This window comes from Nicotiana tabacum, chromosome 17 (genome assembly GCF_000715075.1).
Source record: "Nicotiana tabacum cultivar K326 chromosome 17, ASM71507v2, whole genome shotgun sequence".
NCBI lineage: Eukaryota > Viridiplantae > Streptophyta > Magnoliopsida > Solanales > Solanaceae > Nicotiana > Nicotiana tabacum.
Window position 1 is genome coordinate 6,891,028 of NC_134096.1, and position 72,089 is coordinate 6,963,116.

Sequence of the window (72,089 nt, forward strand, 5' to 3'; positions counted from 1 at the left end):
CGATGTCAAACTCGCTAAACAATGTTTTCCACTTTGCTAACTTACCCATAGGCATGGGCTTCTGAAAGATATATTTCAGTAGATCCATCATCGATATGAGATATGTAGTGTATGCTCAGAAATAATGCCTCAACTTCTGAGCTATCCATGTCAAAGCACAGCAGGTGTGTTCCAGCAAAGAGTACCAGGCTTCATAGGGTGTGAATTTCTTGCTCAGATAGTATATTGCCTGCTCTTTTCTTCCAGTTTCATCATGTTATCCCAAAATGCAACCAAAAGCTCCATCCAGTACAGAAAAATAAAGCAGTAGTGGTCTTCCTGGCTCTGGTGGGACCAGAACAGGCGGTTTGGATAAATACTCCTTGATTTTGTCGAAGGCTTTCTGGCATTCTTCAGTCCAACTCGTTGCAACATCTTTCCTCAGCATTTTGAAGATCGGCTCATATATCATAGTTGATTGTGCTATGAAGCGACTGATGTAATTAAGATGCCCTAAAAGGTTCATCACATCTTTCTTATTCTTCGGAGGTGGCAAGTCTTGGATTTCTTTGACTTTTGATGGGTCCGAAAGCACACTTTGCAGGATTCAGTCTCAGGTTATATGTTCGAAGCCGATCAAAGAATTTCCTCAGATCTGCTATGTGATCCGTACTCCTTTTGGATTTGATGATAACGTCATCCACGTACACTTCTATCTCTTTGTGTATCATGTCATGGAAAATGGTTATCATGGCTCTCATCGAGGTGGCTCTGGAGTTCTTTAGACCAAATGACATCATTTTATAACAATATATTCCCATGGCATGATGAAGGCTGTCTTTTCAGCATCCTCCTCATCCATCCAGATCTGATGGTACCCCGCGAAGCAATCCACAAAGGATTGGAGTTCATGTTTGGCACAGTTGTCGATCAATGTGTGTATATTAGGCAACGGCAAATGATCTTTGGGACTTGCTCTATTTAGATCTCGGTAGTCAACACATACTTTGACTTTCCCATCTTTCTTCGGAACTGGCACAATGTTGGCCAACCAAGTCGGGTACTCGACCACTCTAAGAACCTTGTCTTTGATCTGCTTGGTGATCTCCTCTATTATCTTCAAACTCATATCCGGATTGAATTTTCTGAGCTTCTGCTTTACCGGTGGACATGTAGAATTAGTGGGTAACTTGTGATCTACTATGGAAGTGCTCAAACCCGTCATATTGTCGTAGGACCATGCAAAGATATCTTCATATTCTTTCAGGAATCTGATGTACTCTTCTTTTTCTAACGGTGATAGATGAATGCTTATGCGTGTTTCCTTGACCAGTTCGGAATCCCCTAAGTTAACTATTTCAGTTTCGTCCAAATTGGACTTTGGCTTGTTTTTAAAATGTTCCACTTCCCTAACAATTTCCTCAGGTATCGTATCATCTTCCATGTATTCTGAATCACTATCCTTATGTTGCGTTGTCTCATTACATGTCACAGTCACAGGTTCATCGGGATAGGTAATAATAATGTTGTAAAAAGAGAAAATGTATAGAATAATAGTAAATACGAAAAGTAGCAACGCATTAATTGAAATCTTTAAAACGTTAACAAATGCGGCTCGATGACTCGAGCGATTATTTCAAAGCAAAATAGTGAAAATGTCTCAAATGCTTAAAAATAATTATCTGCCAAGCTACCAGGAACTCGACGGGCCCGGGATGGTGCAACAATCCAATTTTTGAGAATGACTCTTTTCCCCACGGTCTGAATGGAAAGGTCTTCCTCCTCCTCTCCCTCAACTATCGCATTGCAATCCATATCTTCTTCATCCAGAAACAGTTTCCTCATGCCAGCTAAGACTTCATCTTCCTCACATCCCCACATTATGTCAACTTGATAAAATGTCTGGTACATAGGTGGTACTGGTTGTTCCAGCGGATAATAAGGACCATGCCATGGCGGCGACCAATCCTGGTATTTTTGCCAAGTACATTCATATCCAAGCCCAAAAGTTGTGCCATGACGCTGCAGTTGTATGGGTTTGGTAATCCCTTGGAGGTTTTTGCCGAGACCTTTGCCAGGTTCATATCTTGTCCATATTAATATGCTTTCTATCTTGTTACTCTACCATCGATCCTTTTCAATTGCGTTGAATCGCTTAATACGATGGTACATTTCTCCACCCAACTTCTTCCTATTCTCGATGACTGGAACAGTCTGATTGGTGTAGATGGGGTTGCTTCCATCCCCATAGATAATCACTTCTTGATGATTCCATTCAAACTTTACAGCCTGATGCAGAGTAGAAGCCACTGCCCCAACGGCGTGTATCCAGGGTCGTCCCAACAATACATTATAGGTAGCAGATACATCCAGCACTTGGAACTCAACATCAAACCAGGTCGGACCCATTTGTAGGTTGAGGTTGATTTCTCCAATTGTGGCTCTTTACGATCCATCAAACCTCTTTATATTCATACTTCCCATCCGTATCTCATGCAGGCCTTTACCCAACCTCTTTAGAGTAGTCAGTGGGCATATATTGAGACTTGAACCCTCATTTATCAGGACCCTGGCGATGAACTTATCCTTAAATTGCACTGTGATGTGTAGTGCTATGTTATGACTTAGTCCTTCTGGTGGAAATTCATCCTCATGAATGGTGATTTTGTGGCTTTCCAGTACCTGCCCGACCATGTTGGCCATCTCCCCACTAGTGATGTTGGTGGGTACATAAGTTTCACTCAACACTTTCATCAAGGCATTCCTGTGTGTCTCGGAGTTTTGCAGCAGTGACAAGATAGATATCTGAGCGGGAGTTTTGTTCAGATGATCGACAATAGAGTATTCCATTGCTTGTACTTTTCTCCAAAGGTCATCAGGGCCAGTTTTAACAACATGCGGCTTAGATGCAGATTCCTTGCTTGTTCCTCCTAAGTGCTCAGGTGTATAAACTCTGCCAGTTCTAGTCATGCCTTGTGTCGCACTTGTTTCCTCCATTTTTTTGTTTTTCCTTTCCTCCTTGCTTCCGCAACATAATACCATAGGATAGCATCAGACTTGTAAGATGGTGTGGGAGATACCATCACAGTGAAGGGTGTGGTTACCTCAACTTCAAACGGTGCTTGGGTTTGTACCACAATGGGTGTGAGGGTGACCGAAGACGTTTAGGATCATCCCCCTCTCGAATGAGTCCGATCGACCCCTCTGATTCCTCGTCAGTCTCTATCACATTCGCTCCCTCACCTCTGTGATCCGGGAGAGGATTGATATGAACATTTGGTGCAACTTCCTTTGCATGTATGACCTTATTGTCGATCAGTGTCTGAATCTTATCTTTCAGTGTGCGGCACTCATCAATTGTATGACCCTTCATGCCTGAATGATAGGCACATGTTTTGTTGGGGTTAACCCACTGAGCAGAATTCTCCATGGCAATGGCAGGAATGGGAGTGACATAACCAGCAACCTTCAGTCTCTCATATAATTAGTCTATGGGCTCAGCGATTGGGTGTATTGTCTAGGTGGTCTGCGGTCGAAGTTTGGTCGTAGTTTTTAGTAGTTTTGGCGGGCGGGTGGTGGTGAGTGGTAATATATGGGTTGAGTGTTATAGGTGTGGTAGGTGGTAGCCGGTTGTTGGTATCTTGGGGGTGAAGACTGGTATGTGGGTGGAGGCGTTAAGTATGTAGGTGGAGGTGTTTGGTATGTAAGAGGAGACTTAGGACCCTGGGCCACCATTACGGCTCCCACTTCTTTCTTCTTCGAAATACCTCCCGATTGCAATGCTTTATCCATGGCCTACAGTGCCTCGAAATTTGTCACTATCCCATTCTTAATCCCTTCTTCTATTCTTTCTCCCAGCTTGATGATGTCGGAGAATTTGTGATTTTCAATAACCATAAGCCTTTCATAGTACTGCGGGTCTTGAGCTCTGATGAAGAACTTATTCATTTGTTCTTCTTCAAGTGTTGGTCTTACTTTTGCGGCTTCAGATCTCCACCGAGTAGCATATTCGCGAAAGGTTTTTGTTGGTTTCTTCTTGAGGTTTTGAATGTAGAAAGCGTCTGGTGCGTTTTCTGTGTTGAACCTGAATCTATCCATGAAATCTGATGTCATGCTTACCCAATTAACCTACTTTTTCGGGTTCTGACTGATATACCAAGACAACGCATCTCTGGTGAGGCTTCGCATGAACAGTTCATACGGATTCGTTCATTTTTGCCCACTCCTACAAGTTTGTCACAATACATCCTCAGATATACATTTGGACCAACAATTCATCGAACATTTTGAACTTGGGAGGTTTGTAACCCTTCGGCAGTTCCACATCTGGTTGAATGCACAAGTTCTCATAGTTTAAACCTTCAATGCCTTTGCCACCTTCGATATTATGAACTCTGTCAGTGAGCTTCTTGAGTTCTTCCGCCATGTTCTTAATGAGCAGGTATTTCTCGGTTGATTCAGGTATGTATAGGATTTTTTTCGGGGTGTGGGGTAAGGTCTCCACATATATCGGGTTGCTTTGGTGGACCATGGGGATATGGGAATAAGGGTGATCATTTGTTGAGTTTTGGAAGGCAGGAGTGGGTTGTGGTATATTCTAGGGAATATGATAAGTGGTAGTCTGCGGGTATTGGGTTGGGTGGTGATGATGTTGTTTCGGAGTTGGCATTGGAGGAGGATTAGGGTTTTGGGGAGGTATAGGGTGTTGGTGTTGTGTAGGGGGGTTTGGTGGTGGGTTTTGGTTTTGTGGGTTTTGTGGTGCTTGGTTCTGGGTATTTGGATTTTGTTGGTCAATATCAGGGACATTTAGAGTGAGAGAGAGGTTTGCCAAGTTCCGGACCTGCCCAAGTTCTCTTTGTAGCTCCAAAATCTTTTGTTCCAGACGTAAGACCAGTTCATTCTGTGTCGGGGTGCTCCGACCATCTGAAGTTTTGACGTTCTCCACTATAGTAGCGTTGTCCTTCCTAGTACCACTCAAATCGTCCGTTTTCCTTTTCCCTTTGCTTTTGCATTTAGGATCACTTGGTGGAGGAGGACGTGGAGGGCCTCTGGATCTAGTGTGATATGCTAACGATGCGAGTATGCCCGAACCAACCTTGGGAAGGGGAAATAATCAAAAAGAAAGAAAAAGCAAAAGGTACCCAAGTTAGTAAGGGGTATTGAAACAATGATTGCAATATTAAACATGTTTTGCAAAATCATGTAATAATTCGCATCCTAATTTGGGGACCTCGTTGTGCCCGAGGTAGGCCTAAGCGATACATAGACTTAGAGAAAATTGATGCCAATAATTGCGTCATTTCAATAATGTGAAAATGAGCCAAACCTTCACTAAATCGACAATAATAATAAAGCTACTAATGGCATTTAGCCTTATTACAATTGAAATCTAAAACTAAGTTAGTAAACGATAAAGGACATTATTTGCTAGTCTACTTGGTCCCTGAAGGACCTTCTCCGTGCTTGGATCTTTTGACTCCATCAATCAAGTTCTCCAAGTAGTGCATATCCAATAATAAATAAGCCTTTGCTAGATGCCCTCCTTCACTGCCATCCATGTCTTAACAATCCACAAGCCTCTTTATCATCTTTCCCTCAAGCTCCATCAATCCTTGCTCTAGATATTCCAATATCTCGGTGGATTTAGTGGAAGTTTACTTCCATTCATTAATTGCCTCCATGTACACTTTATGTTGTTCTAGATGTCTAGCTTCAGCCTCAAAAACCCTTTTGCGAAGCCTTCTATACTTGATATGTGCCTCAGCAGCATCATCAATGATCCTATTTTCCAAATTGACCCCTGGCTTGACGTCTCTCGCTATATCATCTACCAACCATGATGGATAGAAATACACATGACTGGCATGGTACCTGTCTGGCTCGATAGTATCTCTTTCCACAATGACCTTTTGGTTCCACATATGTTGCGTCTCGAACTTGAAAGGAATGATGTCTCCTTTGAAATCTGCCTTGTACTGGACCATGCTGGAAACCCGAGGTATGACCTGAATTCTTCCTGCTTGTCTCATTACCCTTATAGGAGCATAAGGATAAATTCCTCGCAACCCGATCAATACCAGATGAGTAGCATCCCTCGACCTGATGATGAACTCACTGCTAGGAAACCACTCAAACATCCAATGTACCTTCTCGTCTGTCAGATTGCTGAAGAAACGTACCCAACTTACAATACTTCCGGGTTGTGCGAACCTATCTGGGATGAATGTCATTTTCTTTGGATGGTGATAAGCTATGTAATCATTCAATGGTCGTCGCATAAGCTCTTGGCGATATTTCCCCCTCCGAAAATGTTCCAATAGCCAGACTTGCAGTAATAGATTACAACCTTTAAAATGTCTGAACCCCTACTTGCACCGATCTAGAGTGCGGTACAGTTTAGCTAGGATCATAGGGGTGATGGTGTAGGTTTTCTCCTCTATACCTTCCATTAAAGTTCTTGCAACCATAGCTAGACGAGTGTGAATCCTTCCCCCTTTCATTGGAAATATCAACAATCCTAAGAAGCAGATGATGAACACATAAACCCGGCAATGCGTCCAACCTAATGAAGTAATGGCGAGTTCATCATGATGAAGGGAATATGACATACTGTACCCATAACTCTCATAAAGGAATTCAAATGGTATGTATGATTTCTTCAAACAAAGCAACTCATCATTTTTCTTGAAACCTAGCATTTTCAGAAAATCGCAAGGGGTGCGATTTTTCGGTACTAATAACCCTGGACTATCCCACGACAACTTAGTAAAACCTCCTATTTCTTCTAATAGAGGAGTAATTTCTATGTCACCAAATCGAAAGACTGCTCTTTTCTCATCCCAGAACATGGTAGCATCCTCAATCAAAGCTCTATTTGGTTGGATATTAAGCAAAGACGACAAGTCACAAGTACTCTTCTCACATGATTCTTGTCGCAAGGTGCAAGGTCTTTCCAACTATCAAGTAGTAGAGGTGGGATGTTTTAGACCATGCCGAACCTGGGGACTTCGTGCTTCATTTTCTGCAAACAAATAAAGTTAGCCATTTCCCCCTCCAGATACGACCACTTACATAATAATAATCAACATATTGGCACATTTTCTCCAAGTAATGCATATAACATGGTAGTGTCCATTGGGACTGTAGAAATTCTGTCGGACTTTGGACAAGGCTTATCTTAGCGGGCTATTACGTTAACAACGTTCTGACCCGTACTAGGTTTAACATAATGCATGTACATTTGATATTGGAGTAAGGTTTCCAGAATGGCCTAGACTGGTACTCCCAAGTGGATAACTTGAGAGGGAAAGGCACGGGACCGTCGATTACACTGTTGATCGACTAGTCTACCGCAAATAAGCCTTTTTGATTTAAAAAAGATAATTTTGGAAGAGCGCGTACACTCATCAAACGCCGCTATGTTGATAATTGGCACGAGTGGAGTATGAGTTTATGCAGAGATAATAACACGTTGTCAAGTATTTGCACGATATATATGTAAAAGCAGTAAATACAATAGTAAGGTAAAACATGAAAAATATAGAAAAGAAAGACAAAAGGAAGAAGTTAGTTTGTGGAGTATATGCGAGAATGTAAAAAAACAAGTAAGGGAGTAGGGATGGGAGAGGCATGATATGGCAGTCTTAGGCAAAAATGAAGAGCAATGAAGAGTAGTCATAGCAAATAGAGGTAAACGGGGAATGGATATGCATGTCATAACAGATTTAAACGAATAAAAGGCGAATAGGGAAAGGGATGTATGTAATAGCAAATTTAAACAAATAAAGGTGAAGAAGGGATGTGCATGTAATAAAGAAAGTAATCCACGTAAGTCAAGTTCATTATAGTAAGAGCCTAAGTGTATCCCCATCAGAGTCGTCATGCTGTCGCGTCCCATTTTCTCGTGAAAGCGGGCTTTGACATTGTGACAACTCTTTTAAATGGGTATTAAAGGAGAAGAGTCGCCACCTAAGGGTTTAAGGTGTGTTAGGGCACCTATTGTGCAAATAACTATGTTTGACTAGTCAACGTCACAAAAATCAAGTAAGGGCTCAAATTAACTCAAAGAGAAGGTGTTAGGCACTCTTCGAGGTCCACACCTGTGGGTCCCGGCCAAACTTAGGACTATGTGAATTATGTAATTAGACTAGGTGATCAAATAAAAAAAGGTCGGAGAAGTTCATTATAACACAATTGATTCAAATTTTAAGAACTACAAGATATAAATACAATGTTCAAATGACTAAATCAAGTATATAAAGAGAGAAAAAGGGAGGGGGTACTAAGTTTTTTAGCCTAAAGGATCACCAGGTGCAACATAAATAATACTTCGCAACTTCTTTTAGATAGGAGTTGCACATATTATTCAGCGGGCATAGACTATTATCTCCTGCTACCCGATTACTATGTTAAATTTGTTTACCTAAAGCGTTCTAATTAGTTCTAAGTCGTGTCCTATGCGTGCACTACCTGTCACATGCCTATGGCCCAAGAGGCTTTGGACCTACTATTTGGGTGGTTCTAGACTTCACTTAGGTTGCTCGAAAATGATAAATTTAAACGACATTCAAAACATGTAGGACTGCACATAAAGACAAATAAATGGCTCAAGTTGGCCTCCACATGTAAGCAATAAATGCACGTGAGCAGGTTCATATTACATGCAGTATTAAGACATGTTGGAATCCTTAAGTCCTATAGACATGATTTCTATGTAATTCTGGATTCCAATATTAGGTAGGCAGTGCGATAATTTCTGGACTAGTGTATGGGAAATTAGAGCATTGCAGGTCCCATAGACCTGATTTCTAATCATTTTATAAGATAGTGAAAAAACAATCCTAGAACTCTGAATTACTAACGCTGATTTTTAGCGATGTGTCTTAGGCGGATGACAGTATCCTATAGGCATGATTTCTATCAATTATTGAAATTGGTTTTATAACACTTTACTCCTATAGACATGTTTTCTAGGCGAGCAATATGATAACAATAACAATAGCTAATTAGTCAATTAAGGTCCTGTAGATATGATGTCTAAATGAGCAATAGTGATCCTATAGGCATGGTATCTGGAAAATGTTATGCAGTTGCGCAAATTTAATGAACTTACTGACATTTGTTACCTACAGGCATGTTGTCTAGTAACACATAGCAGTAGACATGGAGAACAAATAAGGTACTTAAGCTCATGCTTTGATAGTAAACAGGTTGAGTGAGTGCGTGATTACTATAGGCATGGTTTCTACTAGTGTGCAATGCATGAGAGTCAAAATAACAAATAGAGCACATAAGTCTTATATGCATGTTTTCTGCCCATTGTGAGAAAAATAAAATACCCTACCCTTTTTTTATTAATCTCCCCGTCTGTTCAATTACAAAAAAAATTACAAACCCAGAATCAAATATGAATAATTACATAAGAAAACCACTATAGGCCCAATGATAGGCCTAGTATAGTCAACCTAATATTTTCCAGGCCTTCGACAGCTCCAGTAGACTCGAGTTCCCAACTCATAAGATCAGTTTAGTAAATTTGAATCCAACGGCCAAGCCCAACATCACATAGAATCAAATACCAAGCCCAAATGAAGGACATGGTCACACAAGCAATAGACTATGTGTCGAACTAACTAAACAGAGCAGGAAGTCCACATACTTATTTCTTAGGACTGTAAAGCTGATTATCATCAAGACGCATAGGCAAATTCGTGTGGCATGTTGGTAGGACACACATAAAGCAGGTTCATGTTGTAGTTTTAGTAATAGGGGACATGATTGATCATCATAGGAAAACAGACTATTTCTAAAGAAATTTCAAACACAGTCATTGTCAAAAATTGCTTAAGACAATTTCAAGCAGGAAATCTAATGATGAACATTGAAGGATCAATAGAGGACGACCTTAATAGAGTAGTTTAAGCCTATGGCAGGACAAAAATAAGTTCATAACAAGGAAAGAGTAGAGCATGTGCAACATTAACATAGTTGAAAAGGCATGTCATTGGAATTAACAAGATAAGCATACTAAGTCTTCCAGAAAATAATTCCACAGTAAAGCATGATCCAAACTTATTCTAAAGGGACTTTAGACCTGAGGTTCTTAGTCATGATAGTCTAATAGAGCCATAATCTGGGGAACGGCAATTTTCACATGAGATCCTAATACACCTAGAAAACAGGCTAGTAGGCATGATCTACAACAGTGAACAAGCAGCCTAACATGCCGAGTATAACCCAAAAATTCCAAAATCCAAAGAACTCATGGTAGAAAAGCATATCAACTTAAGGTTAATAGATCATGCACACACTAGGGCTTATGCTAGTTGACTATCCATAATAGAAGAAGCTAAGTATATTGAAATTCAACTAGAAGCTTTAGGCAATGCTAAAGGGTGCAGGATTGAGAAAAAACACAACATAGCTACATGTTTGACTGAACATTGAGACAGTAATTGGCACATAAGGTTCATGTGAGCATAAAGCAGGGAAAACAGTAGAGCATACATAAAGTACTCACCGGAAAGGAGTTCACTCAAATAAGTTATGGGCAGGAGATGATCCCCTAAGAGTTTCAGTACAAGAAATCAAGGCAAGACATGTGAAAGGATTCAAATAATAGGGATCAAAATAGCAGAGCATGCTTAAGGGAATCATTCAAGTTACACATATAAAATAGGCATGCACCAAAACTCAGAATCCAAGTAAGTTCAGATATAAGAAAATATGGGTATAGGATAATGAGAGCAAATATGAACATGAACAGAGGCAAACAACATCATATTGATTCACAAAGGCTTGAATGACATGAATACAAATAAAAGAGAATAAAATCACAAGAGTCTCATTACTCACCAATTTGCAGAATTAACGAGCTAATAAAGTAGAGATTAAGAGCCAACAACTTGCTTATCGGTAACACGGAGAGAACAGCAGAAACTCCAAATTTCTCAGTGCGCCAGAGTTCCCAAGGGCTTCAAATGAACCCCGGGCAGTGCTCATACTCAGAGAGGTCGAATAGTAGAATTCTGGTGGCCTTGGCTTTCAGCCGGCCAAGAGCCAAAGTATAGAAGAAGAGAATGAGAGAATAATAGAGTGACAGCCTTTAGTTTTTAGTGAATCTCGTCATTGAAAGTCTGTTTCAAAGGGGAATGGGGAGGGGTTTATATAGTAGTAGAAATAAAGCAAACAAACATGGAAAACATTCAATCAAACACAAATAAGGAAGAAAAATATCTCATTCAATCAATAATAGAACCGATAAAGGAGAAATCAAAATTTCAAGACCTAATTGAGTCCAATGGTCATGAATCTGGTCGGAAATGTAAGAATCGTTCATTATAAAGTATATATAGATGAAACATCGGCCATATCCTAACAAAATTAAAGCCAAATCAGGTCCGTCTTGAAAGGTAGCATTTACCAAAATTAGGTAAATATCAAGTAACACCATGAACGCCTGAGTAGTAGCAGAATAAGGCAAGAGAATCATGAAAGGACCCCATATTGGGGCCGGATTCGGAGGGGATTTGAGGGTATTGCGGCTAGGGTTTCTCATAGAGGAGAGAGTGTGAGGGAAAGGGGGTGGGGATATTTAGGTAAATGTGGATTAGGGTTAGGGAGATGGGATATAAGGAAGGTGGGAAATTATTATGGGTCGTTGATCATTTGAGATCAATGGCCAAGATTGAAATGGGAGTGGGGCGGGTTCAAAACGGGTCGCGACCGGATTTTGTTTTAAGGGTTATTTGGTTTGGGCTACTGAATAGTGTAATGGAGATGGGACAGCTGCTTTGGGCCTGGTTTTGGTCCGAAATTAGCCTAATATTGGGCTAGGAGTTAAAGACACAAAATTGTTTTAAATAAAAAATAATTAATAAATAATAAAATATTACTTATGCAATAAAATGACTGAAAATAATAACTTAACATTTATAAAACATAAAAAATTCTATTGTAGCCTGAATAATGTAATAATTGTAATTATGCATAACATATAGGTTATTATTGCAAAATTACATAAATAACTAAAATATAGATGTAATTATATGAAACAATGTAAAATATTTTAAAACATGTATGTGAGTTTAAAATAACAAATTTGGATGATTACGCTATTCCAAATAATTTAAGAGAATAATTAGTAAATATTCAAGTAATTTAAATGCAAGAAAAAATCAATTTTTTAAAGCTTTAAAATTTTAAAAATAATTATAGAAAATACTTGTATAAATATTGTAAATTAAATAATGATGCAAAATGATATTTTGAAAGTATATATACTTATTTGAAAAATATGAGGGCAAAATTGGGTATCAACATATTAGATTTGATTTGGCTGGATTTTCAAATTGAAATTCGAAGAAGAAGCAGAATAACATACCACATACAAAATATATACAAATTATATATAAAATACATACAAAAGACATATTGTATAAAATTTATATGAAAATTATATTTAAGTTGTATGATGTTGTAATTGTATTTAACTGGGAAAGAAGGATGTATGGAAGATGTAGATAAGTTATAAATAAGTTGTATATTGTATAATTAGTTGTATCAAATTTATTTTTAGTATGTATGCTGATCACGCCCAACTCTAGTCCTAAAAAGGATAAGCGATCGCTATAAATATAATCCGGTCTAAAAGTCCGGAGTCGGATCCCACAGAGAACTAAAGCTTAGCTACAACTGTTCACTGTCACTAAGAAGAAACGCTCGAATAATTCCTAAGTTATAAATATTAAGATTCTTGTATCTAATTAACTAACAAATTAAATTAGTAGATTAACAATTATGGATACTAAGAGTTGGAGACAAGATTAAGGAGGTCTAGAGTTATGATTTCCCCAATTGTCGGAATCCTTCCCCCTACGTCTTGTATAATTTCGCCTAAGAATTCTCTACCGATCGTGAGTACTTTGGGTGTTGTAGCTCTCTCTCGAGCAATTACTATAATTTACTAGACGTATTCTCTCGAACTACGCTAGTCGGCACTAATTCAACGCTCACTACGATCGCACCAAGGTTTTGTTATCTCTTATCCCGCCTTTAAACCCTCCGTATTGATCTCTCACATACATTAGGAGTGATGTTATTCAACAACTACCTAAATATGTACCCTCGCTCAAGCAATACACGCTAAATAGGCGCAGTCGATTGATGGTCATTCAATCAACATCAATAAACACGTAGTTGAACAAGTAGAGAAATTCAAAGGTTAAATTATATTGAACGTAATTAAAAGTCATCCTCCAAGAGGTTCCATCAAACCCTAGATGAGAAAGTTTAGCTACTCATAACCATACTAACAATCATGATAATAATTGAAAGCATTAAAATACAGAGTAAGGAAGAACGGAAGAAAAAACTCTTGTGATTCGTTGCTTCCAAGTATTCTCGTAGCATGTTGTCTCTCCAATAATGTCTTTCTCCTAAGAAATAGGTTTAGAACCCCTTTTTATACATGTTGGGGCGTGTAGGGTCGAAACTACCAAGTCCTAGCCGAATTAGGACGAAATCCGCCCTTAGCCGTCTCGCTTGGCGCCTGGCGCCAACCAGGACACCGAAAGTTTCCACTATTATGCCTTTGGTGTTTTGGTTGGTGCCTGGAACCAACCTGGGCACCAAACTCATACTCCCTCCAAATTCTTCTGTTTTTACTTCACTTTGCATGCAAGATTGCCAAATCACTTCAAATTGACTCCTACCCATATAAACACCATTATTAAGCTCGAGTCATACATATTTACACCAAAGTTAACAAGATTGAGGTATAATACAAGGTAAATTACATGTGAAAACATGGATTTTTAGCCCAAACCCCACACTTAAGCTCTTGCACGTCCTCGAGCAACCTAAAACCTTGCTAACCAAACAATGCACGCAGGACATCATACAATGGAGGAATATTTGGCAATTCAACACACTACACCTATGACCATGGTTGATACCAACAATTGAGCCCTTGCATACGCTTTCATACCTTTCCCAACTTTCACATGCCGGAATATTAGTGACCAATTAAAAACACTCAAACAACCTGCCCATAACTACCCAACCTCAAAACCGACTCGTCGCCAATAAGCACTTTCAACACGTGCACTCACCCAAAAAGAGATGTTTAATATTGTCACCTATCCATCATAGACTCATGTGCCTCACCAAATAATAAGATGGTATTTCGTCCATACATTCAAATATGCATTCGAATATAATTTAAGGACATCACATATATGAACAAAGAACCACTCACTCTCACAAAGAAATTCATGTGCACTCCATGGTTGTACCATAGGCTTTCCCATAATGTATATATCCACTAATCTAATCTCGCAAAGTCTAAGATCAGTTAGGTCTTTACGGGTTATAATGTAAGATAAGGGACATGTAGGATATATTTTGGGTATAGTGACTAACCCTCCTAAGCACTTTAATACACTACACTTAACTTTAAAATACACACTTTTTATGACCAATTCAAGCAATGGCATGAAACCATATATACTTGGCCCTTCTTCTTTAAGCACAACTATGCATTCACTAGCCCGGATCACGATGAATAGGAGGTGTATTTTCTATATATACATATATACTTTCTTTCTTTTTTCTTCAACACTCTCCATAAATTTAGGTTGCCCCGCTAATGATCTTCCAAAACATACATGCACATTTGGCCTTTATATGGTTCCACTCAAAAGCTTCCCCAACTCTCACCTTACTCTTCTAGCGACTTGAGTGCTTCCAAAGGTAAAGGTTTGAAAAGATATAATTAAGAAAAAAATAGGAATCGACTTGTAATGTGGTGCCAAAGAAAAGTCTTATAGGCTCAAATGGGCTATCTACGGATAATTTTATATATGGTGGCATAATAGCTCAATGGACAATCAAAGAACCGCCTACATCATCTCTTAGACTCACAAAGCTTACTTATTTCGCTTCAACTAGCACACATGGCAAGTTCTAGACAAACATGTGATAGCACAGAATGTAATCAACATCTCACATCACACAATGCACATGACCCCAATCGGTACAACCCATTCCAACTCTCTAGTTTAGGCAAGTCACAAAGTCAAGAAGTTTTAAGCAATAAAGCACTACATGAACAATGAGTCAGGTAACTGAGAGAAAGCGTCACAGACATGCGATTCAATCTTTCACGGCATCAATTTTTCATTAAAACATGTTAGGAAGATAATTTGTATACTATGGCCTAACAATGCTAGCATCAACAGGTCAAAAGGCATATAGAACACTCAAGTTTTCTTCCCGCAATTTTCTAAAAATAAAACTTACCCAGTTCAAGTTACATCCCCTAGAAAAGAACCGATGCCAAAAGAAAAATCAAGGAGGATTATTATCTACCTAAGACTAACTAAAAATAAAACAAAAATAATTTCCATCGGACCTTAATCCCTTAAGAAAGCTGTCCAAGAGATCCATCGATAGGAAAACTCTAAAAAAAATATTTTCTTTTTTTTAGTCAAACTAAGACAACTAAAATATCATAGAAAATCATTCAAAAAATCTCTTCACCCCACACTTAAAATTATGTATTGTCCCCAATGCAAATCATAAATAACAAAAAGGTGAAAGAAACTCCATGTAGGCCAAAGGCCGAAGCATTAGCAGCTCATGGGATACTCAGACTTCTCCCAGGCCTGGTCCTTTGTGCGGGCACCCCACACTTAGTTCTAACCATCTCACTTACTTTTGCTTTCTTCCAATGGCCTTGATTCTCATGATCCTAGAGAAATCAAAAACAACAATACAAGAATAATACAATAATAAAAAAAAATGAAAAAAAGAAGTAAAGCTAAGTTGCCTCCCAAGAAGCGCTTAATTTAACGTCGCGACACTACGCGAATTATTTTCTGCCTCCACTTCGAACTTATGAATAGGACCCCAAGTTTTGATTCTACTCTATGATCATGCTCTTGGGGCAATACAAATTATTGCGGGCCAAAAATTAAGTGATTCTTTATGCACTTTTTGGCTTTCAACCGAGGAGTGTCACACTGCCTAGACAACCTTGAAAATTTTAGAATATAGGGCTTATCCACCCCTTCCTTTGACTCTTGCATTGGCTCATACAGATCAATTTCCATACCTCCTTCCTAGCACAATGTCTAAAAATGATTGGAGTGAGGACCAATGCATTCAAACTGAAAATTCAACTTGTTATCGACCTCCTCTTCTTGCCACAAACTAGAATCAATTAAAATTTTATTTGCAAGGTCCTCAGTCGACTCCAGTATCACTTTTTCAACATCGACATCATCAAATTCTAGTTTGTTGGTTTGTTCATATTCTACTCTCAACTCCTCCATTATAATGGCAATTTCTGCAGACAATTCATGCTCTTCTTGGCTACTATCCACAATGTAAGCTTGTTGCGCTTTACAAGGTTCAATTAGTTTATTCGCTTGTTGCGCTTTACTAGTTGACTCACTTGAGACTCCAAGTTGTGAATAGTTACCTCTTGCCTTTGTATCTGCAGTGGTTTCTCATCATATTGTACCACAACGCACTTCAACATATCCATGATCTCCTTCAGGTCAGTATTCCCAGATTCTTTGTTCCTATTAACTTCACAAGAAAAAGTAGAACCATCATCATAAGGAGTTGGGGGAGGATAAGGAAGACCAAAAGTAGAAGTATCAACACTAAAACTTCCATAATTCCAAGATGTCATGTTTCTCAAATCAACAAGTAAAATAAAATAAAGTTTAAAAAAAAGAACAAAATAAAATAAAAGTTCAAACTTGAAACCTAGCAATATGTACAACTACATCAACACCGTTAGTTCCCCGACAACGGCGCCAAAATTTGATCACGCCCAACTCTAGTCCTAAAAAGGATAAGTGGTCACTGCAAATATAACCCGATCTAAAAGTCTAGAGTCGAATCCCACAGAGAACTAAGGCTTAGCTACAATTGTTTAATATCACTAAGAAGACACGCTCGAATAATTCCTAAGTTATAAATATTAAGATTCTTGTATCCAATTAACTAACAAATTAAATTAGTAGATTAACAACTAGGGATATTAAGGGTTGGAGACAAGATTAAGGAGGTCTAAAGTTATGATTTCCCCAATCGTTGGAATCCTTCCTGCTATAAACTCTATAATTTCGCCTAAGTATTCTCTACCGATCGTGAATACTTTGGGTGTTGTAGCTCTCTCTCGAGCAACTACTATAATTTACTAGACGTATTCTCTCGAACTACGCTAGCTGGCACTAATTCATCGCTCACTACAATCGCACCAAGGTTTCGTTATCTCTAATCCTGCCTTTAAACCCTCCGCATTGATCTCTCACATACATTAGGAGTGATGTTATTCAACAACTGCCTAAATATATACCCTTGCTCAAGCAATACACACTAAATAGGAACAGTCAATTGATGGCCATTCAATCTACATCAATAAATACGTAATTGAACAAGTAGAGAAATCCAAAGGCTAAATTATATTAAACGTAATTAAAAGTCATCTTCCAAGAGGTTCCATCAAACTCTAGATGAGAAAGTTTAGCTACTCATAACCATACTAACAATCATGATAATAATTGAAAGCATTAAAATACAGAGTAAGGAAGAACGAAAGAGAAAACTCTTGTGATTCGTTACTTCCAAGTGTTCTCGTAGCCTTTTGTCTCTCCAATAATGTCTCTCTCCTAAGAAATAGGTTTAGAACCCTTTTTATATATGTTGGGGGCGTGTAGGGTCAAAACTATCAAGTCCTAAGCGAATTAGGATGAAATCCGCCTTTAGCCATCTCGCTTGGCGCCTGGCGCCAACTAGGACACTGAAAGTTTCCACTATTATGCCTTTGGCGTTTTGGTTGGTGCTTGGCACCAACTTGGGCACCAATCTCATACTCCCTCCAAATTCTTCTGTTTTTACTTCACTTTGCATGCAAGCTTGCCAAATCACTTCAAATTGACTCCTACACATATAAGTACCATTATTAAGCTCGAGTCACAAATATTTACCAAAGTTAACAAGATTGAGGTATATGCAAGGCAAATTACATGCGTAAATATGGATTTTTAGCCTAACATCGTATGTTGTTGTAGATATATTAAATTTTGTATGAAATTTATTTTAAATTTGTATGTTGTTGTACCATACATTATTCTATTTTTAAAATAGGTAATTATGGCAGAGAGAGAGAGAAGAGTTGTGCTAAGTATGACTTAAATAGGTAACATACAACTAGAAGGAGTCTTATATAGATGGAAGGATAATTTGAACTGTGTTCCCTTCAGTTACACCCTTTTTCAAGCAAAAAATCCTCTAATTTAAGGCACTAATAATGGATTGTACATAAATTATAAGAAAAGCTTGTTTGGACAGGTAATATATAAAACTTGGACAGTTTTAGTAAATAAGTTTCAAATATTGTATAGAAAGGAAAACATTCCAAGAAGTATTGGACTCTGGAGGTCGACCCAAAAAGCATTTAATTAGGTTCCTCTCAGGAAATTACACTCAATGACCTTGGAAATTGCTGGTCTTAAACTTTTGGGGCCCGTTTGTCTTATAGGTGAACCTTCAAAGTCAAAAATCAAAAAATTTATCCATGGGCCAAGTAAGGTCACAAGTGTAAGACCAACCATTTCTTAGGTCATTTTTGTAAATCACCTTGTCCCCCTCACTCCTTTTAAGTACACCGGAAAACTTTCAAATCTAGCAAACTGCTCATACAATTATATAACGACTACATAATACTCCGTTGGTAATTTTTTGAAGAATTAACCTAAATAGTCGTTCACCCAACTACTTAAACTAAAAATAGTCGGTGGATTAATAATATATGTATAACTGTGTATAATCAGTATACAATCTATATATACCGATTAAAAAATGAGCATTGAATCCAACCGGCTATTTGTGTAGAGATCCCTAATTTTTCATCTATGCTTTTAGTTTGTGAATACAACATCAGTAAGAACAATGTATAAAGTAGTTAAATCATCATGATTGTAAATAAATGATTCAGCATAATATTCTGTATCAAACATGAAAATATCACCAGCTAACTATTGCTAACTTATGGCTAAGCATAATCTTGGCATCCAACTCATGATATCAAGAAATGGAGATAGCTTCTACTCTTCATGCTTCAGCTGGGTGTCTTGTCGACTTGCATATACCTCGACCATTTCATCGAATGACTGCTACTTCCAATTAGGACATTTACCGGTTAACTATGCTTACCATGATTTAAACAGATAAAAGAAATTACCCAACATGAAATTTTATTAAGGAACTAAAGGTGAAGGGTGTTCCTTAAAGCATCCATCCTCAAAATTCTAAGAGTAGTTGTAAGCATCATAGCTAAAGCACACAGAGTTTCTTCGACATCCAAGGGTTTGGGTTTGTCTCCACCGAAATTTGAACTTCAAAACCTACTTTCTAATAATGCACAGTGCTTGGAAACCATTCATCCTTACTCTTCATCCTACATTGACCAGCGTAACAACAGAGTTATCTGGTACATGTGCTAAAACATTCCATCTCCGCCACCACTTCAACATTTGGATCTTCTTCAACCTTGTTGGACTCAAGATTTTCATCCCTTCACCTACTTATGAATTCAAGATAATCTATTGTGCCTTCAATTTAGGGGACTTTAACCACAATTTTTCAAAGAGTGGACGATTTTTGTATATAGAAGGGGACTGGTCCTCTTTTGGAATATTCTTAACACTATATATAGATGGATAATATTCTCTCAATAAGAAATGAGTCAAATGACATCCCCACTCTTCAAAAAAGTGGAGATCTGCCATGTGCTTTTTAAGTATAAGGATTCTATATGTAGGCAACTAGGCATCAGGTTCACTAATATTGGATGTCATTTTCAAATTTTCAGTGAGTGGAGAATAGTTGCGATCAATACCAACTGGTCAAACAAAAATATGCTTCCAGTATAGTGGTCTCTACCATGGGGTAGAAGGCTCCCTATCATATACAACTATTTTTATAGGATCGAATTTAAGACCTATGATAAATATAAAGGATAGTTAACATCCCATCACAATAGATCCATTCAATACTTCTTCTATGTATACATCCCACTCTCTATTTGACTTTTCGTTTTGCTCTATTATGGATAGTTACTTTGCAAATTCACTTTCTTTCCCTATTCATTGGATTAATGGAAACAAAGATATATGAAAAAACGATCTCCATTTTCAATCAATCATTTGTAGCCCTAAAACACTGGTGGTTGCTTGAGAAAAAACATATTCTACTCTTATTGTTACAACCAAGTAGGGGTGCAGTAGAATTTGTTCTAGTTGAATGAATAAATTTTACTGTGAATTTGTATATCTTTTAGTAAGTCAATGCTATGTTACAATTATTTTGGACAAAATGGAGTAATTTTTAGTTGGTAAGAATTGGGTTATGAGTTATGACTCGCTACTCAACCCAATTAATCCAAGTAAAAGACAAATATCTTAATGCCAATGCTCCTTAACTTTATATATCATGCGATATATAGCAAAACCTTTGGAGTTTGTTTCGTATAGAACTACGAAAGTGTTAGAAAATCAATGAATTCAACTTCTTTCCTTTTACTCGTAATAAACACACCAACAAGAAAAGGAAACAGTGATGTCCTACATAGATGAAAACTTTTGGAGTAAAGCAAAATTCTCATAGCCAGTTGTACTAATAATTCTTACCAAGAAAAGAACTCCCTGATATTCAAAAACTCAAATAAACTATTGGAGAACACAATTTTCAAACTAAACGATAGCATTGGCAGCACTTGCAATCCTTGGCCAAAGATCAGCACACTCTTTCCCAATGGGACCAGTAATGGCAGATCCTACATAACAGAAAAAAATACATGGTAAGAACCACATAGACCAGCTTGCAAAATGCAGATTCAACTAGGCATTGATAATCAAACGATAAAACTCTTATTAGTTGAATAGTTTACTCTCAAGAGTCACTTAATGAGCAGTTTTGGAATTGCGGGATTGATAGATGCTACAGTTGATGGATCAATTACTTTATATCTGCCACTTGCTTTGTTAGTGTAGTCTGTGTGATAGTTAAACCAACTTGATAACCACAATTACACTGATTGTCAAGTTATGAAAAGACTTTTCATAGGACTAATGGGTGTTTGTATAAATGGTCAGACACTTCAAAAAATAATACTCACTCCGTGCCAATTTATGTGACAGGGTTTAAGAAAGTGAGAAAGAAAGACTTTGAAATTTGTGGTAAAAAACAAATCGTAGATATTTGGGTACTTGTAAATCGATTCATTAGGGAAAAGTAGGAACTCTAAAGATAAAGGTTTCTAAATGAGAAAATGTGACATTTTTTGGGACATATTAAAAAGGAAAGAATGACATGTAAATTGGGCAGGAGAAAATTATAGTCTTCAAAAACAAAGATACAGAAGTAAAATTGTTTTTAAAGGTAACTTTAGTGATCTCTTTGCCTTTGAAATAGCAATAAAGTCTACTCAATGTAAAATAACTTACCCTTCATTTCACCCTTGGGATTCACAATTACACCAGCATTATCTGCACAAATAAAAGAGAAGCATCAGAAGACAAGTTTTCATTTATTGTGCAGACCCCTCTAACAGCCGCTCCAAAACACTCAATAATTCAGTGAACTATCCAGATACATGTAATAATCATGTAAGGAACCAATATAAAAACAGAGAGAAGAAGAATACAGGTAATATAATAGAAGAAGAAGAATAACAAGACAACAGCAGCAACGAAGACAAATATGAATCCAGTAATTTATAATTATGAAATGATATATGCAGCTACACTTTATCTCTACACGGACAAACAACTTGCTAACTAGAATGAAAAGACTCCCAACAAACACTAGAACTAATGAAAACCCAAAACTGAAATTATAGTGCTTTTGGAAAAGGTTAAACAAAACAAAACAGCAAACTCACAATATGAAGAAAAGCAAATAAATTTCAAAACAACAAAAACAATTAAGGATATCTGAAAATACCTTCAAAGTACATGAAAACACCGTCCTTTCGGCGCCACGGCTTGCGCTGACGAACAACGACAGCAGGCATAACCTTCTTCCTGAGATCAGGCTTACCCTTCTTCACAGTGGCCATAACCATGTCACCCACACAAGCTGAAGGCAACCTGTTAAGCCTTCCCTTGATACCCTTCACTGAAATGATATAAAGGTTCTTTGCACCAGTGTTATCGGCACAGTTAATAGTTGCAGCCACCGGTAAACCCAACGACATCCTGAACTTGTTCCCAGCGGAACCTCCACGTCCTAAAATCACATTTTAAAATAACTAGTCAATCAACTGGTCACAATTTCAAACTAGCCGGATTAGACTACACTAATCATTTGTACATGTTCCACTCTATTAGGCTCATAAACTACATTTTAAGGATTTAATTAATCAGTCAATCACAACTAGTCAACTAGTTGTAGATGAAAGAATTGTACATGTACCACTCTATTAACCTCAAAAATTAGATTTTAAAACATTTAATCAACCATAGTTCAATCTCAATCAAGTCGGCACCGGTTAAATCAATCAGCTACTCTATTAGGCTCATTTCAGTATAATATGACTAACTATTCACAATCAATCAATCAACTAAGCTACAATCCCAAAAACTAATGGGGTTCGACAATATAAAACATCAGTACATGAAGCATCTATACATGTTCAACTCTATCAGGCTTCTCATTTCATTCTAATACTGATAAATAAATTTGTTTTCAAATGGTAAATTAAGAGTTATATAAATTAAAAGCTCCCTAAATCTTCACACTTTCTACATTAAATTTCAGAAATTTCAAAAAATACATGAGTTCAAACAACAAAAATGCAGAAAGAATTTCCAAAGAACAGATAGTGATTGCTTTCATGTACATGTTGTTCCACTCTATTAGGCTTCAAATTTCATTCTATGACAGATAATATAAATCTGTTTTCTAAGATTATATAAATTAAAGTTCACTAAAATCTCACACTTTTTACATTACACTTACAAAAAAACGAAATAATAGGATTTATACAAATTAAGTATTTCAATTCCAAATTAGTTAGAGTCGACTATATGAAACATTGGTACATGCTCTACTATATTAGGCTCATTTCATTCTAATACCAATAAATAAATTTGCTCTAAGGTAAATTAGGATTTAGACGAACTAAAACTAACCTAATCTCACACTCAACCTTACATTGTCAAGAAAATTGAAAAAATTGCATGAGATCAAATAGTAAATATACAAAGAGAAATTCCATAGAACAGATAGCGATTGCTTTTATGTACACGTTCTACTTCTATTAGACTTCTCATTTCATTCTAATACTGATAAATAAACTGCTTTCTAAAGTTATATAAATTATAGGTTTCCTAAATCTCACACTTACAATATATAATCAATTTTTTTTTATATAAAAAAAAAATAAACAATACATGAGATCAAGCAATAAAAGTACACATGGAATTGTTATAGAATGATAGAAGAGATAAGAGATCGAATTGTACCTCGCTTCGACATTGTTGGACGGTGTTGTTCTTCACACACTCTCTTACCTGTGAGAAAGCTACAGAAGAGGGAGGCGTTAGGATTTTATATGCAAAGGTGCCTAGGGTTTTTCTTTGGCCCATTTCTCTATCGAGATCGTTTGGCCCATTGCCTGATTTGAATTTGAGGCCTGTTGAGTGGCCTAGTGTAATTCTACGGCGGCATTTTTACCTATACGTAATACATTAGAAACTTATTTACCCTCAGTATTTAGGTTTTAACTTAATTATAAGTAAATATATAATTTACCAATTATATATAAATTAGTATTAATGAGTATCCCAATATATTAGGAATTCAATAGGAAATTCCCTCTTCGATCTCTCTCTCTTCGTCTCTCCCTCATTCTCTATCAGTATTCTTATATTAATATCTTCGTGTGTATTAACTGAAGAACTGATACTAATGTTAAGTGAAAAGAAAAAAAAAGATTAGTACCTAACAAAGTTCTTGCTTCAGATCCTATGAAAACGAGGAAGTAAATAAGAAAGAAATTAGTTATGATGAAGAGACCCATTTTAGTTATCATTCGTTTAGCTTTTTGGAATCAATAAATAAAATAGTATTAATTAAAAGCGAGTAGATTGAATTGAAAACTATGTTAATCCATTAAAAACTCCATTGACAGCCATTAAAAATGTTTAAAGCTTTGAATTCGAAAATGGAATTTTATGAAATTATTTTTTGTTTGGATTGAGTGTTGTTGCAAATGATTGGGAATATCCGTTGGAGTTTACATCTCAAATTTGAGATAATTTGGTAAAGATTCGAGGTGGTTTTGGCTGAAATTTCAAATTGAAACTCAAAAAAGAATGGCATCAAATTGTATATATTTTGTATGTCGAATGTCGATACGGTATACAAAATATCTACAATTTACATAGTTGTATATAAATTGTATGTAAATTATAGTTTTTGACCGGATTCTGTACCAACAATGTGTATTTATGTTGTAGATAAATTTTAGATTTTGACCGAATTTATATATTTTTTGTAAAAAACTTTTGTTACTTCCTATAAATATGAAAACTTAGACAAAACCGGATAAATAAGTTTAAAATCTTGTATATATACGAAAAAGTCTCTTCCTTTGTTTGTGTAGTACAAACTAGCTGACGGATGTACAATATATATATATATATATATATATATATATATATATATAGAGAGAGAGAGAGAGGGGGGCTAGAAAAAGTAAATAATAAATTCGATATGCTATTCGTGTAAAGGTTCCTTGTTATTTTTGTAGAAATGGCACTGAGTAGCCACTTATAGGACTGTTATTTAAGTCTTAGCCAGCGTTTGCAAATTATTTAGTGTTTAGCCATAGCTTAAAACATTGGTAGATATTGCTTCTTCTCGTTTTTTAGTTCTTGTTTTGAAGCTCAGCTTTTTAAGATATTATGTTTTGAAGTTTGATTTTTTTAACTCAAAACTTCAGACAGTCTATTCAATTCAAACTTTAGAATTTTAGTTTTAGACATATGCAAGAATATGACGCAAAAACTCATCATATTGCTTATGATGCTTGCTCTTTGGGTTTTTAATCATGTGTAAATCCCTTGTGTCATGTATTAAAAATCATATTTCACTCTAACTTGTTTGTTAGTTATAAAATTGTCCATATTGTATTATAGTAGTTGCAAAACTTTATAGGATGATATAATCTAGTTTCAACGGACATGAATCAAGAAAAATTTGAACTAAAGCTCTTTAATAATCTCTAAATTTAATCTAAAGTTCTCGAAACAGTAAATTAATTTCAAAATCACGGTATTCGTAGAGTCAAACAATATAATTTAGCAAGTATTTTGCTTCTGCGTCACACATCGCATCGGAGCAGGATGGATGAAGTGGAGGCTCGCTTTTGGTATCTTGTGCGATAAAAATGTGCTATTGAAACTTAAAGGTAAGTTCTACAAAGTTGTAGGTATACCAACTATGTTTTATGGGGAAGAGTATTGGCCAATCAAGAACTCTCATGTACAGGAGATGAAAGTAGCTGAAATAAGGATGTTGAGATGCATGGTATACCAACTATGTTATATGGGGCAGATTATTGGCCACTCAAGAACTCTCATGTCCATGAGATGAAAGTAGCTTAAATGAGAATGTTGAGATGCATGTGTGGGCATACCAGGTTAGATAAAATTAGGAATGAAACTATTCCGGATAAGGTGGGAGTGGCCCCCGTGCAGGATAAGATGCGGGAGGCAAGGCTAAGATGGCTCGGGCATGTTAAGAAGAGAAGCACAGATACCCTAGTTAGGAGGTGTGAGAGGTTGGCCTTGGCGGGTATGAGAAAGGGTAGAGAGGTAGGCAGAGAAGTATTGGAAAGTGGTGATCATGCGGGATATAGCGCAACTTGAGCTTACCGAATACATGACACTTGATAGGAGTACGTGGATATCGAGAAATAGGGTAGAATATTATTAGGTAGTCGGGTGTTCCCCTTTGTCTTCCTTAGTTCAGGAGTATTTGTGTTAGTATGATATCGTTTTATCCTTATATTACTATTACAACATACAACTCTTTTGTTATCTTGATTTCGATTTTCTTAATATCTTGTACTGTTATTACTTGTTGTCAGTATTTTTTATTTATTTATCTGAGGTTCTATCGGAAACAGTCTATCTGCCCTCCTAGGACATGAATAAATATTTTGCTTGTGAAAATCCGCTGGGCTACTATTTTGTTAAGTATTTTCTGGTGCTTAAATAATTTATGCACATTCTAGGAATACATTTTATTAGGAAGAGAAAAAGAATCACTATTTCTTCACATATTTGACAAGAAATATAGGGAATACCTAGACAATCTAGATTGAAATGTGAAGCACTAATCATTCAATTGTATCACCTTAATTGCCAATCTATACATTTGTAGACACAAATATTTTAATCAATTAATGCTTTTGTCTTAATTTACGTGGCATATTTTTTCTTGTTAGTTTGTAGACAGAATTGTATATTTTTAAAAAAATTAAATTTAAAATTCTCAATTTACTCTTAATAAAATAATTTATAGTCACATAAATACCTAAGATTTGTCTAAATAGTCTCATCGAGATTTTAACTAAGTCAATACCAAAATTTGCGGTTAAATTCTTTCATGTACTTCATCATAGAATTTCTAAAACTCATAATTTATTTTAGATCATAAATCTTTAAAGGTGCTTATCGGACGGATCAGGCGAATAATTACGCTTAACTGTTCGGCTTAATGGTTATAGAATTATGAATATAGTAATCCGCTAGCCATCTAATAACACAACAGACGGATTGTATCAGATTAACAATTATCGGGCGATTATCGGGCGGCTTATCGGCTAAACCAAATAGGAATTTTTTGAACAATCATTCAATCAATACCAAACAGTTTCAAATCAATACAAATTTTTTAATACCATCTAAGATCTAACCAAACGGTATTTTTGCCCTCTTTGTTCAAGTAGTTCAAGAATGAAAGGGCATAGTGAAAGAAGGGAAAGATATCTTTCAAAAATTGAAGAGTCTTCAACACTACTCATACTGTCATACAGGTATTAACCAAATTTTTAATACCATCAAGACTACTCATACAAACATACACATATTAGTCATTGATATTTCGATTTTTCGACTTCTCGGTTCTCAATTCAAGAGAGAGACGGGACTGACGACTTCTCTGCCTCTGGTGGTTGCAGACAATTGAGAATTAGAAAATAAAAATTAGGGATTTAGCCATTTAAAATTTCAACAGAACATTGTATACATAGGGGTAAAAGTGTAAATATAAAAAATTTAAACGGGTTAACGGTTTACCCGATAAGAAAATTGAGTAATCCTCCCCTAAACCGTTAACCCGTTAATTATAAAATCTCAATCTGTTCATCATTCATTACCCCGATAATCCGATACCAATAAGCCAATAAGCCATCAGTTCGATTCGGTTAACATTTTCTGTTCGATTTTGAATAACCCTATAAATCTTAAAAGTCTTTAATTTTTTGCGGTACCCAATCAAATAATATCACATAAATTATAGACCAATCGAGTAACTCATTACTGACTTTTCCTACCCTCCAGGTCACTCGAATTTGGATTTGAAGCAGATATATTAGAGAATAAAGTCCTTAAAACATCAAATAATTTTGACTTATATTAATTTATAGTGCAAATAATGTCTTTACTATTGTATTTTCTATTGAAGCAGATAAACTATTTTATTTTCTAATGTTAGTAATATCACATTGTTTGAAAAAATATTTTTAGTTATTTTTCAGGTGAAATATAGTTTTAAAAAATATTTTTTAAACCAGTCACATCAAATAGCAAATTTTAAGTTGTTTTATTATTGGTAGTTAATCATCCTTAATCAAAAATACGGAGTTGAAGTTTTGAGAATGAAAAAATATTCGGATAAGGAGTGTTTCTTTCTTTATTTAGCTTAGACGGTGTAAATTAGAACTTCAATACAAATATCAAACTCCGAATAAGTATACATACTTATTCCGGACAAAAGACAGCCCGGTACACTCGAAAGATTCGGGGAAGATATGAAGTATAAAAGGTTATTTCTACGGCTAAACAATGTTAGTAATATCACATTGTTTGAAAAAATATTTTAAGCTATTTTTCAGGTGAAATATAGTTTAAAAAATATTTTTTAAACCAGTCACATCAAATAGCAAATTTTAAGTTATTTTATTATTGGTAGTTAATCATCCTTAATTAAAAATACGGAGTTGAAGTTTTGAGAATGAAAAAATATTCGGATAAGGAGTGTTTCTTTCTTTATTTAGCTTAGACAGTGTAAATTAGAACTTCAATACAAATATCAAACTCCGAATAAGTACAAAAGACAGCCCGGTACACTCGAAAGATTCGGGGAAGATATGAAGTATAAAATGTTATTTCTACGGCTAAAAACCCCCCCTGACACGACAGTAACTTTAGTGATTACAAGGGTTCCATCCTACATCCTTATTCTGGACAAAAGTAAATAATAGTAAAGTAATAAAATACTGTACAATGTTATCTTGAAATTTTCAGGAGAAAAATCATCCAAACAGAAGCAAATTGTAAAGAAAAAATGGCAATGATGATGAAGCAAGGGCTTCTAGTAGGGAGTCCTTGCCTTCGTTCTCTCTCACATTCCTTCTTTTTCTCACCCAAAAATCCCCCTCTCAAACACAATATTTTTCAGCTCAGTAACAAATGGAGAGAAGAAGCTCTGTTAAAGAAGCTTATCCAGAAAATACCCAAGAAAGCTTCTGAATGCATTGGAATTGATTTCAAGGTAACTGAATTCGTGGCTTTTGGGTTTTGCTTATGAGTTATGAGTTTTAGTTGTATGCACTTATGGACAATCAAGTTATTTATTAGGTAATTACAGGTGAATGTCTTGACAACCATTAACTGATAATTTGGTAAAAGTTGTAAGTAACTTGTTATCAGAGGTTAAAACTCGTAGAAATGAAACCAGGTAGCCACTCTAAAAGGCTGCTATTTAGAATTTAGCGCGTGCTTCCTGAATTTCAGTTTGTCTGTTAAACTGAGTTGTCATGGGGTCAAGATTTTTAGTTTAAAGTTTCAGGATAAAATAAGTATTGACTAATCTCTAAATAGCATCCCGAGAGTGACTATCTGTGCACTTGCCCCTTAAAATTCAGTATTAGTGTAAAAATATCTTACGCTATCTGTGTGTACAGCTTAAATCCTTTGTTTATTTCTAGTTTATGCTTACCGTGTCAGCTGCAAAATTGTTGCTTTATTGTTGTAATTTCGTTGGAGAGCAAAACTGTTCTTTGATGTCTCTTTCGACGATAAGAGCTGCTGTCATTTCCGTCCTATTTAAGTTATATACATTGGCAATGTAAAAAAAATTTACACTGTCAATCCAGTAAAACTTGTTATAATGTCCGTGCATACAACTTAAACTCTTAGATTATTAAGAGTTTAACTTTATATATTGAGATGTAATAGAATTTTTACGCTATCATATCACCTAAACAATAAATACATGTAACAATCCATAATAAGTGGACTCAATAAATTTATTTTCTGGAAGTGTTTCTGAATAATATTAACGTCTGCTCCAACTTTATTCAGTCTGTTAATTCTCAATCCGGTAAATATAAAATAGTATTACTTGTTGATCACAATTCCTGGCTCCTCTTCATGTTGAATTTCAATTATACATATGACAGGAAATCGTGCAGTTTAGGCAGCCAGCAGCAACAGTAATTGTGGCTAATGCATTGATGCTGACTTCACCCTTAGAAGCATTGGCTGAAACATGTGAAGCTGAAAATTCTCTCTTCAATATGAATATGCCCTTACTGCTGCTTGTTGCGCTTATTGGTGCCACTGTTGGAGGTAAGGTACTTAAAAACTATGTTGCACAGACTCTCCAAAAATGTCGTTGGCCGCGTGTTGGATCCCCCAAAAGTAGTGTATTTTTGGAGGATCTGACACAATACGGCATCATTTTGGAGAGTCCGCATAACATAGCTTAAAATGAGTATTACCCATCAGCACATCATTTCTTCCTGAGTTGCGAGGCTTACAACTTTGAAAAGATGAAAATTATTGCGAATAGCCGTAACTCTTAAATTCATACATCTCAGTGAATGTAAAGTTTGAACATAAACTTTACGATCGTGCATGAGTACATGTTGCATATGATACTCTGTTTGAGAAGGCACTCGAAAGATTACATGGGTATTCGAAATTCAATCTTAAGAAGTTAAAAGCTTTTCATATCAAACATGATAAATTTCGAAATCTGTTTAGAACCCTGGAGTTCACCATTCAGTCATCACTATTCTCAGTCAAATGATGTTATTGAGAAAGGAAGGATCTCTACTTTTAGCGTTACAACAACAACTATGCTTCAGTTCCAAACAAGTTGGGGTCGGCTATATGAATACTTACTGACCATGTTTTTCCATCTAAACTCATCTCAGGCCAATATTATACAATCTACACTTTTAGTGTTGTCATTTCAGAATTTGTTCTGATGGAGACCCGAGAAATTTGCTAGAGTTTTAAGTATTATCTAAGGGATCCACTCTTTTATAGTTGCACTCACAGACAAAGTGCTGTGTAAGTTTGAAGATTAGGTCCTGTATGCTAGTAAATAGGTTCTTAGTTATTCTCAAGAAAGTTATGCAACACTCTTCCCATTCTTTGTGTTTAATCGAACGACTAGGTCAGAGCTGCAGCTTCTATTGCGGAAACTAAGCCTTAATATTTGCCTTTTCCCTATGACGAAAGAGTTCTCAGAGTATCTTCTATGACGATTTATCGTATACAATTAATACTGTTTTGTCGATGTTTTTTCTCCGTCATTCAGTTTTTAAATTTTTTATACATCTAGCGTATGCTTACATCCTGTCTTAGCCGGAGCATGGTATTCCTTGTTCCTATTTTGTGATTCCCTGGTTTCAGATTTTTGTTAGTTGAGTACGTATTCTACACGTTTTGTACATTTGTATTTTTCAGGACTACTTGCACGTCAGCGAAAAAGGGAATTGCAGCGGTTGAATGAACAGCTCCGCCAGATCAATGCTGCTCTAAGAAGGCAAGTCAAAATTGAGTCGTATGCACCTAACTTAAGTTACGCTCCTGTTGGTGGCAGGGTTGCAGAAAGTGAAGTAATTGTTGATCCAAGAAAACAAGAATTAATATCTCGCTTGAAAAATGGGAAGAAATTTCTTAGAAACCAAGCACCAGAAAAGGCGCAATTGGAGTTTAAAACTGCTCTTGACCTTGCACAGAATTTAAAAGAACCTTTAAAGGAAAAGAAAGCAGCGCGGGGCTTAGGTACATCCATCTTCTTGTTCTGTTTAAACCTTCTATTTCTTTATTGCACTTAAAGCCAGGTTGTGTGTGTGTCGCCTCGCCTAAGTGACACTTTGTTGTAGGCGCTAGGGTGCTATGGCATGCACCTCATTATCCATGGTCTCCGTTTTCAAGAAAACAGTGCTAGACAATAATTATATCGGTAAACTGTTACATTATTGTCAAAAATGAACTTTCTTTTGATAATCAAGAAATCCCCGAGGGACAGTAGCGCACATATTGAAACTCTGTACCCAACCCTCTATCCTTCTCCACTTCAATACCAAGCTTTTGTATGAGCCAGGGTCCAAACGCGTGACGTGCGCGTAACCCACAAATCACAAGTTGCGCTGTTACTACGTTACAAATGAACTTTTGTTGGTTAGGAATAGAAATCAAATCTTTTAGGATAAGAAAACTTGCTTTAAAAAAACATAAAACTAATCATTACTCAATGAGAAAATTAAAATGGTTTTTAAACTTGATTTATGCCGTTTGGGAATGAGGTGTAGTAGTTGTTAATGTCACTTTTACTTCATACATTCCACTTAATGATAGTTATTGCTTGCACGTAAAGCCCGACAGACTTTGGTGCTTTTCTGCGCTTTTCACTTTTGACTACTTTGAACCTCACTTCTAATAAGTTGGATTAGACTCCAGTAACTCTTGTTCCTTATGGTAGAGAGGGAGAATTTTACACATACAAACATGACCATATACACAATGCTGCTCATTCTCTCCTTTATTGCGATGTACGAGTGTCAAAGTTTTATGTTGGATTTTCCAGGGGCATCTTTACAACGGCAGGGCAAGTACCGGGAAGCTATTAAGTGCCACTCTATGGTTCTTGAAATATCGGCAAGACATGGAGAGGAGTCGGGGAACACAGAAGCTTATGGAGCAATAGCTGATTGTTATACTGAGCTTGGGGATTTGGAACAAGCTGCAAAATACTATGACAATTATATTGCAAGGTTAGAGACTGATTGAGCTGCTAATGGGAGGATCTATGATCGAGAACTCTGTCTGGAGCCGACCCTTTGGGTCAATTACAGCCTCCAAAACTTGGGGATGATGGGGTCGCCCCTCTATCCTTCTCCACATAAATACCAGAGTTAGTTTGCTTGGCGCTGGGCTCGAACCTATTATGGATATTTGTTTATTTTCATGCATTCAAAGTAGAATGCTTAGAGCCTGAGACAGTGAGACCACCACTATTTCTCTGGAAATCCTTTTTGTATGAGAATACTTTATTGACTAGTTCCTTCCATTTTTTCTTTTACATACTCTTTTCCAATGTATCTATCTGGAAAAAACTTATCTCTCATCTTGTATTTACGCCAAACTACATTAGTTTACCATGCTTAGTGGAAAAATAAAGTGAGAATATGAATTTCATTTCATGTATTTATTCGCTTGGTATGAATTTCAGGTGCTGGTAAGTTTTTCCCTAGCTAGTAGTATCTATGGTGTTTGTTCACCAGATGCTTTCAGTGCAATTGGTGTTTAGAATTTCTGCAGGTGAATTTACATTAAATTTGGATTTGGGTTATTGACATTCAAATTAGCTCTATTAACTAATGGAGGTAACATCAAAGTTGTTCGGTAAATGAGCTGACCGGAGGTAGCAGGTACCCGGTGGATTTTAGTTGAGGTGTTGCAAGCTGCTGTGCTCAGGGAAAAAAGAGAAAAACTAATGGATTAACAGTAATTTACAGAGTTGTGAGGAGAGAATTAAATCTAAAAAGTTTCCAGTGATCCTTGTGTCACACATAGCCATCATTTCTCTCTCAATTCTTCAACGTTAAAGATTGTTTTAAGTTCTGAAATATGATAATAGAATAAAGTAATCAAAGTTCAGAAGCATCCGTCCACCTTTAGAAACTAGAAAATGCAGATATCCAATCCTTCCCTCTTTGTTTTTTTTTTTGTTATAATTTTTGTTGAAATATGAAGGCACATATGAGGGGGAAAATATAAAAGAAAACAAAGATTTCTCAATTGCAATGTATAAGAAGCAACATTACAAGGCTTAAAGTATGCAGAGAAAATAAAAACTACAATCTAAACTGCACTTTATTCACAAATGAATTTAGTCTCTTGTTTCTAAACCTTAAAATTGGCAGAATCATTGTCGGGAAGGGAAATGTTAGCTCTGCTATTATGCCAAAATCAAGAACACGGGTTCACTAACATAATACACTTCTCCGACCTTTTCTTCCTACGATAAAGCAAAGAAGGTTCTTAACAGCGTCAACAGCAATAAAGGATGCATAAATTAAAAGGAAAACGCAGAATTTTGGGAAGATGTTGTTTGAGCTTAACACGAAATGCTATTTGCTCGATGTAAAACTGCTAAACTGAACCGGTCTCATTCCTCCCTCTCAATGCTTCATAGGTAGCAAACACTGAAACAGTCATCTTACTTGCTTTCTTTCTTCATCCCTTCGTCAACCCACTTATCAAACTCAGACAACAAACTATAATCAACATTATCAACAATTTTGCTCCCTAAAGGGTGCTCTCCTTTTAAAACGGACTTCTCGGAAGAACCCTCAACACCAGTGTCGCCTTGGTTCACATATGGTGACTCAAGAATTGGTGTCGGATGACTTTGTTCCGGTGTAATGTGGTCTGAAACCTCACATGTATCTGGAAGAATCGGAGACGCAGATACGTCCATCCTTTCACCCTCCTCCACAGGATCTCTAACTGTCTCCCGGCCCTCAGCATCGCCCAAAGCTACTTCATTCCCTTTCTCACTATTGTCCTTGTCGCCCATAGAGTCCTTGCCATGCTCTTGACCTTCACAACCATTGTCTTCACTATTACTAAAGTCACTAGAATCGCTTTCGCCATGTCTGTCATGGTGGCCATTTTCTCCATCAAGCTGTTCAAAAATGAAAAACATCATTATTTTCAGGTATATACTGAAATAGCACACACAAATTCAAAGGAACCCCTACTTTGTGCATCACCTCGGAAGCAATCTTTTCTCTTTGTTTCTTCGACAGAGACTTGATGGCTTTAAAAGCATCTGCAAAGGATGCTACCATGCAGTCCTTGAGCGATGCAACCTCCTTGTTGAGCTAGTGAAAGGGGAAAAAAACAAAGTTAAAAAACTGTTGTGTATAAAAATTCAAATGTTAAACTAAAATAGCTCAAGTGGTCGCACCATCTGAATCTCACTCTTCAACTCCGACTGTCCATCACTCAGTCTTTTTAACTCGATGCTCCAGTCATCATTGTTCAAGGGATGATCAGGTTTGGTTTTAGGCTGCTTCCTACTTGTTTGAGGCGGCGAACCGCTAAAGTCATCATCACTAAGATGAACTTCAGCACCATCTCCAGATGCCACCTCATTATCCCTTTCATTTTCAAATGATTCAGGCAAATTCAGTGTTGTTTGCTCAAATTCTGTTGGAGAAATATTCCTCAGCATAAACTACATAAAAAAACATTAGCATGAAAAGAGATTAAACGTACGTTGATTCATAACTAATAATGTGTAATAAACAATAATTACACCACAGATATACCATTCTGAGATGGTATAGTAATGGTTTTACATGTATAGCAAAATGTTACAATATAATATACTAGAATAATACCATTAATATACACTTTTAAAGTGCAAAATATATCCTACATTTGTGTGTGTGTTAATGGAATATCAAGTGTATATGTTAACACAGTATAAAAAAAATGACTGCTTCCCAATTACCTGATCCCGCCTCTGCATGAAAATCCCATTCGACAACTTCTTGAGGTTTGGCTGCTTTGTAACTTTCCAACTAAGTATGCGGGGCACTTTGTCATCAACCCGGAAAGCAATCTTCTTATTAACATAAGGGCAGCACTCGTAAAACCAACATTGGAATGCCAATGGTAATCCACGAAGCCTGTACATCGAGGGCTTCCCAAGCAACCTACCCTTAATAGACTTCAGTGTGGCTTTAAAGACAACTTTTCCCCAAGGGTACGTTTGATATGCACCGCTCTCAACGAGCCCAAAGTCATCCCTCGTGATATAATTACGATTCAGAGTGGAGAGCAAGAATGTGTGTATGAAATATAGGACAGCAATGTTGACTGCATCCTCATCGGATTTCCATCTCTTATTAAGGAAGCAGTCAATTAAGGATTGCTTAGGTACCCTGGTAAGTTCAGAAAAGTACGTATCAAACAACCGATTCGTTCCGTCGAAATCAAGGCACATATCAGCATCACCCGTACACTTTAACCCGGTGATAATCCCAAACTCAACAAGCCCAAAACGCAGCCTGACATCATTCACTGAAATCCACACCTCATCCCCTCTCTCGTGAACCACCTCCCTCAGCAATAGCGAGTGTATCAATTGAGGCTGAACCAATACATCGGGCAAATCAAGAAAATGCCCGAAGCATGTTTCTCTGAACATCTGAATCTGCCTATCATCCAACTTCGCATTCAACAATTTAACAACATCAACATTAGTGTGTGTCCCAATTCTTGCTGTGAAATGCTTTCTCGGTTGAACATAAAAATCCCAAATCTACATAACAATGATACAACTATACTGTTAATACACCAGAAGGTTGTCAAATATATTATACAATCAAAAAGTACATATATACCGTTTGTACATCATCTACTATACACACACACACACACATCATATACACTGTAATACACATAACATAACATATATATACACAGTATACTAAACATATACACCATATACTATGTATATGCACAGACATAGAGCTATATACACATAATATACATTATATATTACTGTCTCCGTCCCAATTCATGAGACATTTTTTCCTTTTTAGAGTGTCCCACAAAGAATGAAGTCTTTTTATATTTAGAAATAATTTAACTTTAAACTTTCTCATTCTACCTTTAATGACATAATTAACTTATAGTTTGTACATGTCTCTAACTCCATGTCCAGTCAAACAAATCACATAACAATGGAGCAGAAAGAGTAATAAAAAAACGAAAGAAAAACTGGAAAGTACCTTCAAATCCGAGCTGGAACTCTTCCCCTTGTGTCCATAATCCAGCTTTCTCCTTTTGGGACTTTTATCAAACACATAGTCTTCATCATCATCAGAGTCAACTTGTACATATTTTCCCTTCTTTTTTCTCCTGACATTACTACCCTTTCGACGCTTCCTTTTTCCAGAATTTTTCACACCATCTTTTTCATGTACTTTGGGTCTTTTTCCTGATTGAAAATTGATGGATTTTAGCTCCACTAGAATAGCAGCCGCTTGAGATCGGGTTCTTCTTCTCTCACTGATAATTTCCATTTTGTACTCTTTCAGATGATGGAAAACTCATAAATTCTTCAGTAGTAATAGCTCTAGGATCGAATTATAACCCTAATTCACTGAAATGACTTATATTTCTTTTTCAATTTTCTAAAAAAAAATTATATTGCAATAGAGAATAAATTAGGTTTTTTTTCTGGAAAAAATTTGGGTATTCTAAGCTCGGGTTTCGGAGATGACGTTTTGCACAGTAATGAGAATCTAGTGAAATTAGAAGAGAGAGAAAAGTTACTCCCGAAAGTTTACACCAAATCATATGTAATTTACTAATTTAGAACGGTTAAGTGAATGCATATTTGTTACTTTCCCGTCTCAAATTATCTGTTATATATTCTTTTTAGGAAAAAAGGTCATTATTATTGTTACGCGGCGCCTTCCTGAAGTTCCTTGGAAGGGCGACGTAAGGCTAAGCAACCGATGTCAGTACGGTTGCTGTCCGCCAACTGAGGTCCCCTCCGTACGCTAAACTAGATTGTCAGTGCCGTACGGGAAAACCAATGTCATGAGCAATTGAAAGAGAGCAGAAAAGAGAATTGAGAATGAAAGAAAGCTTGATTGCATTGAATGAAAGCTATTACAGAAAACAAGACGGTGTCGGGGGGAGAGACACCAGTACAGAGAATTGTTTGCTTGCTTGAAAGTTTTGATTGCTTGGTCCCCCTTAATAATGCTTAAAAAAAATAAACCAAAGTTACATGACTAGACCTATGAAAGCTGGAAAATCACACTTAAAGAAAATGCAGCAAAACTACTCTATATTTACAATGAAAAGGACTTAGTCTTCTACAAAGCAGCAACAAGTCCATTGGCAGCAACTTTGTCTTTAGCATCAGGGTCTGCGCGCGCGGCATTGTCTGCGCGCGCGGCGCTGTTGGCTTCTGCCTGTGGCTGGGCACTGGCGATGGCTATCGGTGGGGCGACAGAGGCACATGCGCGCTTGTCACTTGGAGCTGCCGAGACCACGGGGCCGACCGTGGCGACGGGCGTTGGGAGGCTGGCCAGGACGCCACGGGGCGCGTCCAAGGGGTCATGGGGCATGGTTGGAAAGCCGCCCATGACATTCTCCCCCACCTGAGTTGGCGACGTCCTCGGCGCCTTCCTTGCAAGGTAATCATCAATCAGGCTCTTGTAGGCTTTGAGGTTTGTTCCCCTCTCCCAAGTATTCTCCTCTGCATCACATCCCTGCCATTTTACCAGGAACTCCTGGTGATCTTTTCTTGAGGCGTGAATCACTCGATCATCAAGAATAGCTTCAGCACGCCTTTTGCCGGTTGAATTGGGGCCTCGAATACTTGGTATTGTGAGTTGGCTTCTTGAAGGATCCTCCATATCTTCCCGAAAAGGTTTCAGGAGACTGACATGGAAAACAGGATGGATTTTCCACCAAGCTGGGGTATCCACCCGGTATGCAACTTTCCCAATGCGCCTTTCAATGGACAAGGGTTCAATATATTTTTGCAATAGGCGAGGGTCATGGACCCCTGCAAACAAGTACCGCTTTGGAATTTTGACCATTACTTTGTCTCCTACCTGATATTCCACAAAGCGGCGATTCTGATCCGCATGCCTCTTCATCCGCTTTTGGGCTTTGACAAGATAGCTCCGCACTATCTCCAAATTTTGCTTCCATTCTTTAGAGAAGCTAGCAGCCCGAGGAGATTTTGACATGTTTGGTGCATTCACTGTGTGTGGGAGTAGCGGTTGCTGTCCGGTAACAATCTCAAAAGCGTTTTTGTTGGTACTTGAGCTCTTGTGTGAATTGAAACACAGTTGAGCAGCATCCATAAGCTTCACCCAATTCTTCTGAGATCCAGTCACAAAGTGCCGGAGATATTCCTCTAGCATGCCATTGAATCGCTCTGTCTGGCCATCAGATTGCGGATGAAAACTTGAGCTGTGACTCAATTTTGACCTGAGGCACTTAAAGAGTTGGGTCCAAAAATTGCTAGTGAAGCGTGAATCGCGATCACTAACAATGTCTTTAGGTAAGCCCCAATATTTGACGACATGAGAGAAGAATAGTCGAGCTGTATCTTCTGCTGATATATATTGTGGGGCTGCTATAAAGGTAGCATACTTGGAAAACCGATCCACCACAACCAAGATAGTTGTGAGATCTCCGACCTTGGGCAATCTGGTGATGAAATCCAGGGAAACGCTTTCCCAAGGTCTTTTTGGTACAGCTAGTGGTTCCAAGAGCCCTGCCTGCGTCAAGCGGTCTGACTTATCTTTCTGGCATACTAGACAAGTCTTCACATATTAAGCGACGTCATCGACCATTTGAGGCCAATAATATGCACGGCGAAGTAATGCCATGGTGCGTTCCTCGCCGGGATGACCGGCCCACAAAGTATCATGGCATTCTGCAAGAAGAGTCCGTCGCAGATCTCCTCATTTAGGGACATAAAGTCGGTTCCCTTTCACCTTCAGGAACCCATCTTCGGTGTAGAACTGGCGAGTCTTGCCCTGTCCTACCAAATCAACCAAATACTGTGCAGCAGGATCCTTGATGAGTAGATCCTGTATCTGGTCTTTGATGGTGGTGGTTACTTCGCTTCCCTTTAGGGCGGCGAGTACACATATCGATGCTAGATCGGATCTCCGACTGAGTGCATCAGCAACATGATTGGTCTTTCCACTTCGGTACTCCAGGTTGAAGTGAAATTCTGCTAGGAGTTCCTGCCACCTAGCCTGTCGTCCATTCAACTTTGGCTGGGTCATGAAATGGCTAACGGCTGTGTTGTCTGTCTTGACCACGAATGGGGTTCCCAGTAGATAATGCCTCCAAAGGCGTAAGCAATGAACGACAGCCAATAATTCTTTCTCATGGGCGGCATAGCGCCGCTCTGCATCCTTCAGTTTCTGGCTCTTGTACGCTACGGGATGCCCTTCTTGTAGCAATACTCCACCAAGTGCATAGTTGGAGGCATCCGTTTCCACTTCGAATGGCTTGGCCAAGTCAGGGAGGGCCAAGACTGGGCTACTAGACATAGCCATCTTCAATGCGTCGAAGGCCTCTGCCCTCTTGGGGCCCCAATCCCACGGGGTGGCCTTCTTGAGAAGTTCTGTCAGCGGCACTGCAATGAGAGAGTAACCTTTCACAAACCGCCGATAGAAATTGCATAGGCCAAGGAACGACCTCAAGGCATGTATATCCTTAGGAGGCGGCCATTCTGTAATGGCATGAATCTTCTGCTGGTCCATCTTGATCCTTCCTTCCTCGATGACATGTCCGAGGAAGTCAATTTGTTTCTGAGCAAAGGAGCACTTGGATAGCTTCGCATATAATTCGTGCTCCCGCAATCGGGCTAGGACCTTCCGCAAATGTTCCAGATGTTCTTCTAGTGTCTGGCTATATACCACAATGTCATCCAAATAAACCACGACAAATTCATCAATGTATTCCCGAAAGACTTGGTTCATCAGGGTGCAAAATGTGGCTGGCGCGTTAGTCAAGCCAAAGGGCATCACCAGGAAGTCGTACGACCCATATCTTGTCACACAGGTCGTCTTGTGCTCATCGCCATCTGCAATCCGAACTTGCCAATAACCTGTCCTCAGGTCTATCTTGGTGAATATCGTCGCACCACCCAGTCTATCAAACAAGTCTGCCATTAGCGGAATAGGGTACTTGTTTTTCACGGTGATTTTGTTTAGAGCCCGGTAATCCACGCAGAGTCGTAGACTACCATCATGTTTCTTTTGGAATAGCACAGGGGACCCGTATGGGGACTTGGAGGGCACAATGATCCCTGTGTCTAGCATTTCCGTCAATTGTCTCCGAAGCTCGGTGAGTTCGGGTTGTGACATTCTGTATGGCGCCCGGGCAGGTGGCTTCACACCCGGCACCAACTCAATCTCATGGTCCACAGTTCGCCTAGGCGGGAGGCGCTTTGGCATGTCTTGTGGCATGATGCCTTCAAATTCCAGAAGCAACTCCTTCACGGGTGCAGGAATGGGACCCGAGGAGCGTTCTATATCTTCCATGCAGAGGGTAGCCAGGAACGTGGGTTCATGTCTCTTTACCCCCTTCTTCAACTGCAAGGCCGAGATGTTCTCGGCTGCCATCTTCATGGGAATGCACGGAATAATGCAGGGCTTGGCCCCATTTGCTCCCATCATCAGCAGCATGTCCGCATATGGTGCGAGCATGGTGTTGGTCTGTCTCAGGAATTCCAACCCCACTATTAGCTCAAAGTCATCTATGATCACTACGCGCAGGTTGAACTTTCCTTCATAAGGGCCAAGCTTCACTGGTACTTCTTTGGCTATTCCACCCACTGGTTGAGGTGGTGAGTTGATAGCCTTTACACGACCTTTGCCCTTTCCTACAACTAGTCCAAGACGCTCCACCTGAGTAGAGGCTAAGTAGTTGTGAGTGGCACCCGTGTCTATCATTGCTCGAATGGGATTGCCATTTACCTTCATGTCAACGAACATTAAGGTCCTCTCTTGATGAGGAGGAGTCCTCAAATTCGCCTTCTTATTTCCTTTCCTGGCAATTGGACAGGGGTCCTTCTTCTTGCGGATACCGGCACTGGTTCCCGCTAAGGGCTCAGAAATGGAGCCAACAATTGCATTGAATGCACCTACTGGCTCAGTCTGGTCCGCATCATCGTCGTCGTCATCCGTCCCATCCTCAAAAGATTGATGGGCGTTCATCTGTGCCTGTAGACATTCATTATTCCAATGTGGTCCGCCGCAGTGACGACATCCTGAGGGGGGCTTCCTCCCCCGATCATTGTTGTTAGATGCAGCACTAGTACTGCCGGAAGAGGGAGCCTTGTGTTTGGGTGCACTCCGATCTCCTCCACTTCTGCTAGGGCCACCAGTGTTTGGTTGGCCCCCTTTGTATCCTCCCCGGACAGGCTGTTGAGGCCTATCCTTCCGGGCTTCCACTTGGTAATCCCCAAGGCACTCTGCTGCTTGGATTGCCTTAGGCAAAGTGTCTACCCTTTGTCTCTGCAACTCCATCCGTGCATAAGGTTTCAACCCTTCCAGGAAGGTGAAGAGTTTGTCTTTGTCCCCCATGTCACGGATGTTCAGCATGAGCGCGGAGAATTCCCGCACGTAATCTCGCACTGACTTGGTCTAGCGAAGCTCCCGCAACTTTCTCCTGGCATTGTACTCAACATTTTCGGGGAAGAACTGTAGGCGTATGGCTGCCTTCAGTTCCGCCCATGTCTCGAGGGCATCTTCGCCAGCCTTGATGGCTTCATACTTTACCCGCCACCAGAGTTTGGCATCACCCTGAAGATACATGGCAGCAGTTGCTACCTTCTTAGCTTCTTCTAGGCCTCACACGGCATCGAAGTATTGCTCAATGTCGAAAATGAAATTTTCCACTTCTTTGGCATTCCGAGCTCCACTATATGGCTTTGGCTCAGGAATCTTTAGCTTTTGTGCCATAGGGGCGAGGTTCACACCACCCCCAAACTGGTTTCCGCCTCCTCGAAGTAGGCCTTGTAAAGCAGCATTGACAACATTGAGCTGGCCTGTCAAGTTGTCTATGGTTTGTTGCATGGCAGTCACCCTGTCTGCCTCTTGTTCCCTGTTGGCTAAATCCTCGGCACGCTCCTGCTGGAGGACCTCAAATTTACCAAAAATTTCAGCTGCCTCTGTGGCTGCTGTTTGTCGGTCTCCTTCAGAGTCGCGACTGATGTTTTCTATGTCAACTTCGGCCTGGATGAATCTGCGGTCCAGGTCGTCCAACCTTTGCACTAGGCTGGTCTTTAGATCGGCCACCGTTTCCACGATGGGCCGCAATGAGTCAACTGTTCCCTCAAGGGTCGCTATGCGATCCCCGTAATTCACCATGGTCAGAAATGGTGGTAATTGTAACGTAATCCCTCGTCCGATATCGAGCCTAGGCTCTGATACCAACTGTTACGCGGCGCCTTCCTGAAGTTCCTTGGAAGGGCGACGTAAGGCTAAGCAACCGATGTCAGTACGGTTGCTGTCCGCCAACTGAGGTCCCCTCCGTACGCTAGACTAGATTATCAGTGCCGTACGGGAAAACCAATGTCATGAGCAATTGAAAGAGAGCAGAAAAGAGAATTGAGAATGAAAGAAAGCTTGATTGCATTGAATGAAAGCTATTACAGAAAACAAGACGGTGTCGGGGGGAGAGACACCAGTACAGAGAATTGTTTGCTTGCTTGAAAGTTTTGATTGCTTGGTCCCCCTTAATAATGCTTAAAAAAAATAAACCAAAGTTACATGACTAGACCTATGAAAGCTGGAAAATCACACTTAAAGAAAATGCAGCAAAACTACTCTATATTTACAATGAAAAGGACTTAGTCTTCTACAAAGCAGCAACAAGTCCATTGGCAGCAACTTTGCCTTTAGCATCAGGGTCGGCGCGCGCGGCATTGTCTGCGCGCGCGGCGCTGTTGGCTTCTGCCTGTGGCTGGGCACTGGCGATGGCTATCGGTGGGGCGACAGAGGCACATGCGCGCTTGTCACTTGGAGCTGCCGAGACCACGGGGCCGACCGTGGCGACGGGCGTTGGGAGGCTGGCCAGGACGCCACGGGGCGCGTCCAAGGGGTCATGGGGCATGGTTGGAAAGCCGCCCATGACATTATTCATGTATTATTGTAAATTATATATATTTATTCTCCGTTTTACTTTAAGTCCAAAACTTATCCTCCGGTTAACAAACTTGAGGGAAATACCACTTAGCCTAACGGATGACCAATGTGACAACTGACCCACACCATTTTTTTTTATGGGTGACAGCTGCCAAGTCACTTAGTTACTCAATTAAAATAAAAATTAAAATATATGCCCCAACCCCACTTCCTTCGGGCTCCCTACTTCTTTTTCTTCGTCGAGTTCTTCATCTTTGCTTCAAATTTTTCAATCTAAATTAGGCCAAGTTTTTTACCAAACTCACTCAAGTTGCAACCATAACTTCTTGACATTAATATTCTTAACAGATTCCAGCTAACACTTTACTTAAACTTCAGCGAATTAGAATACCCATTTTATCTTCTTAAGCATTCTTACAAATTCTTCAATGGTGATTTTTTTTTCCAAATCTATAAACATCAGTGTTATTCTTCCCGTTTCAAGGTCCATTTTTTTTCCACTCGATTTCAGTAGGAAACAAGCAAGAATTTTAGATTCTTGTTGCTTAACTTCTATGTAAAATCCCAACCAAATGCTTCCCTATCTCCTAGTGAAATCCAGCAGTAAGTTTAGATCCATGAAATATGGTTTAATTTTACCACAAAATTTAGATCTTGGAGGTTAATACCAATTCACACACACTATGCAAGAAATTCACTCAATTCTTCACTCACACACACACAAACACACTGCACAATACGAATACACTGAATTCACCCCATAGCTGTTAGCTTTATACCTCAATCACCATCTTCTCCGTTGAAATACACCATTATGAGCACTTCCTTCCAATGAAAGAACATTTTCTCACTGAAAACACTTAATAAAAAATCTCTTCATTTACCCATTTTCACAAACACCATATCTCCACCAGTAAAAGCACCAACAGCTCCAATGACTCTGTGCTAGACTAACCGATTGAAAGACCTCCTTCTATCGTAAGCTATCAACACCCAATAAAGCAATAATGAGATATGGAGTACTAAACTTTATATTGTTTAATACATCTGAGTATTATCCCAGTCATATTAGATTCTGGTTTAATTTCGCTATCTGCCTTCCTACTCATGTTTTAATTTTTTTTTAATTGAGTAAATAAGTGACTCGGCAGCTGACATGGAAAAAATGGAATGGGTAAGCTACCATATTGGCCATCCGTTAAGGTTAGAGGCAAGTTTTTTGGACGTAAAGTGAAACGGAGGACAAGCGTGTACTATTTACAATAATATAAGGGTAATAATGGTCTCTCTTTTTTACACGCCCCTTAAAAAAATTAATTAGAAGGATTTTTTTATTATTTTATTTTTATTTATATCTTAAAATATAATCTATCTTTATTGATTTATTCTATTAAGAGAAAAAGGGGCCAAATATACCCATTTACTTTCAGATATTGTCTACGTTTAACCTTCGTTATACTATTCGGTCAAATTTATCTCTACCATCAGCAAATTTTTAAAAATTATCCCTCAATCTATCAGGTGACCCAAAATCTCCCAAATTATTATAATTAAGTCGCTTATTCTTCTTCTTGATCCGTTGTTTTCGAAATAATTGACATTTACATGCTTTCTTAATTAGAAAAGAAAAGGAGAAATAAATACTAAACTAATACAATAGTTAGTAAACAACGTATACTAAACGGAAGAATCTAAATTAGGTAGGTTGCCTAAATTCCAAAAGTATTTACAACATCCCAACTTTAATGGATTTGTTGCACCAAAGGTATGAAGACTTTTCGAGTATTAGTGATAGAAGTTGAAGTTCCTTGGAGACTTTCTATTATCGAATTTAACTTTTCTTTAATCAAATGCCTACACATTGTGCACTCTTAAATTAGTAGATCGAACTCTATACTAACCGAACAATAATAAAATCTATTCGAATATACATGTACATACATGATGATCAACTGCATATAATACACAATAAATAGACCCACTAAATTCTATGGTATGTATATGATTAAAAAATAAATAAAATTTTAAACCAATTTCAAACCCATTATCACAAAAAAATGAGTGAGTGCATTAGTAATTAAAAATATGAAAATTGGTCAAATATATATCTCTACTTTCAAATATTTTTTAATCCTATCCTCCGTTACACTATTTGACGGTTTGAGTCTCTACCGTTATACTATTACACAAATATATCCCTAATTTTAATAGAGTGTCAACTGTCACGTGACAGCTCAGGAACAAAAGGACCCGCCCTTGTTTTAATAGCCGGATCCAATTAAAACCCACCCTAATTTTTTTTCCCATGCATTACTCGACCCAATTCCCTCTATTTCGGGTTTTCTTCTTTTAAAAAAAATTCAAAAGAACATCTCTATACATATCCTTAACAACTTGGTTTCTAAATTTATCACGCAACAACAATAGATTGAAATCACTTCTTTAATTGATTTGCAGCTTCACGACTGAAACAACACCAAATCTCCAACAAATAAAGCCGATAAAAATTTCAGATTCAATAATTCAATACCCAAACGAGCTTCAATGGTGTTTTTAATTTTTGCTCTTCAAATTTAATAGAGATCTTCAATTTTAAGCTCTACAAATACTGCCCCTTCAGATTTGAATCTGTCAACTATCACTTCTTCAAAATCACAAAGTTAATTTTCATACCCATCTCTCATGTACCGGTGCTCCCAAAATCGTTTGATATACGGTTTCCTCACCAACTTTCCTTGAATCCCTAATCATTTAGATGGATTATCCACAATAATAATTGGATGAGAATTGGAACAACAACCAAAGCAACCTCTGTTCTGTTCAAATTCAGGTTTATTTGCATATTCAAAGCTTCGAAACTTGTTCTTTCATGGTGGGCTTCAATTTTTTCCCTATTTTGTTTTATCACCAACAACTTCTTTTGCTCAAATCAGATTTATGCCTCACGTCTCCCTTAAAAAACACTGTCACATATTTCTAATTAAAAGCAAATGGGTTTTCAAATATTTTTAACAATTATACCCGAAAATTATGAAGAATCGAATTATTATGCTTTCTGATCTTTCTTTCTTCTTTTTATGTCATCTTTCGAAAATCGTGATTGAAAAGAATGTGGAACCTCACAAACCTAATTTCTAACCATGAGATATTATTTCTCCATTTTGGTTGGAGGGGGAAATAAATTGAAGAAATTTCCTTTTCTTTGAAAAACAAGGAAAATAAAGATGTTTTAGAGCATGGAATTACTTCTTTTTTCTAATTGTTGAATCGATCAAGTGGTGAAATATGGAGCTTAATGGTAAAAGTTGGTATGGAGAAGATGAGAATGGCAGTATCAGGGCAATTTATCGTGAACTGTTGACTGGATTTGATGCACATGGGTCGGGTAATGGGCAAAAAATTAGGGGTGGGTTTTAATTGGATCCGGCTATTAAAACATGGGTGGGTCCTTGCCATATTGCACGTTAAAATTAGGGGTATATTTATGTGATAGTATAACAATAGGGACTCAAGTGGCCAAATAGTATAACAAAGGATATGATTAAACAATATTTAAAAGTAGAGGGATATATTTGACCCTTGTTCATTAAAAATATCCATGAAAAATTTGTATAGTCTAGTACCTTTAGCATTCACATCAATAATAATTTCTGAAAATAGTGGACCAAGAAAAACAACAAGTGATTTAAATAAAAGAAAATTGGGAGATTTAGATTACTTAATAGATCAAGAAGTAATTTTTAAAAATTTACTGATGGTAAGGGTAAATTTGGCTGGATAATATAACTGTATGAGTATACTTGGCCAGATAGTATAACGAAGGTTAAATGTAGACAATATCCAAAAGTAAAGGAATATATTTGACCCGTTTTTCTTATATTTATGTGTCATCTCTATCTTCAAGAACAATTACTACTAAGGGTAAAATGAGAAAAATCCGAAAGTAATTTTGCTTGAACCTCTAAAATGATAAATAATTTGAGACAACTATTTTTAGAAATCACGATAGATAATTTGAGAGTGAGTGAGTAACTACTACTCCTTGATTTAGTAATAACATTACTTATTACATATGTTATATATTTATTGGATTATTATTGTCGGTAGTGAAGCAAAAATTTTACTGGAAAATGTCAAATATAACAAACAAATAAAGAAAGTAAAGAGAGTCAACATATAACATATCCTTAAAAAATAAAACGACGCCCAACTCAACTGAAGAGACCTAGCCTGATACGAGGAGTGCTAATTTGATTCAGAGAGGCAAAGTTATCGCCCAAGCAATAAATAAGAAAACAAGTGTTAAGTTTTAGATTAGTGAATAAACCGAAAGGAAAGAAGAGACCTTTCTTGCTTAGCGTGGGCTTATCACTTTCTTTTTTCAGGTTGAGCTTGTTCAATTGAAGCTACTGCTTTGATGCCTTTCCTTGTTCAAGAGAGAGCGAGGATTTTTTTCAACTACTAGCCTTTTGATCTTAACATAAGGTGGCTCCACAACTGTTTGGTATAAACACACGGTATAAGTATAGGGTACCTCTTCATATTTACACTAACATAATGATTACTCTTTACTTTATACTCTACCACTAAATTATAGGTAATTAGTAATAGTTAATTAGTTTAGTGTACCGAATGTGAATAAATTTTAATTGATGTTTTCATTGGAAAAAAACATGATTAACATGTAAATATTTTTTTGCATTCTATGTTTCCATCAAAACTATTAAGTTACTTATCTCAAGGATGGGTCGGTCATGCTCATACGACGCCGACGTCAATGAGGAATAGAAGGGAAGTCTTGGCGTAACTAGTAAAGTTGTTGTCATATGACCAGGAGGTAACGGGTTCAAGCCGTGAAAATAACCTCTTGCAAAAATGTAGGGTAAGGTTGCGTACGATAAACCCATGTGGTCCAGCCCTTCCCTACATTCCGCGCGTAGTGGAAGCTTAGTGCATCTGGCTGCCCTAATCATGCATCTATCTCTATGGTGGAAATACATAATTGGTAGTTTGCTACCAAATAATGTGTTTTAAAATGCGTAGGCGTAAGGCGAGGCATTTTACATATGCCTCAGCGAGGCGTAAGCATCGAGGCACGGGGCGTAAACCCCATAGGTATTTAATTTTTAATATTTTATAAAATAATATAATGACAGTAAATATTTATAAACATGTAAAATTGCATAAAATTTTAAAAAAACTATAAATATGTGATATATATATATGTGCTCCATCCCCACAAAAAAAATCAAAACAATCTATTATACGCTACTTATAAGCACAAGTAATTTGAGTCTAAAAGAATAAAACTTTCTATATGGAGGAACAAAAAAGATGATTAACCTGCAATTTGAACTTTGAACTTGCTGCTATAAAGGAGAATGTAGTTCTCTTTGTATTTGTAAAAAAAAAAAAATATTCGTTGCTTTTGGAAGATATTAACAGACTAGCGGACAAGATAAAAAATTGGGAAAGACCATGAATTAGGGTTTCAATCAATAAAAAAGGTCTTGACTTTTAAATTTAATACTTTTGAGTTCCTTTTTAAACCTTTTGAGTAATTATCAAATTGACTTTTGAGAATATGGGTATTATATGAAGGACTTATTCAACAAATTTTGTTTTAATTTAAAAAAGTCTTTGAGGCTTACTTCTCACTAAAAATCGCGCCTCAAACGTCCGGACGTACGCCTCTTGAGACTTTCGCCCACACCATCGCCCCGGGGCGTTTTTGGTATGCCTCTCCCCGAAAACGCCTTTTAAAACAGTCCAAATATAATAACTAACGCTATTAATTACTCCATCTGTTTCAGTTTATGTGAACCTATTTGACTGGGCACAAAGTTTAAGAAAAAAAGAGAAGATTGTTAAATTTGTGGTGTAAAATGAGGCACATATATTTTATGTGGCTATAAATCATTGCACAAAAGTAAATTGTTTCCAAATATGGAAAGGGATTATTTTTTTTACACGGACTAAAAAGAAAATAGGTCCACATAAATTAAAAAAGAAGTAGTACTTTCTTAATGAGTGTCCCAAAACTTTAAAAAAAAATTGTAAAATGAACCAAAGGGAGTATAAAATAAAATTTTACTTTATATATGAGTTTTTCTAATTTATTACATAACATTAATAAGTTAGTATTATAATTTAAACTCATTTTTATTCTTCAAAATATCATACCAGCGCGTTAATTATAATGATTGTCTTTAACCCAACTTCCCCCACTTCTTTTTCTTCTCTTTTGTTCTTAAATTAATATCATTGTATAGTCGCTCTCGAAATAATAATTAAAAAGATAATTTTTGTATATATATACATTTTTATATGTCAAAAATTATATAAATTTTATATACTTTTACGGCTACCAAATATAAATAGTTTCGGCCGTTAGCTAAAAAGTTTCGGCCGTTAGCTAAAAGTCATCTATGCCTGTTTTTTAAATTTTAACTCAATCCATCCCCTTCAGAATACCCTGATCTTCTCAGTGTTTCCAAATCAAAGTGGGAAGACTGTAGAGAAGCTTAAATTTTGATCATATTCCCTTCGAAAAAGAAAAAAATGGAAGATATTAAGAGATAAAAAAACATATCCTAAAGGGAAAAATAAAGAAAACAATTCAAGTGATTTTATTTGATATTTATGAATTATCCAATCAAATTTTATTGGATGTTTTCCCTTTCAGGGGAAAATCAACAACGTAGGAATCATCAAAACACCAAACTATCCAATGTAGAGACAGTTTCCCAGCTGCAGAAGCAAACCCGTGGGCTCTCTCTAAAATTGCATTCTTATCATTCCTAAACTATTAGCATTTGTATAGTCATGTTACTCCCCAAACTGTTAGTCCAAAAATCTTAAAAGCAGTCATGTTACTCCATAAAGTAGTAGCATTTGTATAACCACAACAACCCCCAGTGAAATTCCACGATAGAGTCTGGGAAGGATAATGTGTATGCAGACCTTACCCCGAACCTAGGAAGGTAGAGAGGTTTTTTTCGTACAACAACAACAACCACCCAATAAAATCCCACAAATAGAATTTGAGGAGGGTAATGTGTACGCAGACCTTATCCTACCTTGAGAAGGTATAGAGGCTGTTTCCAATAGACCCCAAAATATAATCGAGAAGTATTCTAATTCTACTTAGACAACGTATGCACATATGAGGAGTTCATCTTTACAAGACAAGCAGATAATCAGGTGAATTATGCCTTCATTTTCAAAGACCATAGATCCACTAACATAATACACTTTTCCAACCCTTTCTTCATATGAAAAAGGCAAGAAGGTTCTTAGCAGCGTCAACAGCAATAACGGATGCATAGGAAGAAAAAAAAGCAGAATTTACGAAGATGTTGTTAAGCTCAAACACAAAATGTTGTAAGCTCAATGTAAACCTGCTACTGAACCAGTCTCATTCCTCCTTCTCCATGCTTCATAGGAAAAAAATTCCTTTAACTTAATGAGACTACATTTGATGGATTATTTATTTGTTGATTCAGTGCCCATTTCCCAAAAACACTGACAAACATCTGCCATGACCTTCATCACGGAAAAATTAGGATCAAGTTCTTTGTATTGTTTGAGATATTTATCCTCCATTAACTTCACCACTTTATCGAGAGCAGGCATGTGGAAATCTGATCTTCCAAGAACCGGGCCACACTTCAAGATAATTTTCACCTCTCCAGATAGTGAGGAAGCTATCTCCAGGCCAGTTGGAGATTTAACAGCGCTTGTTTCAGGCTTGCTGTTAGGTACTCCTCGACAAGGTGGAATTCCATCATTTGTATCTGACTCAACTACATTTGGCAATGTGTCACTTTTACTCGATGAACCTACAAATTCAGATTACATATTTTGAGAGAAGCAAAAGACACACCTCATAGGTCTTGTATCGAAGTTAAAAGACTAACAGAAAGTAATAATCATAGTGATCAAGGATACATCCCTCGTAATCACAAATGTTAACTGCAACTCAAGTACACTTTTCGTGTTTCTCTAATATTACTTTCTGTACAATTGGAGACAAGAGCAGATGGAAGTGGATAATCTAGCCAATTCTTGAAAGTTGAATAGGCAAATAAGAAATTTGAAATTCAGTGGAAGTATTGGGAAAATCTCAATTTGGATACACACACAAGACCTAGAGCTGTGATTGAGATCCTGAAACACTCTTCCTTAAAAGTCAATAGAAATCCTGAAACACTCTTCCTTAAAGTCAATAGGATTAAAATGTTGTTAATGCAAAATTTGCAAAGCGAAGCGATCTAGTTGTTAAAGGAGGTGTCAAAATTATCAACAACCTAACATTTCATTCCATTTTTAAAACTTTGCCAATAGCACGAGCACACATAAAAGAGTCCTTTTCAGCACTTGTTCTATAATTAATAGACTGAACCATAAACGGAAATGAGATACCCTCTACCTGGATTTATGACGGCAAGAGGAACTTCAAGATGTGGCAGGTCATCAGTGATCGGCTCATCCTTAGGTTTGATAAAAGCATGGTTAGCATTGGATTTCTTTGTAGGTGACACTGGGATTCCATTACCAGAAATAGATCCAGCTCTCCTAGAAACTGGAAGGCTCTTGTCTATGTTAGAAGGCTGAGATAAAGGAGATCCTCCCTGTGGTACTAAAGAATTGGATGAAATAGGTTGCTTTCCTTTGTTTCTACCAAGTGATGGACAAGATGCAGCCTGTGATTCGTCGCCCATGGATTGAGAGGAATCTAGAACACCCAGTGGCTGGATTTGCACATGAGATTCAGGAGAATCATATGGTTGACTTAATTGATTTTTTAACCGCTGCCTTTTCAGAGGCGGTTCAGGCTCATCATGCATAAGCTCCTCTTGCTGAACGAAATCAAAAAGTGAAAGGAAGTAAAGGTGAGTAGAAAGACTCGAGAAAAATGCCATATTATGGAAGACAATAGCCAGAAAACAAGAATACTAAAGTAGATCAATACTTCAGAATTCTCGGATGACTTTTTATTTTCTGTTTCCTGAAATGAAAGAAAGCATGTCAGCAAAATGAGCTCACATGAAAGAGACGGCAGAAAACTGAAAATAAAGTACTCTCTATTCCATTTATGTGGCACTCTTTTATTTTTTGTATGTTTCAAGAAAAATGACACCTTTCTATATTTCGGACAATTTCACTTCAAACTTCCCATTTTACCCTTAATCACGTGCTTCTATAACCACAGAAATGTCACGGTATGTTTAAGACTACAAGTTCCAAAAGTCTTCCTTTCTTTCTTAAACTACATGCCTAGTTAAACACATTCACATAAAATAAAATGAAACGGAGGGACTACTCATTAAAAAGGAAGAGAAACAGAACTGTATTAAATGAAGGAAATTAGCACCTTTGCTTCCTCGTTTTCAAATATCGCATCTGCAAGGACCCTGTAGTTCTCCTCCTGTATAAGGTCCCAATTTTTATTATACAGTATTAACAGTTTCTTCAACACTGGCTTCACCTTGTCTCCAGAAATCCCGATAGCTTTCATAGCACGAAAGGCACCATCGACCCTAGAGCTTGGAGGCATTGCTTATCGAAGCTGATTTAAGATAGCAGCTTGAAATTGAGCCTGCATTTTCCAAGACATCATCTGCTAGAGAAGGGGACAAGATACAAAGTACTAGATAGCTAAACAAGAACTACACAGCCGTAACACCAAAGACACACGTAACTGAGGCTTTGAATACCCAAATATAATAACTAATCCAAACATACAGACAATGATTTCCCAAGGTAAGTCGGTAAGAAAATCGCATAAAGCTGATGGGATGTTTCCTCCATCAGCTGGCTTTTGAAAATTCAACACTAGGACCAAAAGAGTATTTAAAAACTGAATTAGTCCAAGATATCTAAGGCTTTATGCCACTCCTGTAAAAGATATAGCATCAAAGTAAGTCCTACAAGAGAGAAAATATGTATAATTACAAGCACAGCCAGTTAAGAATTCCAAACATGAAAGATTACAACTTTCGAGGAATCTGATTAAGTGGGAAAACGTTTACATCATCCAGTGCACATAGAGAGATTGCTTCCAGATGGCTGAAGATTCTTCAACAACAACTATGCCACAATCCCAAACAAGTTGTGGTTGGTTATATGAATCCTCACGGACCGTGTCGCTCCATTTAAGCTCATCCTAGACCGATATATGCAAAATAAAAATAAAAAGTACTAGAAGTTGGCATATAAAGAAGGCTGAAGATTCTTAGACTAGGAAATAATACTGCAAGCTTCTCTTACCTTCTTAAGAAAGTGGTTATGAGCACAAACAGACAACACTAAAATCTAAACAAATTTATTACAACCTGCGTCCCATTTTATGTATGTTGTATGACTTAGGTACAGAATTTAAGAAAGAAAGATTTTCAGACTTGTGGTCTAAGCCAACCCATAGAAATGGCTACATCATCTCGTTTGGGATAAAATGAGAAGTTTAAAATTATTGTTTCTAAATATAGAAAGGTATCATTTCTTTTTGGGAATGACTAATAAGGAAAGTACATCACATAAATTGGGATTGAGGGAGTATAAGGTAGTTTTAGAGCATAGTAGTATTTGTGATTATTCATGATTTAGTGATATTATGGTGGTGTTAGTTGGTAGTTCAGATAATAAGGGATGGAAGACAAAGAAATAGGGTAGTAAATAATACTCCTTCTGTCCCAATTTATGTGAAACTCTTTCCTTTTTAATCAGTCCCAAAAAGAACGACACATTTCTATATTTTGTAACAATTTAACTTTAAACTACTCATTTTACCCTTAATGTGATGATTTATAACAACAAAAATTTGTATTTTTTGTTTTAAATTACAAGTTTCAAAAGTCTTTCTTTCATTCTTAAACTTTGTGCCAACCAAACACTATCATGTAAATTGGGACGCAGGGAGATAGATTTGATAGTGGATAATAAGTATGCATGTAACTGGATTAGTAGCCTTAAGAAGAGTAAAGAGTTAAAAAAATATATGATTAAACTACAACTATAATTTCAGGGGTGGACCTAGAATAGAGGGTGTGATAGTCCAATTCTACATAGTTCTTCGCTTTGGCTTAGACCCTATATTTGTGTCAAAAATTCACCAGATAACTACAAATTATAGATTTTGAACCCAACATTGTGATAGAATCCCTAACTCAAACGCATAAAGTTCAAATAGTGATCCGCCTACGCATAATGTAACTAACTCATGAATAGTCATAAATACTAATATGCTCTGAAAGACTGAAACTAACACATTGCCAACAAAGAGGATCATAAGAAAGATATATTCTTTACGAGCATTTTTCGTAAATAAATCCAAATTTTCATCCACACATGAAAAAGCAATTTCAAGGCATTTGGTTTTCAATCTTAGAAACTCTGTAAGGACAGTCGAATTGCCACAACTGAAACTACATTATTAAAGAAGAATAACCCCCTAGGCAGTGGCCTTGTGGTCTAACAGTTTTGAGTAATAACCTTTGGTCGTACAAATCCCGCGGAGTCGACACTAGGCCAACTCTTTCAATCTGTGTAAGCTTTCGTGAGCAGAATTACCAAGTACCTCCGCTGATGGGAGGTAATAGTTAATCTCTGGATTAGTCGAGATATACACGAGCTAGCTCCAACATCACCTTCATAAAGACAAAAAAAAATCTATTAAATGAGAGCAAAAAGAACATGATAATTCATGCACAACAATACTCCTAAAATACACAGCATTCATAAAATCACTAGAAACTTCTGGGAAATAAAATTAAAATTTGATCTTGTAGTTGTTAAACTGGTCAACTTCACCCAAACTGTAAAGCCTGTAACAGAATCGAAGAATAGCAAGCCACTGAAATTCTAACTAATAGCAATTCAACCCTAACGAAAACTAAATGCACACACACACACACACACACACACCCAAAGAAAAAAAGGTCAAGATGAAATTAACATTACATGAAAATGAAAAATACTGGATTCGTACCCACTGCTATAAAATAGGAGTGGGTACAGTAGTACGAGAGCCGTGGATACAATCTCCACCCACAGCTATCAATTTGAACCAGGTATATAATTAAAAAAAAATTCAATTAAAAGAAATTAACAATAATTTATAGTGCATTTGTACAAACTGCAACAAAATAATTCTGAACCCACTAATTCTAATTAAAGCATTTAGTAAAATGAGAATGTACCATTACCATGGAAAATGAGGTTTAACTCCAGCAGCAGTCAATTTGCAGAGAAAGTGAAGGGCGCACGGCGCAGTGAATAAATTGTATTGGGGTAATACGAGAGAAAATGTTGTTAAATTGACGCGTCAGCAATGGCGTTTGTATTTATTGAATTTTTAACTCAAATGGTCCCTTATGTTCGTGATTAGGTTGAAATTAGTCCTTTATGTTATAAATATATTATATTATGGATGTTCATTTAGTACTCCGTTAAAAATAAGCTTCCTGAAGAACCTTATCTATATGAGACTCCACCGCAAATATGTTTATCTATTTAGTACTCTATTAGAAATAAGTCTCCTGAAGAAGCTTATCCTTTCAGTACCCGTTATGGATAAACATCACACCCGATAGAAGATTATCTATATCTGGTACAATGAGTTTATCCTTTCGGTACCCCGCTATGGATAAACATTACCTCCGGTAGAAGATTATCTATATCTGGTATAATGAGCTTATCCTTTCGGTACTCTGTTATGGATAAACATTACCCCGGTAGAAGATTATTTATATCTGATATAATGAGTTTATCCTTTCGGTACTCCATTATGGATAAACATTACTACCGGTAGAAGATTATCTATATCTGGTATAATGAGCTTATCCTTTCGATACTCCGTTATGGATAAACATTACCCCCGGTAGAAGATTATATATATATATGGTACAGAAGCAGCTTACACTGCAGCTTGCTTTCTTCTATAAATAGAAGAGATTTCAGTTCATTATATACATAAGTTTGAATAATATATCAGTTTCTCTCTATACTTATTTTTACTTTACAACCTTTATTTTATAACACGTTATCAACACGAGACTCTGCCATCTCGAGCAAATACTTTGAAAGTATCAGAGGTACGAACTTTCTTTTTCTAAATAATGTCAAATCTTTCTAAACTTGAGTTTGTAGCCCTGGATATATCGGGCAAAAGCTACATGTCTTGGGTGCTTGATGCTGAAATTCATCTTGATGCGATGGGTCTGGCAGACGCCATCATTGACAAAAATCAAGCATCAAACCAAGACCGTGCCAAAGTAATGATATTCCTACGCCATCACCTTGATGAAGGCTTGAAAATGGAATATCTCACTATTAAAGATCCAGTCATACTGTGGAATAATTTGAAAGATAGATATGACCACCTGAAGATGGTCGTTCTTCCACATGGACGTTATGATTGGACTCATCTAAGGCTACAAGATTTTAAATCTACCAGTGAGTATAATTCTGCTATGTTCAGAATTATTTTCCAGTTGAAACTATGTGGTGATAATATTACAGATCATGATATGTTGGGAGAAAACTTTCACCATTTTTCATGCCTCGAATATGCTCCTGCAACAGCAATATCGAGAAATAAGATTCAAAAAGTGTTCTGAACTTATCTTACATCTTCTTGTAGCCGAGCAACATAATGGGCTATTAATGAAAAATCATGAAAGCCGACCTACTGGTTCTTGTCCATTCCCTGAAGTGAATGAGACGAACTTCCACCAAGCTAAGCGTGGAAGAGGACGTGGCCCCAGTCGTGGCCATGGCCGTGGTCGGGAAAGAAACTCTAATCATGGTAATAATAATGCACCAAAGAACTCTCCTCACCACCAGCAGTGGAAAATGAAGGAGCAAAAGCATGAAGCGGTACAAGCAGCAAGGCTAGAAAAAATGCATGCTATAGATGTGGAGGAAAAGGGCACTGGTCACGTACATGTCGTACGCAAAAGCACTTGGTTGAGCTATATCAAGCCTCCCTGAAGAAGACAGAGAAAAATGTTGAAGCAAATTTTATTTCTGAAGATAATTTAGACTTCATGCATTTGGATGTAGCTGATTACTTTGCACTCCCGGAAGGAGAAACAAGTCATGTGATCGGTGATGAATCTATAGAGATGTAAATATTTTAATTTTTGTTGTTTGTAGTAGATAGTATGGTTATGTAATTGTTGAACATAAATAAAAGTTATGCTTTGACAATGATGTTTGCTATCATATTTATTTTATTTATGTCATTTTGAAGAATATGGATAATCCTCAAATTATGTTTGGATCAAAGACCAATCATGAAGATATTTGTGTAATTGATAGTGAAACAGCTCATGTCATATTCAAAGATCAGAAATACTTTTCTTATTTGCATAAGGAAAAAGCAATTGTTTCAACAATTTCTGATAATATAAGTTTAATTGAAGGCTCCGGAAGAGCCACTATATTTCTGTCTAAGGGAACAAAACTTATAATAGACAATGCATTATTCTCCTCCAAGTCCCAAAGAAACTTGTTGAGTTTTGTGGATATCCGCCGAAATGGGTATCATGTTGAGACGATAAATGAAATGAATATGGAATATCATTATATTACAAATAATGTTTCTGGCCAGAAGTGCATTGTAGAAAAGTTACCAACTTTATCTTATGGCTTATACTATTATAATATTAGTACAATTGAAGCACACTCTATCGTAAACTAGAAGTTTACTGATTCAAATATTTTTATGTTTTGGCATGGCCGTTTGGGCCATCCTGGATCAATAATGATAAGATGAATTATTGAAAATTCGAGTGGGCATCCATTAAAGAACCTGAAGATTCTTACAAATAATGAATTTTCTTGTGATGCTTGTTATCAAGGCAAAATGATGACTAGACCATCACCAATGAAGGTTGGCATAGAATCCCCTGCCTTTTTATAACGTATACATGGGGATATATGTGAGCCTATTCACCCACTAAGTGGGTTGTTTAGATATTTTATGGTCCTAATACATGCATCTTCAAGATGGTCTCATGTGTGCCTACTATCATCTCGCAACCTGGCGTTTGCAAAGCTATTAGCCCAAATAATTCGATTAAGGGCACTATTCCCAGATTATCATATAAAGGCTATTCACCTTGATAATGCTGGAGAATTCTCATCTCTAGTTTTTGATGATTATTGTCTATCAATTGGGATAAAAGTTAAACATCATGTAGCTTATGTTCATACTCAAAATGGCCTTGCAGAGTCATTTATTAAACGCCTGCAATTGATAGTAAGACCACTACTTATGAAAACAAAATTGCCCACTACTGTTTGGGGCCATGCTATCTTGCATGCAGCATCACTTATCCGTCTCAGACCGACACATTATAATAAATATTCTCCGTCACAATTAGTTTTTGGTCATGAACCAAATATTGTCCATCTACGAATTTTTGGATGTGTTGTATATGTGCCAGTACCACCACCACAACGCAGTAAGATGGGCCCGCAGAGAAGATTAGGAATATATATTGGGTTTGAATCACCCTCTATTATTTGCTATCTTGAACCATTGACGGGAGATTTATTTACTGCTCGATTTGTAGATTGCCGGTTTAATGAAATAAATTTCTCACAATTAGGTGGAGAGAAAAAGGAAATCAAAAGAGAAATTGTATGGAAAGTTTCATCATTATTCCATTTTGATCCACGTACCCCTATATGTAATCAGGAGGTCCAGAAGATCATTCATTTACAAAATATAGCAAATCAAATGGCAGACGCATTTACTGATTTGAAAAGGATAACTAAGTCACATATCCCTGTAGAGAATGTGCCTATCCGAATTGATGTCCCAACAAGACCATCTACTAGCATGAAAGCTAGTGAACCTAAAGCAAGCCTGAAGCGTGGTAGACCTTTGGGTTCTAAGGATCGAAATCCTCGAAAAAGAAAAACAAAAAATGATCAAAACGATACTATGAAGGGATCCCCTAAAGAGACCCAAGACCTGATTAGTTCTGAGATTCTTGAAGAAATCAATGAACCCCAGACTCAAGTGAGTGAGAAGCTTTTAATAAGTTTTACTGTTGAAGGAATTAATTTAAATCGATATGAAATAGTGGTGGATAATATTTTTGCATATAATGTTGCATTTAACATTATGCAAGATAGTGAGGATCTTGAACCCCGATCTGTCGAAGAATGTCGACAAAGATCTGATTGGCCAAAATGGCAAGAGGTAATTCAATCATAATTGAACGCACTTGCTAAAAGAGAGGTCTTTGGATCAGTAGTCCAAACACCTGCTAGTATAAAACCAGTTGGTCATAAATGGATTTTTGTGAGAAAAAAGAATGATAAAAATGAAATTGAAAGATACAAAGTTCGCCTTGTCGCACAAGGATTCTCACAACGACCTGAAGTCGATTTTGATGAAACATATTCACCTGTTATGGATGCCATAACATTTCGATATCTCATCAGTTTAGCACTACATGAAAAGCTTAAAATACATCTAATGGATGTAGTTACTACTTATCTGTATGGTTCACTTGATAATGAAATTTATATGAAAATCCCTGAAGGATTTAAATGCCTGAAGCAAATCCAAAATCTCAGGAAATGTATTCAATCAGATTACAAAGATCTTTGTATGGTTTAAAGCAATCTGGGCGTATGTGGTATAATCGCCTCAGTGAATATTTGCTGAAAGAGGGTTACATAAATGATGTTATTTGTCCATGTATTTTTATAATGAAAATGGCATCAGAATTTATTATACTTGCTATTTATGTTGATGATATAAATCTTGTTGGAACTCCAGAAGAGCTCCAAAAGGTAATTGAATATCTTAAGAAAGAATTTGAGATGAAAGATCTTGAAAAGACAAAACTTTATCTTGGTCTGCAAATTGAACATTTAGCAGACGGGATCTTTATCCATCAATCTGCCTATACAGAAAGGGTCTTAAAACGCTTTTACATGGACAAAGCGCACCCATTGAGTACACCAATGATTGTTCGAGCACTTGAAGTGAATAAGGATTTGTTCCGACCTCCAGATGAGGATGAGGAACTCCTTGGTCCCGAAATACCTTATCTTAGTGCAATTGATGCACTTATGTATCTTGCTAATATTACAAGGCCTGACATAGCATTTTCTGTTAATTTACTAGCAAGATATAGCTCTTCTCCTACACGGAGACATTGGAACGAGATTAAGCATATATTGTGATATTTAAAGGGAACACTTGATATGAGTTTATTTTATTCTAACAAAGGTAGCGCAGATCTTGTTGGTTATGCAGATGCAGGTTATTTATCTGATCCACATAAAGCTCGATCTCAAATCGGGTACGTGTTTATATGTGGAGGTATTGTCATATCATGACGCTCTACAAAACAATCTATTGTTGCTACTTCTTCAAATCATGCTGAGATAATAGCTATTCATGAAGCAAGTAGGGAATGCGTGTGGTTGAGATCAATGATTCATTTTATTCAAGAAAAATATGGTTTGGAATGTGATAAAAGATCCACAATTTTATACGAAGACAATGTTGCATGCATAGCCCAATTAAAGGGAGATTTTATAAAAGGAGATAGAACGAAGCACATTTTACCATAAATTATTCTACACACATGATCTTCAGAAAAATGGTGACATTGATGTGCAACAAATCCGTTCAAGTGACAATCCGGTAGATTTATTCACTAAATCTTTGCCAACTTCAACTTTTGAGAAGATGGTATACAAGATTGGAATGCGGAGACTCAAATATTTGAAACAAGGTTTTTATCAGGGGGAGTAAAATACGCGCTATACTATTTTTTCCTTACTAAGTTTTTTTTCACAGGGTTTTCCTTATAAGGTTTTTAATGAGACAACTAGTTATACGTATTACTAAATATGTGTACTCTTTTTCCTTCACTGGAATTTTTTCCCACGGGATTTTTCCCAGTAAGGTTTTAATGAGACACATTATCTTTTAATGAACATCCAAAGGGGAGTGTTATAAATATATTATATTATGGATGTTCATTTAGTACTCCGTTGAAAGTAAGCTTCTTGAAGAAACTTATCTATATGAGACTCCGCCGTAAATATGTTTATCTATTTAATACTCTATTGAAAATAAGTCTCCTGAAGAAACTTATCCTTTCAGTACCCCATTATGGATAAACATCACACCCGATAGAAGATTATCTATATCTAATACAATGAGCTTATCCTTTCGGCACCCCGCTATGGATAAATATTACCCCCGGTAGAAGATTATCTATATCTGGTATAATGACCTTATCCTTTCGGTACTCCATAATCGATAAACATTACCTCCGGTAGAAGATTATCTATATCTGGTATAATGAGTTTATCCTTTCAGTACTCCGTTATGGATAAACATTACCACCAATAGAAGATTATCTATATTTGGTATAATGAGCTTATCCTTTCGGTACTCCGTTATGGATAAACATTACCCCCGATAGAAGATTATCTATAGCTGGTACAGAAGCAGCTTTCTTTCTTCTATAAATAGAAGAGATTTCAGTTCATTATGTACAGAAGTTTGAAGTTTGAATAATATATCAGTTTCTCTCTATACTTGTCTTTACTTTACAACCTTTATTTTATAACACTTTAAATATTTTTTTGAGTATCTTTGATTCTTTAAGTTTCTATTAAATATTTGAGAAACTTCGATTGTTAGATTTAATGAGAACAGTAATAAAATAAATTTGACGAAAAACTCACTTTTGAAGGTGCAAAACTTTTGCAATTTCTACTAATTTTTGTATAAGCTGCATTTTCTGATTTGCAATTTATGTTATTTTTTAATTTATTTTTGTTATCTTGTGGAGTTTTTGTGCTGCGCTTTTTGAATTTTTGCAGGAGTTTCTTAGTTTCTTTGGTTATACTTTTCCTTTTTTAAAAAAAAATTAAATTTAACTGTTGGAGTTCGTCGAATATTTAATGAAGACCAAAAGTATTCACTTCTCAAATTCTTCTCAAATGTATACCTAAAGGACTATCATTTTCTCGAATACATATGGTATTTAAGTTTGCAAAGAGTCGTGTAGTTTATGTACTAACTTACAAAATTTCAAAATGGATCATTTAAAACTAATGAAAATATCCATGTCTTTCGCGCGAGTTTTATTTTTTTTTATCACAGTTTATGTAAGAAAATTCTTTTATTTAAAAATTGCAATGATTCTTTTATCAGGATTTTTCTATATTTTATCGTGATTAATGCTATAGTTGGAGGAAAATGAAATTAAGAAGGAAGATCTCTAGAGTGGTTGAGTTTCACTCTAATCACGAGACAACGTTTTACATTTCTATTGTCATGTTTAGATATTCAGTTAGTTTAAGTAGAAGTGCTAAATTTTTGCAAAGTTAAATTTAAAGACCCAAGGTTAGCACCCCCTTTTTTGGACCTGTGTATCACAACCTTGACGTCCACCGAAAGATAATGTAAGCACCAATTTTATTTTACATGTTCTAGGAACCAAGAAGCTAAAGAAAAAGGAAGGGTAACGCTAAAAGTGAAACCATTTGAAGAAAGCATTCCTAAATGTTAAGTGTTATTTATATTTGTACACCTTAAACACCATCCAGTTCCTTATCTTACCAATCCTTTCAAGTCCGACTAATTCTACGAGGTACCTACTACCTCAATAACACTGTAGTTCTTTATCTTACCAATTACTCATCAACTAGCAAAGAACCCAAATTTTTTGGGAGAGATACAGAGATGACGCAAGTTTTGTGACTTGTCTCTTTTCAAGTTATCATAACTATTGAAAAGGTATTCTGAAAAGTGCACCAATCCAGTGTAACATCTTATTCCAGGAAACATAAGATACTGCATATATAGAAAACAACTGATTTTGATATCACTAACTTTGGAGGCTAGTAAATCTTGTAAACATATACTCCCCTCTGTTTTTCTTAGATATCCACAATCAATTATATGTTCATTTGAAAGCTGCATTCACCCACAAAGATAATTCAGAACAGATTCGGTCCATGAACTCTTAGTACAACTCTGGACATATACCAAGTCTCAAACTACCTCCCTGGGATCTTCAAGGAGCACTTGAACAAAAAATTAATAAAAGAGGCAAATGGCACCACTGAAAGATGTTATGTGTCTGGCTCCAATTATATTTTACTGGTTCTATAGCAGCTAGAATTGTGGCTACTGATCAGTGTCAGCACGACTAGGAAAAGTGAAACCATTGAAGAAAACATCATCAGTGTTAAGAGTAGTTCATGTTCATATTCGTACACCTTGAGCACCTTAAAGTTTCTTATCTTACCAATTACTCATCTATAGCAAAGGACACAAATATGAGAAAGATGTGCAGATGACACACATCATTGTGACTTGACTCTATTCAGGTTGAAAGCGTACGCTGAAAAGTGCATCCAACCCAACGCCATTTAATGTAAAAAGAAGAGTGATTTGAACCAGCACCTGTCCCTTAAGTTTAAAATGCGACTGCCCTTGTTCCTTAAGAAGCTTAGGTGAATATTGACAAAAAACTTGGGAAAACTGTGAAAATAAATCAGGTCAACTCATGCTGCAAACAATTTTTCCTGATGCTCTACGTTCTTTTCTCCCTTAAAATTTTGTCTTGCTTTAAAGTCTCCAAGCTAAGAAATAGCCTTCTGTCTTTTCTATCATCCCCCAAGTTGCAATGCTTATGACCTGATTCATTGCAATATTAATCGCAATGCATCCAATGACTACCTGTTCCTTTGCTCATCATCTTTCTACAGACATTTGGCAAATGCATACAAGCTGGGATAAGCCAGTACCACATAAAACTCTCACAATAATCCAAGAGAAAATGAAAAACATGGTCCCTTATGTTTAGGGTAAGCTTTAAATAATTCCTCAAATACACTCCTAATTAGTTTTGATGCTTTAAGCTCGCCAAAATTAAGCACTTTTAATCTTCGTCAAATAATTCAGTGGTTAAATTTACCGGATCTTAGGCAAAAAAATTTAACCAAAAACACAAGAAAAGCCCTGTCAAATCCCAGGAACTGCAACCGCCAAAATGCAGCAGACCATATATAGATCAAAAATAGCAAAACCCACACCAGCCAGCAAAAGTAGACCAATAATAGCAGAAACTGCAAAAATTGCACCTCCAAATGTGAGCTCATGATAAATCTTTTTATTTTAATAGTTCTCATCGAATCTAACAACCAACGTTTGTTAAATATTTGTCGGAGACAAAAAGTGCTCACTTTAGCAAACTTAAAAGACCAAAACTGCTCAAGGGTATATTTAAAAGACAATTTCAGATCTATCCCTAAACTTAAGGGACTATTTTGGTCATCTTCTCAATAATCCAATCCAACGAACTTGACTAACCAACTTCTAGGAAGTTTATCCATAATTTCACTTCCAATGGTTATCTGAGATTCAACTCAATCTCCATCTGCAGATGCCTCTACAACCAATTATTCCCCATATAACAATTCCCTTAACAAACTATATCCCATTGAATAATTCTACATATACATCAATTCTCAATAGATATGATAGTATATTTCTCCTAATCCTCTTACTAAGAAATTCAAGAAAGTAGTTCGCACAAGAAAGAAACAGTACTGACGCATGAAACACTTTATACAGATACGATAACCAGAGACTAGCACTTCCACAGGATTGAGGGAAGTTACAGGTACCATTTTGGGGATGTAAAATAACCATGATGAGGCTCATTAGTTCTGCAATAATTGAAAAGTAATAAATCAGCAAACAGTGAAGCCAATTAGCGCACGCATCCAAACAAGTGAAGGTCAATGTGCTAGAAATAACACTCCTTATCACTTGAGCATTCCTCGCCCTTGACAAAGGGGTAAATATATTCACATCTAGTCTCTAGACCATCCTAAAACAAAACCAATAAATGAACTACATCCCAATCACAAATTTGTAAGGGTAGGCCAAATGAATCATCTTATGCATTTTGTTCTATTCACACACTATAAAACTAAAAATAGAGGGGGGAAAAAAGGAAAAAAATTCCATCATTCCAAAATCAGATTCAACAGGAAAATCTCCACCAGAATTGCTGCATTTCATATACTTTTGGATCTTAACTGGTAACCACAACAACACCTACTATTACGCTTCAATCCCAAGCTAGTTAGAATCAGCTGTATGAATTCTCAATATCTAAATGCTCTGTTTGGTTGAATACTATTTCAATACTCCATACTTAAGGGTAATCTAACACTAGGGATTCTCTTATATACGCCACTGTTTTATATCTCTAATATACTAGTACGAATTTTCTAGTAAGCACTAGTCTTCTAGTTTGTACCTCCTATGTAGATTTTCGACTTCCATTGTTTCCAATAACCCTAGCCCCCCTTACTTACTACTGTTAGAGTAAGTAAGCTCCAAAATCTAAACCGGCAAAAAACAAATAGAATGTGCTCCAAAAGCCTGTGTATTCCTGCGTTTGAGAACAAAGTAATGGAGAATGTAATGGCCCAGATATTACATCATCAAGACAGAAAGATTAAATCGGTCCAGCACATTAAACGAGCTAGACGCCAGAAGGCTCAAAACCCTAAATTTCAAAATTCCATAGCATCATATTATTGCAAAGTCCCTAAAACGCTAAAAATAGTAATTCATACTCTGAATTATCTCACCTAACGGCAGAAAAGCTGAAAACAAAAATTCTCACTTTGGACCTCCAGCAGCAGAAGGCGGAGGAGGTGTACCCAACAAGCTAGCTTGTTGCAGCTCGAGCTCAGTGAGCTGCGCATCGCGATCCATCTCGATAATGAGCGGAACTACGAGTATCAGAAAAGTGGTTCCGGCGATCCACGCGGCTTTTCCGGTGCTCTTGAGAAGCTTTTTGGCGATTAAGGCGGCGTCGGATGCGGCTCGCTTGCCTTGGTACACGATCGGAGATTGAGATATGGATGATGAAACCCTAGAGAGGATTCCGTCGCCGGCACCGGCGCCGGGGCGGTCGGGTAGTGATAGTCCGCCTTTTTTGGAAGACATTAGGTTTGAGGAGAAGGGAGAGAGGAGGAGGGTTAGGGGTTCGAATTTTTGGGGTGGATATTTGAGCGATACATTATATATGGCAGAGCTTTTTCAATGGGTTAATAGGTTTTTAGTTTTTATAATAAATAAATTATGTACAATAAATAATGGAGTATATATTACACCTTGTTTCGAAGTGAATAATAATATGTAATGGTCATGTACTAAAAAAAATTGAAAACTTTTTCCAGCATGTCTAGGAAAAAGTATTTCATCTTTTATAAAAATTGAAAAGCTGAAATTATTAAAAATAATTAACATATCTACGTTGTTTATGTAATATAATTTTCTTATTAGTACGTTTTAAAAAAAAAAAAATATTATAATAGAAGGAATTAATTTTTTATTTTTTTATTTTATCTTTAGTAAGAATTTTTATGGTCACATAAATGCATATGACATATTTACAATCACAAATTTTTAAAGTTTTCATTTCTTTCGTAAACTTTCATGCCGATTCAAATAATGTCACATAAATTGGTGTAAAGTATACATTATTTGTTGTTCTGAATGATAATATGTAAATCCTTATGTATAAACAAATAGTTGATAACCTTTTTGGACATGTTTAGAAAAAAAAAACTTTTTGCTTTTGCGAAAATTGAAAAGTATTCAGAGATATTTTTTAAATTAGCGGAAGAAACTAAAAAAGATACTATAATAGAGTCTGGTTAAGTGATTATAAAATAAGAAAAATAAATATACTTAATAATTAAAATTCGGCCAAAAAATAATTAAATTATGAATAATTAAGATTCAGACTTTTATTAAAATAGACAAAGGGGAGGGATTTTTTTCTTTCTATATTTTTGAAATACAATGTTACCTGCCCTAAACGAGGATTACTTACAAAATATATATAATTCATTATTAGTGCCTTAAATTAGAGGATTTAGTTAAATCAGTTTCGTATTTTATCTTTCACTCCTTTTTCAATAAGACTCCTTCACGCAAAGTGGTGTCTGTTTTTCTAAATATAGTTTAGAGAGAATCCATCAGTAAAAACCCAAAGGCATCTCATAAAGCCATTTTTTTGCTTTTCAATCAGCTTTTGGCTCGCTATGGTGCCTACATACACATACTAAATCTCTATCTTCTTTTTTCTCTTAACGTTTATTAAGTTTGTTTCATTTGGATGATTGAAAAAAAGTTTGGTGAAATGTCTACTGAAGGAATTTAGGTTTAGCAGAATTGGGGACATAATTATGTCGAGGAGAAGGTGAAGGACATTGGCCTTTGCTGGAATATTGACGAGCTCTGGCCGTATATGATTTTTCTGTTCGTAGTCTGTCAAATTATAGTAAAGTTTAAGATATCGTCCCACAAAGATTGAAACCACCTAGGTTACAGATTTGTATTGTCTGTCACTATTTGAGAGAATCAATTTGATAAAGAGAGAGTTGTTGAAAAAATAGTAAAATAAAAGCAATAAATATTTATAGTTTTTTATAATAAAAAATAGAGGTTGGGATATTATGATTCAACAAGATAAAAATATTATAATAAAATCAAATTTTTACTACTTATTTCTCTGTTTAATTAAATGATTGCTTATTTCTAATTCAACCAAATCCCATAAAAGTAACCAATTAATAACACCTTTTTCGATTAGTGTAGTCAATCGATTAATAATGAAACAGAGACATTGTTTAAAGAATGATCACTTATTTCTAGGAAATCACTCCACCTAACAACAATATGTAAATAGCACCGCTCACGCTTAGTATTATTAATTTATTGACAGTTAGTGACATTAAAAATAATTGACTAGTAACACCTCTTTCGATTAGTGTAGTTAACCAATTAAAGTAGTGGCTTCAAACAAGAATTATCTTGTCATGATCCAAAATTCATTAAGGTCGTGATGGCGCCGGACACCACTGTCAGGCAAGCCAATAATAAATACTAAATTGGGTTCTCATTTTTATTACTTTTGAAATCATATTTTCCTTTAATATACATAGTAAAGAATGAGGATTTACAGAGTAAATAATAATACTTTTAACAAATTCAATACAAAACAAACCATAATCCTCCCCAACCCCGGTGTCACAAGTGTATGAGCATTTACTAAGAATATAAAATAAAATACAACAAATGTCCGAAATACAAATTAGACAGGAAAAATATAAATAACTCTGAAGGAGACTCTATTGGTTGCGGATCGTAATATAGAATGCAGCTCACCTAAGTCTCCGCATTAACCACACTTCTACGCCCACAAGGCCGCTAGACATATACGTACCTGCACAAAAATGTGCAATAAGTGTAGCATGAGTACGTAAACAAGTGTACCCAGTAAGTATCAAACATAATCTCGAAGAAGTAGTGACGAGAGGTCGACTTTGACACTCATTAAGGGTCAATAATATTAAAAATAGAAATATTAAATCAACATGATTTATAGGATTAACAATAATTTTCTTTAACCAGCAAAAATAATTAAATTCCTTCAAATGCGATCATTTTCAATTTATTAAATAATTTCACAAGCTGCAATAAATAGCAAAGTATCGTGTAATTATTATTATTAGGCACGATGTCTGCCGAGGTCGTTCGGCCCGATCCAGAGTATCGTGTATACTATCGAAGGACGTGCGGCGCGATCCATAGATACATCTATACTGCCGGGCGTTCGGCCCGCTCCACAAGAAAGGAGAACATTTTCTTATGTACCTCCGGAATGAAAATATATTTATATTTATTAAGATTTACACACCAGGATGTACAGTTTATAGCAATAGTTAAATAATTTGAGTAAAAATTCAAGTATGTGAAATTTCAATCTCTTATTATTTCCTCTAACAATTTACAACAAAAATTCCAATATTTCAATTAACTGAAAGATGCAATTATCATAAGTAATTCATGATTTGAGTCCTAAACTACTCGAACTTAGCAATATTAGTAGCTACGCACGGACTCTCGTCACCTCGTGCGTACGTAGCCCCCACAATTAGCAACAATTATTAATTTAAATTACCCAGGGGTAAATTCCCTCTTACAAGGTTAGACATGAGACTTACCTCGCTCCGAAGTTCCATAGCTGGCTCCCAAGCCTTTCAAACAACTCGACCGATGCCCAATGCTCCAAAACTCGCTTTCGCTTTATTAACATTCATAAGCTTTTAATCCTCCTCCAATATCGTAACATTGAGTAAAATGCTCATACGCCACCAACAAATTGATATCTACAATTACAATCCCAACTACAATCAAAATATGACTAAAAAATAATTATCAATATTCATTTATGGCTCACAAGTCGGCTACAAAGCCTCTAGCTCAAATCGTCTAATAGGTTCACATACTAGCACATTCAACTCCAGTCTTATTATTTAATACTCATTTAAAATCATCAATGATACTACATTAATTCTCCAACACTGCCAAATTACTATTCATCGTCTTCCTTAACTAACATTTGCAAAATATTCAATTTGGTAATTACTTAGTTGAACACTTCCAACTAAGCTAGAAAATGATTCCATAGGTTCATTGCATCCTTTAATTTCATTTCTAAGAACACTATTTATCTTTTCCTCATTTTCTCAAGAACACTATTCATGCCATGAATTAGGATTTATGAAATCAATTATCCAACCATAACAACTTGAAATAAATATTAGAACTACTCTCACCGACTCATAAGAAATGAGCTTGGAGCATTAGTATTACCTTCTTGAAGCTTTTCCTTAAAATTTCAATGTTTGAGAAATTTGGTGTTCTTGAACAACTTGAAAGATTTATAGGAATTTCAAAGATTGAAGGATGCTAATACTAGTGTTAATAGGATGTTATTAACTTAAAATATCCAAAAAAACTCACCTCATATTCTTAAGTAGTTCCCAAGGCCGAATCCACCATGAAAGAACCAATCCCTAGCTCAAGAAAATCCCCAAAAATGGCTGATGCCCGTGACTGCCTTATATATGCACAAATACTAAAACGTCCATAACTCCTTGTAGAAATATCCAAATGACGAACGGTTTAAAGTGTTAGAAACTAGACTCGAAGATCTTTCATTTGATAGGTTGTCCACCGTATAGACCCTTATATATGTATAGGCGTACTCGTCCAAAATTAGGTTTTGTGTGTACTCATTTGGAACTTTAGTCTATCATGTAATTTCCAACTTGACTTAGACTTAGGGCTCTCCTTAGACCCCACATCACTTATAATATGACTCGTACACTTATTAACATACGAACCTGCTGGAACCTTCAAATCCCGATTCCGAGGTCGTTTACTCAAAAATCCAACCTTAGTCAATTCTTCCAACTTAAAGCTTTCGAAATGAGAATTTTCTTTCCAAATCAACTCCGAACTTCCCGAAATTAAATTCTGACCATGCGTACAAGTCATAATACCTGAAGTGAAGCTGCTCAGGGCCTCTACCGCCGAACGACGCACTAGGGCTCAAAACGACCGGTCGGGTCGTTACATTCTCTCCCACTTAAACATACATTCGTCCTCGAACGTACTAAAAAATGCTCTGGAGTTGTCTGAAATTATTGTTTAACACATCGTGCATCTACCCGTGCTACCATAACTTAGTTGAGCTCACTAGCGCGAGCCAGTCTGAAGATTCTTCTTTTTTTTTTCTTAGTCAAATAAGCCTTAGAGCCCAATTCCAACATCCGGAATTCTCTGCCAGGCCTATTTCCATCATCCGCACACCGTATCAATCACTACACGATGCACCAATACATGGTTGCATACTTTTTCTAAATCTAAATCATGCACCGCATAATTCACATAACCATAATAAACATCCTCTGATAACAATAGTCGAAATTCCACAAATTCGATGCCCACAACATACCTCATGACACATATAAGTCATGCTCCAACTCTTGAAATGTTGCCACGACGGAAGAGATGTGTAGAAATTCATAACCAATTGCTGAATTAACAAATCATGGGGTCTCTCCTTCTGACAAGGACCATTACATCATTTTGAACCGAATAGTTATATTTGTTCTTTAATATACCTTATATAAATCTGATTGCACTGATTTCAGGTCCAGTAGTCTTGTCTCACCCAGTATAAGCTACACATGCAATAAGCTACCTCAAACACTAACCAAGATCTCGTATGAAGCCAACAATATGCCAACTGGCTACAAACTCGAAAGTGATACATAAGTAAAAATAAACTCTGGAAAGAGCTACTCAACCCGCGTAACTAATTTAACAACTGAAAAGATGTCATGAATCTTTCTCAGAAAATGCGGACAAAACACACATGAATAGGTATAGGGAACTGTGCTTAACATCACGCTATTTTGGCGTGCAACCCAATTCACATATGATACCCGTGGCGGCGTGCCACCCAATCCAACCATGTTACCCGTGGCGGCGTTCCACCTGACCTACACTTAATAATCTAAGGAAAACACATCTCTAACCATAACGCTTTGTTACACCCTATATTTTCGTACGTAAAACTGCATCGTGAGCAAACTAATGTAGGACCCAAAAAATGAGATCATATTTGAAAATATATAAAGCAAGTTAATCATGATACCTTGGAAGTTGAAAATATTGAAGATCATGAACAACAAGTACAAAGAGGGTTGGAAGGTTCAGAAGCTAAAGGAATTGAAGAAAATAATGTTTTGTCGAAAGCCGACATGTTGGGAATGTTATAGCATGTACTTTTAGGGTAAGACCAGGGTGTTTAACATGATAAGGAGGTTATGTTATGAGTTA

At 36.7% G+C, this 72,089-nt stretch overlaps 4 protein-coding genes across 10 annotated transcripts; 1 reads left to right on the forward strand and 3 right to left on the reverse strand.

The window, feature by feature from the left end:
• Window positions 1-20,553: 20,553 nt before the first annotated feature.
• Window positions 20,554-23,679, reverse strand: LOC107812746 (large ribosomal subunit protein uL14). The gene is made up of 4 exons (XM_016637912.2): window positions 23,523-23,679; window positions 22,000-22,284; window positions 21,501-21,542; window positions 20,554-20,830 (listed from the first exon to the last, which is right to left on the reverse strand). The coding sequence occupies exons 1-4, from the start codon at window positions 23,533-23,535 to the stop codon at window positions 20,748-20,750; spliced, it is 423 nt and encodes a 140-aa protein (XP_016493398.1). The 5' UTR covers window positions 23,536-23,679; the 3' UTR covers window positions 20,554-20,747.
• Window positions 23,680-28,474: 4,795 nt separating this feature from the next.
• Window positions 28,475-32,793, forward strand: LOC107812744 (protein FLUORESCENT IN BLUE LIGHT, chloroplastic). 2 transcript variants are annotated; one of them, XM_016637909.2, is made up of 4 exons: window positions 28,475-28,842; window positions 29,753-29,921; window positions 31,050-31,370; window positions 32,176-32,793. In XM_016637909.2, exons 1-4 carry the CDS (start codon window positions 28,636-28,638, stop codon window positions 32,376-32,378), a joined length of 900 nt encoding a protein of 299 aa, XP_016493395.1. In that variant the 5' UTR covers window positions 28,475-28,635; the 3' UTR covers window positions 32,379-32,793. The 2 variants fall into 2 exon arrangements, with proteins under 2 accessions (XP_016493395.1, XP_016493396.1); XM_016637910.2 differs by having other exon boundaries at window positions 28,496-28,842; window positions 29,765-29,921.
• Window positions 32,794-33,439: 646 nt separating this feature from the next.
• On the reverse strand, window positions 33,440-36,907 carry LOC107812742 (uncharacterized). Of its 2 annotated transcripts, none has more exons than XM_016637904.2 (5): window positions 36,398-36,907; window positions 35,113-35,925; window positions 34,564-34,833; window positions 34,367-34,477; window positions 33,440-34,278 (listed from the first exon to the last, which is right to left on the reverse strand). In XM_016637904.2, exons 1-5 carry the CDS (start codon window positions 36,689-36,691, stop codon window positions 33,811-33,813), a joined length of 1,956 nt encoding a protein of 651 aa, XP_016493390.2. In that variant the 5' UTR covers window positions 36,692-36,907; the 3' UTR covers window positions 33,440-33,810. The 2 variants fall into 2 exon arrangements, with proteins under 2 accessions (XP_016493390.2, XP_016493389.2); XM_016637903.2 differs by having other exon boundaries at window positions 34,355-34,477.
• Window positions 36,908-50,502: 13,595 nt separating this feature from the next.
• On the reverse strand, window positions 50,503-55,655 carry LOC107812743 (putative inactive histone-lysine N-methyltransferase SUVR2). Of its 5 annotated transcripts, XM_016637906.2 has the most exons (7): window positions 55,513-55,655; window positions 54,800-54,954; window positions 53,341-53,474; window positions 52,683-52,907; window positions 52,281-52,316; window positions 51,738-52,167; window positions 50,503-51,147 (listed from the first exon to the last, which is right to left on the reverse strand). In XM_016637906.2, the coding sequence occupies exons 4-7, from the start codon at window positions 52,863-52,865 to the stop codon at window positions 50,792-50,794; spliced, it is 1,005 nt and encodes a 334-aa protein (XP_016493392.2). In that variant the 5' UTR covers window positions 52,866-52,907; window positions 53,341-53,474; window positions 54,800-54,954; window positions 55,513-55,655; the 3' UTR covers window positions 50,503-50,791. The 5 variants fall into 5 exon arrangements, with proteins under 5 accessions (XP_016493392.2, XP_016493391.2, XP_016493393.2 ...); XM_016637905.2 differs by lacking the exon at window positions 53,341-53,474; XM_016637907.2 differs by lacking the exon at window positions 53,341-53,474 and having other exon boundaries at window positions 55,507-55,602.
• Between the last annotated feature and the right edge of the window lie 16,434 nt (window positions 55,656-72,089).

Bases quoted from the DNA above. Each gene is read 5' to 3' on its own strand.
- LOC107812746 (XM_016637912.2), bottom strand. The intron at 21,543-21,999 runs GTATTTTCAGAT...TTATTTGTGCAG, and splicing joins TGTTTTCATGTACTTTGAAG to ATAATGCTGGTGTAATTGTG. The intron at 20,831-21,500 runs GTAAGTTATTTT...TCTGTTATGTAG, and splicing joins TCCCAAGGGTGAAATGAAGG to GATCTGCCATTACTGGTCCC.
- LOC107812744 (XM_016637909.2), top strand. From the start codon at position 28,636: ATGGCAATGATGATGAAGCAAGGGCTTCTAGTAGGGAGTCCTTGCCTT. The intron at 28,843-29,752 runs GTAACTGAATTC...TACATATGACAG, and splicing joins GCATTGGAATTGATTTCAAG to GAAATCGTGCAGTTTAGGCA. The intron at 31,371-32,175 runs GTACATCCATCT...TGGATTTTCCAG, and splicing joins GAAAGCAGCGCGGGGCTTAG to GGGCATCTTTACAACGGCAG.
- LOC107812742 (XM_016637903.2), bottom strand. From the start codon at position 36,691: ATGGAAATTATCAGTGAGAGAAGAAGAACCCGATCTCAAGCGGCTGCT. The intron at 35,926-36,397 runs GTACTTTCCAGT...ATTGTTATGTAG, and splicing joins GTTCCAGCTCGGATTTGAAG to ATTTGGGATTTTTATGTTCA. The intron at 34,478-34,563 runs GTGCGACCACTT...CCCTTTCACTAG, and splicing joins TGAAGAGTGAGATTCAGATG to CTCAACAAGGAGGTTGCATC.
- LOC107812743 (XM_016637905.2), bottom strand. From the start codon at position 52,865: ATGCCTCCAAGCTCTAGGGTCGATGGTGCCTTTCGTGCTATGAAAGCT. The intron at 52,317-52,682 runs GTGCTAATTTCC...CTTTCATTTCAG, and splicing joins TTGAAAACGAGGAAGCAAAG to GAAACAGAAAATAAAAAGTC. The intron at 51,148-51,737 runs GTAGAGGGTATC...CTGAATTTGTAG, and splicing joins TCTTGCCGTCATAAATCCAG to GTTCATCGAGTAAAAGTGAC.